Source organism: Aplidium turbinatum, chromosome 2, assembly GCF_918807975.1.
Source record: "Aplidium turbinatum chromosome 2, kaAplTurb1.1, whole genome shotgun sequence".
In the NCBI taxonomy this organism is placed as follows: domain Eukaryota; kingdom Metazoa; phylum Chordata; class Ascidiacea; order Aplousobranchia; family Polyclinidae; genus Aplidium; species Aplidium turbinatum.
The window spans coordinates 13,400,794-13,472,882 of record NC_137473.1 but is presented as its reverse complement, the minus strand read 5'-3'; the positions used below and the strand labels follow the sequence as shown (position 1 = coordinate 13,472,882).

The 72,089-nt window shown below is 38.3% G+C and overlaps 2 protein-coding genes across 2 annotated transcripts in view; one reads left to right on the top strand and one right to left on the bottom strand.

The window, feature by feature from the left end:
* The window catches only part of LOC145764670 (alpha-ketoglutarate-dependent dioxygenase alkB homolog 3-like), a 16,837-nt gene extending 9,288 nt beyond the window's left edge, over positions 1 to 7,549 (bottom strand). Inside the window, exons 1-4 of the mRNA XM_082576319.1 lie at positions 7,417 to 7,549; positions 5,696 to 5,801; positions 927 to 961; positions 321 to 555 (exon numbers count right to left, since the gene is read on the bottom strand). Of these exons, the coding sequence (XP_082432445.1) occupies positions 321 to 555; positions 927 to 961; positions 5,696 to 5,801; positions 7,417 to 7,490 (450 nt within the window). The 5' untranslated portion in view covers positions 7,491 to 7,549. The remainder of the gene's footprint in view (positions 1 to 320; positions 556 to 926; positions 962 to 5,695; positions 5,802 to 7,416) is intronic.
* A 16,966-nt stretch (positions 7,550 to 24,515) lies between these two features.
* LOC145765555 (E3 ubiquitin-protein ligase TRIP12-like) lies at positions 24,516 to 70,282 on the top strand. The gene is made up of 38 exons (XM_082577390.1): positions 24,516 to 24,647; positions 42,004 to 42,144; positions 42,477 to 42,622; positions 43,173 to 43,262; positions 43,955 to 44,050; positions 44,630 to 44,793; positions 45,359 to 45,475; positions 46,388 to 46,657; positions 47,080 to 47,196; positions 47,728 to 47,845; positions 48,432 to 48,543; positions 49,586 to 49,741; positions 50,164 to 50,318; positions 50,644 to 50,768; positions 51,456 to 51,580; positions 52,026 to 52,158; positions 52,311 to 52,459; positions 52,996 to 53,097; positions 53,547 to 53,653; positions 54,065 to 54,281; positions 54,631 to 54,790; positions 55,015 to 55,473; positions 56,025 to 56,173; positions 56,611 to 56,716; positions 56,965 to 57,157; positions 57,578 to 57,687; positions 58,162 to 58,283; positions 58,698 to 58,810; positions 59,309 to 59,400; positions 59,873 to 60,023; positions 62,497 to 62,750; positions 63,111 to 63,318; positions 63,767 to 64,005; positions 64,629 to 64,790; positions 64,870 to 65,028; positions 65,565 to 65,678; positions 67,232 to 67,430; positions 67,796 to 70,282. Exons 3-38 carry the CDS (start codon positions 42,547 to 42,549, stop codon positions 67,990 to 67,992), a joined length of 5,616 nt encoding a protein of 1,871 aa, XP_082433516.1. The 5' UTR covers positions 24,516 to 24,647; positions 42,004 to 42,144; positions 42,477 to 42,546; the 3' UTR covers positions 67,993 to 70,282.
* The last annotated feature ends 1,807 nt before the right edge of the window (positions 70,283 to 72,089 follow it).

The window sequence follows — 72,089 nt, the reverse complement described above, 5'->3', positions numbered from 1 at the left end:
ACATTAAAAGCCGAATAAAGCTATGATCGGCGCGCGGTGTAAGAGGGCAGTGAAATCCTGCTGTGTTACTTTCGTACATGTAATCACATTGTCTCTACATACACTGAAAAAGAAAATCAATCTTCTTCGTTTGAACCTTCTTCGCCACTTCAAGGGTTCAGGGGTTCTGCCTTTTACCACCCTTGGGCAGTGGCGGCGACGCGGCCTAGATGTTTGGGCAGGTGTCGAGCAGCCATTTAATTGATTCGTCAATTCGAAAATGAAGAAAATCAATGTTAATTGCAAGTGAAATGAAAAATGCTGCGAAAATATGAACTTACAAATGTATTAGCCTCCAGCATCACTCCAGAGTAGGAATATGGATACTTGCTGAACCATTCTGTCAAGCGACCTTCATTGGTCCCATATTTCTTGTTCACCTGTTGTTTCCATGACACCTCATTTAGCAAAGTTTCAAACATCCAATCAGCGTTTTTCGCATCAATAAAATTTGGTTCTAACCGGATTTTCGACTCTCCATTGGTCGTACTTCCCAAAGTGTATTCACCACTTTCTCTGAGAGGAAAAAACAAACTTCATGTGGTACCTCAGCAATGCTTGATAAAAACACAAGCCCAGATGATTATAATAAAACATGTAATACATTCTAGAAAGTGATCCCAAACCCAATAAAATGGCAGCAGGGTTTTGAAATGTGGTCATCATATTCCTAATGTTGGAAAATGATTATCAAGAACAAACAAACATTCATTAGTGTTAAAATTGGTGAGATGCGTAGCTAGGAACAGCAGTTTATGATTGAGCAGATTTATCTCTAAGACTAAGATTAAAAACTTAATTTTTAAATTGGATGCCTGATCAACATTCAACATATTTCATTCAATATTCAAAAAGTTTGTAATATAATTATAATACATTAGAAATACCTTAAAATTCGGAGCTTTGGGGCCTCTTTAAGAAGCTGAAATAACAATTGAACAACACAACTCAATGTGCATAGCAATTAGCAATACACTAAGTTACAAAAACAGAGAGAGACTGTTCACCAGGCATTTGATAATAAAAGTAATTTGCGTTCTTCTGGTGAATATTTACTAGGTTTCCTCCTGATGTTAAAGATGATAACTAGTTTTTGTATTTCCGACGTTTCGTCAGTCAGCACGACTGACACTAAGTTACGTTACAAATGAATAGAAATAGGCATACCCAGTTAGGAAAATCCGTCATTTTTACATTGATTCAACGTCTGCAGACGTTGAATCAATGTAAAAATGACGGATTTTGTTGTCTGGGTATATTGGGTAGCTTATATCAGTTCTAACCAGTGGCGTATGGTGACCATTGTTTTGAGTATCCTATTTTAGAATGTTTCAAACACACGCTTAATGTTCTCAATGATTCTTTATGTCATATCACATCAGTTTATTTGGATATGATCTGAACAGCTATGGAGCAAACTGCAAACCTAGAGTGTATTGTTGAAACAAAATCACCCAAAAAATTGTTAACCGTACACCACTACTCCACTAGTTTCAACTACTAAAAAGAGACAGTAAATGTAAGTCCGTTGTGAAAATATGCAATAAATTGTAGCAAAAATTCAATTTTGAATGTTTCATGCTTAGTTGCTTACAGTAGCCTATATATTAGGGTGGTCCAAAAAAAACTTTTTTTGTAAATGTTAATGTCTCACCCTAAAATATTGTTACCATTGATGAGAAAATGATATATGTGAATTTTCATAAAGATTGGTTGATATTTAGGGGTTGCTACCGGGGTTCAAAGTTTTGTCGTTTGCCCCCATTTTAACGTTTCGAGAGGATATGATATGATACGGTACAGTAAAAAATACGGTACAGTGCCATTGTATATTGCAATAAAAATACAGTTTAATAATTACTCTATGGTCTGTTTATAAACTCATGTGTCTGTATTACGAATTATACTAACTGGTGTACATGTACGAAATGTGCGACTTTGTATAAGGTAAAGGTGAGTCCCATACTTGAATACAAGCATCGAGGGATGAGGTTCTCATTATACTAAGCCTTCGGCACTAACGAGAGTAGGGTGGCCAGTTCCTTTCTCTCGGCCGCCTTTACTTCAGCAACTACGCCCACCCAATATATTATACCCTGGGTAGAGGTGGGCGTGGGCGGTGTTTGTCAACAACCAGTATAAGCCGGGAGTCAAACCAGGATTGCATAATTGGAAAGCGAGCGTGTCACCGCTGCGACTTTGTATACTTGTGTTTAAAATGCAGAGACTAAATTGGACATTCATTAACAGCTTTAGAATACAACAAATAAACTACATACAGGAATTATTGCGCGAGGGTCTTTCTACTGCAGTCTGGATATCGCTGACGGTGATCGGCGACGACACGCAAAAGATACTGTTTTTGTTCTTCGTCACATGTGTGTAATGTGTTGTATTCCGTGATCAACGCCACTCCACGCTCGGCAATGTCCCAACCGGGGTGCCAATTGCAATGCTCAAGGGTGCCGCGAGATATTTTAACTTTAACCCGTTAAGTGTGGAATTTATTTATTTATTTTAACTCTAATCCACAATAAGCCTTTGTTTTCTCGCCCAGGAATAACAGCGTGAAAGAGATTTTGAATCGTTGCTGTTTTTTCCATAAAAACGTTTGAAACGCATCATTATTGCCAGGTTTCATGATTTTATTTTGCGTTTCACGGCGCACAAAGTCAAATTGCAGTGATGGATTATCGGATTGTGTGACCCAGCACGATTATAAAATTGCACGATTGTTTGCGAACCACTATAAAATAGAAACTTTTGCATGGGGGATACAATACCTGCGCATACAAACACGATAGCCTACATAGCTAATCGAGAAAAGGCTAAGTTATAATTGATTTATTCTTTATACCAGTGCTCCGCAACCTTTATTTACTCACGGCACACTTAAAAACTCTTTAAAATTTTGCGGCACAATTCGGCCGACACATTTTCAAAATGTAAAAAATAACTATCATCTTTTTAATGAGATATTTGCGCTTGTTTCTTGCTTTAATAAAGTTAACAATTTGGATACAGTCATTCATTGTTTCTGTCAGCTCCCTTGTAAAATGTTTGATCATCAAGGCTTCCCTGTGTAAGCAGCAATACATAAGTTGAATGGCTGGATTTTGACGTTTTACCCATGCAGCTAAACTTCTTCCTTCGCCCACCATTGCTGAAGCACCATCTGTGCAAACGTTGATGCAGTTATTCCAATGGATACCATGGGTTATGAAAAACTCGTTGGTCACTCTAAAAATTTCCTGGCCAGTCGTTCGTTCCTGGCTGGAAGTTCTTTGCAAAATAATTAGGCTACTCGTTTGTTATGGACTCGCCATTGACAAAACGTTGGCTACTACACTTAATAGCTGTGCTTTCAATATTACGAAATTTTTCATTAAACACTGCTAACTGACAATTCAAAATGACCTAGCCTGACTTCTAAAAACGCACTACCACGTTAACCAGCCTTTTTTAAAACTAGGGCAGCCTTCCCATTGCGAAAACTTCAATGTGAGGCAAAAAAATCATAAATGCACTGTGGGAAGTCTAGCTAGAGTTTGAGTTGTCTTGCAGTGGTAAAGCGAGAATTTTTAAAACATAAAAACTCCTTTCTTTTCAAAAAGTATGTTCTGATGATAGTTATCCCGCGGCACACCGGTTGCGGAGCACTGCTTTATACTTATATGAATATATTTTGTGAATTGCTTTGCGATTACAATTGGGTCTCCAAATTAGTGGATTTTCCGTACAAACGAACATTAAAACTAAAAAAACGAGAACGACTGCTTATAGTCGAGGAAGAAATGTGGGTGGCTTTGTCGAATGTGCCTCGAGATATTAAGGGACTTGTGCAAGAAGTCAAGCCCAAATTTCACACTAAATTTTGAATAAATACATTTATTTATGCGCGCTATACTGTACAACTCATTCTGTGCTATTTCATACAGTTACTTGAAATACAGAAATCTCATAAAATTGACCCAGTTTTGCCAGGATGCCGCAAACTATTTATCTCTTCGATAGGGTGCCGCAAGGTCAACAAGGTTAGGAACCACTGCTCTAAACCCTTGACAGCCTGTTTTAACCTAAAAGGAGGACTTTCTGATGATTACCCTTTTAGGGTGAAACAGGCTGTCAAGGGTTTAGACAGTGGTTCTCAACCTTTTCTGAGTCATGGCCCCCCAGACTGTGGCTCTAAAAGACCATGGCCCCCTTGAGCAAAATAAAAATGTATTTGTTTAAAGAACAATGAAACGAAATCAATAAAAACAGTTAACGAATGATTAAATGATTTAATGCTTTCTTTTTCGTAATAGACTACGCTAGTAAATCAAGCGTATCCTTAATTGTTACGTTACAATCACAAAAGATGATGCAACATGCAGTGAGATAGAACATATGATGAAAAAACATGCTTTTGGCTAGCTTTACGATACTAACACCTACATGAGTGTTTTTTGTGTCACAATTCTGTTATAATTCATCAATACATGTTATAATTTATTAATGAAGCTTTTTATCGTGGCTCCCCTGAGAACGCTCTGTGGTCCCCTTGGGGGGCCGAAGGCCACGGTTGAGAACCCCTGGTTTAGAGGGTAATAACTATGTATGTACTATGTATATTAGTTTACATCATGTACATTTGTACATGTAGTTTATTTACTGTCTTCTAAAGCTGTTATTGATTGTCAAATTTAGTCTCTGAACTTTAAACACAAGTATACAAAGTCGCACATTTTGTATATATATGTAGACCAGTTAGTATAATTCGTAATACAGACGTACATGAGTTTATAAACAGACTATATAGAGTAATTATTAAACTGTATTTTTCTTGCAATATGCCATGGCACTGTACCATATTTTTTACTGTACCGTATCATATCATATCTGTATCACATCCTCTTAAAACGTTAAAATGGGGGCAAACGACAAAACTTTGAACCCCGGTAGCAACCCCTAAATATCAACCAATCTTTATGAAAATTCACATATATCATTTTCTCATCAATGGTAACAATATTTTAGGGTGAGACATTAACATTTACAAAAAAAGTTTTTTTTGGACCACCCTACTATATATATATGCCATATGCATTGCTAGGTATATATAAAGTATCTGACACTTTAGGGTTACTGCAAGAAATCTTCCCAATTGATTTTAATTATAAAATACCGGTACATTACGTATGTCGTATATTGTATAATACCCCATTATACATGTGATTACTATCAAATCTATGTAACTTTGGTCTAATTCGAGAGATTTCAAGAAACTCTGAAACATTATAATTATATATAATTTTTACCAACTCCAAATTGTATAAAATTAGTGTGATGTTTTGCCACTTGCAAATGAATGACATAAACATATGCACGAATTAAGTTTTTAAAGCAAGACTAAGATGAATGCAGTTTGTACATGTATAATTTTGAATATTTTTTTTAAGGTTATGTTTGGCAATACTAATGATTGATAAGATAAAAACACTGTAGACACAAGAAATGCAGCATTTTCTCAAAATGTAAAATATTTCAAATTTTGCCAAAATTATCGTAATACTACCTGGAAGGATACATAGTTACATACGGTATGTGAAACAGTCCAATACATTGCAAGAATTTAATCTAACCTGCTAGTAAACATTGATCAAATTGCACTTACATTCGGAGACACACTCTGAAAAGTATGTGAACTGGTACTGGTGCCTTTGTATTGCTTACCAGCCCAGCTATGGGCAGATATATCACTTGGAGCTTTGGATCTAACACTGAAAGAAATACAACTGTGTTAAACAAGAACCGTTTTAGCTAAACAAGAACAGATTAATATAGATAGATTATTATTTCGTTCCACAGGAAACAAAAATAAAAAAATCACAATTATTTTGACAGCTTACTTCACAAGTTCACATTATTATACCTTTTTTTAATTGACCACTTAAGGCATTATAGTATCAAATCAATGTACGGATGTACCGATCACATTAACAATATCATAGTTTACAAGCAATGTGTAAGTTAAAACAACTAGGCCATACAAATAAGAATAGAATTAAGGTTGAATAAAGACTAACACAGTAACGAAGGATAGGCTACACTAGCTTGCTATTGGTTTGTGACTGATGAAAATAATAAATCAGACAGCGTTTTGATCAATAAAATGCAAACTTCAAGTTAAACACAATGAAAAAGAATACTACCACAAAAATCAGTCAACAATTGAAACACAAATCACAACTTTGAAAATAAATGCAATATTAGTTCAAAAATATCAAGCAAACAATGCAGAGACATGAAATGAGTATATGCGATATTGGCTTCATCAATCCCATGGGGTGTGGGGTGATAAACGAATCGGGAAGCTCTGCTCTACAAGTATGCGAAACTGCCAGGATTAGGCTCTGCAAGAAGCTTCCCAGTCCGAGGATAACGAATCAATCAATCAAATCGGGCTGTACTTAAACTAAAAATTCAACACAAAAAACATTAACGATTGAGTCGCTTTGAATTAGAATTTAGATTAAAAAAAAAACACTTCAGGGCGATGTCGAATTGATATCCTTGGATAGCTAAGCCAAGAATTAGCGCACGAGCAACCAATTCAGTTGAAAAACTCTTGAGTTTGGAAATTTACCATTTCATCAATGTTCTCTCGTTTGTTGTTGTAAAGGAATGTAAAAAAAAATATAACATGCTCGACTGAACATGAGCGGGTGAGCACAGAGACTGAGGCTATATTCACAACATCTATATAGTAAGAATAGCCACTACGCAACATATATTATATATATATATACATTATACATTTGAAAAGAAAAATTTGGAGCTGGTGTGCAAGTCTTGGTCATAAATGCTATAACATGAATTAATATATGAAATAACATATATTATATGTGAAAGATTGAAATTGACCAATACATATCATATAGGTTGAAGTATGTGAACACTGAACAGCATTCAACCATCCAAAAGATGTTTATGAAAACATTCTTTTTACTAGTTACACTATTTTCTGACCTTAACCTTCAAGGTTAGGTGAGGGTTTCGGTTGGAGTTAAAAAATAATAAAGCAAAAATAACTTCACTCTGTCAATCTCAGTGACTGGGCCTGCGTCAGTGATTCAAGGTCTCTACAAGCGTCAAGCACCGTATGCAAAAATGCCAGGATTAAGCTCTGCAAGAAGCTTTTCCAGTCCAAGGATAAAGATTCCATCAATCAATCAATCAAAATTTTCTTCACTCAACATTTTTGGTGAAATTCAATCTATGACATTATTGCATTTTGACCAAGGCAGAGACTTGTACACCAGTTACAAAAATTTAATATCAGCACAAAAGAGCATAAATAACAAATCATTACTATAAAAAAGTCTCATATCTTACCTATTTTCTTTTTTTCGTAAAGTAGAAGATGCAGCCCATGAACCTTGTACACGTGATGTCCGACTATTGTTCATTTTAAGACTAAGTGTTAAAAATGGCAAAAAAGAAAAATGTTAGTTTTAAGCTGTTCAACTCTGAGGAAAAGACAAAAAAGTTATTAATATGTATACCGTACCGGTACCATACTTTATAATATTATACCGTATTATACGGCACTACTCATGTCAGAGCTAGGTATCATTAAATCTAAAGGACCTTAATAGTTAATGTATGACCAAATCAATAAATTAATATCAATAATTGTACTATATCATATTGTTTTTTTGTTGCTGGTGCGTATGGTAAATCCTCCGGTCTTTTAGAAACTAAACCAACCCACTTTGAACATTTAGCAGGATCCAGCATTAATAAATCAATCAAGTTTATTTCGGCATAGCTCCACATTCATTTTCAATGTACACTTCAGGAGATATAAGAAACCGCTTTTTGTAATATCGAAACTACACCATGGAGGCACCGAAAAAAACAAGCAGTTATCTAAGTCAAATGATAATTGGTTTGCTAATTTCTGCATTTGCAGGAGACTAAGGCCGCTGGAGCGGATTGAACGAACGAAAGACATTCTTGCAATAGCCAATTTTACAGCCCACAAACCACCACATTCAAGCACAAGGACGCGTTAATGACGAAAAATAAAATGAATGAAATTTTATTTTAGATTTTTGATAACTTGATGTGGTATTGTTGTTGTCAATTGTCACTTCACGCTTGATTGGTTTGTTTGCATGACATGTTACCAATCCAAATACTAATAATTTTTCACAAGTTAAATGCAACCAATGAAGCGTCAATAAAAAGTTTAACGATTAACAATGTTTAGGTGGTTCTTGTACTTCATCTGGATTGTGTCGTTAGTTGTGTTTTGTAACGGATAAAAATGTTTTCATAAAAATTAATGCTGACCTTTCTTTCGTTTTTTTGTGTAGCCTACCGTTTATCAGCTTTGAGAAGAGCCACATAGCCGAGTGGTGAGAGCCGTGGTTCGACGTTTGAAATGCTACCGGTTCGACACCATTCAAGAACATATGGCTGATTGTTGGCTGTGTCTTTGACAAGACACTTAAATGCACGCCATCGATTGCTTAGTGGTATTGCTTAGTGGAGCTTTGGCCCAGGGATATCTAAAGAAGGGATACGAAGGCTTAAATAATACGTCTGACAATAGAAAGGCTTTTGTTTGGTTGGTTGATTTTGAATCTTTGTCCTCGGACTGACAAAGCCTTGATTGGTTATTCCTGGTAGTTTCGCATACTTCTAGAGCAGGGGTTCTCAACCTTTTTTCTTTCGTGGCCCATTTTTGTTTGCATAAAAGTTGTGTGGCCCATTCAGTTTTTATCTACAAAAAAAGTTACAAAAAAGGTTCATAAACCAAAAGCAGCAGAACTTTGCCTTTGGAATGTTGCTGGAATCCCCTGGTTGAATCCAGGCGCTGACGCTTCACACTGTCTTCTTTTCGTTAAAAAAAAATCATATCTTCATCCTTGTAATTAGGATAAACTTTTTCCAGGAGTAGTTCAGTTACAATGGCCTCAATGAATCATGACTAAGAACTTTACAACATAATAGCCTACACATTGTCCTTTTTCTTCTCTGTTATCAAAAATTGATGTACATAGTGAATGTAATTTTCATCCAACTTAAAGCTTCAAGTATTGTCAACTCCTCCCCAAAACAATCCACAAAATAAAATGCTGCACGTACTAAACAGCGGATCTGCAGAAGTTCAACAAGGCTACCGCTTATAAAGATGGCTTAATTGTAACCACAAACCGGTCTATTGCAATTACATCATAAAGTGTTGTAAAAACTGAGTTGATGTAAAACTGTATGTTGCAATAAGGCACCTGCAGCTAATAAGGCCCGCTAATTTTCAAACCTCAATATTTTTCTAAATACTGCATAGTTTTGAACGAAACTTGGAATGAGGATACTTTGGGTCTATCTAAACAACATATCTATGAAACAAATTTCTAAGTAAAAGGGGTTGTAAAATATTAAAAAAATTAAAAAAATCTCAAGTGGGCCTTATTAGATGCACGTGTTGTGAATAAGGCCCGGTTTGAATTAGCACCAAAAGTGATGGCAAAGGTGTATTTTCACTATAACAACACCACAAAACAAATTCTAATCGACAACACAGGCACATAACTAATAATTAAATACACAGAGACAACTATTCCCTCCCCCGCCCCATGCTCCATTTTTTAAAACGCGACATGGTGTTTTTAGATATGGTAGGGATGATAAAGTATTTTGATTCTGAAATTATGATATTTCCATTGCAATAACAAATTGGATTAATGGTGTAACAAGAATTGTTTAGGTCACTCAAGTCTTTAACCCTCACTTTCTTAACCAGGGGTGCACAACGTTACCCCAGGGGCCCATGGGCCTCAATACCAAAATTAGCCTAGTCTGATCATCATTATCAGTCTTGCTTTAATTAGAAAAAAAGTTCAAATTTATTGGTTTTACTGCATCAGCATGCACATATCTTTCACATAAAATGCAAAAAAACGGAAGTCAAAGCGGTTTGTTAACTGCAGAACAGTCTAAAATATGTGAAAATTAATAAAACCACTCAATTTCAGTCCCCCCAAACTTCAACTTTCCGTAACTCAAAAAGTTCTCAACTTTAGGCTGTGAAACTTTACCAGTTAGTCTCAATTCACCATAGCAGCAATCAGAGCTTCCAATTTTGTTTAAAAGATTTGTAACAACAGAGATCCAGGGGGTGGGCCTTATTACTGGCCGGGCCTTATTAGCTGCATATGCCTTAATTAGAATGATGATTGCCACTTTGTAGCTAAAAACAGCAGCATCATTCATTGTAACTAAACAAACACACAAGTTTAAAATTGACTATAGTGACAAAAATGAAACAAAACATTTCAATAAATCTTTCCATTTTTTAAATATGTCTGTGGCCCACCTCAAAATGCTTCTATGGCTCACCAGTGAGCCATGGCCCACTGGTTGAGAACCGCTGTTCTAGAGGCTCTTGATGTTAGAAACGATTCCCCGCCCATTTAATATTATTGCTGTATCTCTGCTCCATTATATTTTTCATGCTTGAGTGACCCGGCCATGCATTAACAATTTTTGCTAGTTTATCTTTCTTTTACGTTTTGGCATGGACTGGAGTGGTCATTGTTTTATAAATCTGGAGAACTGGAGATTTGGAGTGACTAGGGAATATGTAAGAATTCGGTAAGCAACTGTTTGTTTCGTTTTATTATTGTCGTTTTCAATACACCATTTCTTCTAATAAGTAAGGCCTGCACTTTATCCAGTCTAGGCAGAAAACGTTTTAGACACTTGACGCAGGGCCGGTTACCGAGATTGGCAGAGTGAAGCTTTCCGATTGTTGAAGTGTTGTTGCTGGGGAATTATTCCATTCACTAGGTGCTGCTGAATGGAGAGCAGTCCTGAAATGCGTTGCTCAACCGCACACCCAGAGAGTCGAAGCAGCGCCGCTTGATTGTTAACCGATAGTAGTTTAATAAATCTTGTTATAATAACCTGCATTGCGCTATTAGCATCAGGCCTGAATGCTCACTGCATGCGCATGGTTACTTGTTAACTCAACTACCGGTACAGTTGCTTTACATCTAGCCTACTGCAAAGGCTTTGTTAAGAAAAACAGCTTACTGGTAACTTTTCAACTGTCTTTTCAAACAAGTAGGCCTATTCTTTAAATATGCTCTATGTAACGTTTACTAACTGTCTTTGGTAGCTGACTGTACCTGTTCCTGACAATCACCAAATCAAACGTCTTATAAAACCGTTATGGTCTACTTAACCTAGCTGGCATCTTACGTCATGGAAATTGCTAGAAAATGTCCAAATATTGCACCATCGTTCGTAAGACCTGATGAAACATTGCATCACCACCTTTGAACACCTGTTTGAATTGCGTGACAATGTCTTTCATTATTGCGTCACAGTTACTGTTTACGTGAGTTTGAGATATCGCAAATTATTCTAGTCATTCGTAAAATGGTTGCTTGAAAGTTGGAGGCATATTTAACTGTTTGCTTAGTGCTTGCCAGCTGGATAAAATTTCGTCTTTTATCTAAGTAATTTGGATTGTAGTGACAAGTTTTTAGTGGTGTATCGCGTTGCACCTCATTTTCGATAGCCGCGGGCTAATTTTACAGAAATACACTTTTTGAATAGACGTTTCAAAGGAGTGTTTCTTTTTCGGTCATTACATACAGACGAACAGATCCGAAAATCTTATGTTACAATTTTCCCACGAAGAGATCATGGTTTACCGCTGTGACCATAAATAATAAAAGACGGGTTCTTGTCAATTGGTAGGCTGCAGAAGCAAAATAATAAAAGACGATTCTCTGGCTAGTGTTTGTACGGAAGCACAGGTAAGACAGAAATAATAAAAGACGAAGTTGTTGGTTGGTAGGCTACAGAAGCAAAGAAATAATAAAATAAGATCTTGTTGGTTGGTAGTCTACAGAAGCAAAAGAAAATCAAAGACATTTCTTCTCAGTTGGTACTGAAGAACTTCAAGCTAAAAATTAAAGACGGCATCCCCCAAGGGTCAGTCCTTGGTCCTTTGTTATTTTTATTATATGTGAACGATCTACCTACTGCGTCCTCTTTCATGACTACTCTTTTTGCGGATGACACCAGCCTAAACATGACACACCATAATTTGACTTGCCTAGAACAACAAGCCAATGAAGAAATAAAAAAGATTGATGTATGGATGAGAACCAATAAATTATCGATTAATTACACTAAAACTAATTTTATGATCATTTGTAGAAATCCTCCTGTTGCAAAATCGTTCTCTCTCACCTTAAACGGCCAAAGCATTAACAAAACTGATCAAGTAAAATATCTTGGAGTAACGATGGACCACAGATTGAACTGGAACGCCCATATCTCTGACCTTTGCACAAAATTGAGTAAAGTATGTGGCATTGCTTACAAAATCAGATACTATGTCCCATTATCCACATTACGATTAATTTACTTTTCATTATTTAAATCAAATCTTCAATATTCGATAATTAATTGGGGTAGGGCCAACAAAACGTTAGTACACAAGGTGGAAGTGATTCAGAACAAATTTATTAGAGCGTGTTTGTTTGGTGAAAGGAAAACTTCGACGACCTACATGTACAGCAAATTTCAGGTATTAAAAGTGAGTGACCTTGCAAAGCTGGCATATGCACAGTTCATGTTCAAGTACGAAAATAATTTTTTGCCAGCATGTTTCTCTGGCTACTTTGTTAAATTAGACGACATACATCAACATGATACAAGACATAAGGCTAAAACCAGATTTTTTCTTCCCAGGTTTGAAACAAACTTTGGCAAAAAAACACTCCATTTCTTGTGTGTGCAAGTGTGGAGTGAAATTTCTCACGATATAAAAGATTTACCGTTCCATTGCTTTAAAAAAAATCTCAAAAACCAACTGTTACATGAATATACATGCGTACCTTAAGTGCTCAATACAAAGGATAACTTACCTTTACAGTAGGCCTATATCATCATATCGTACTTATTAATCTTTGTTCTCTACAGTTATTAGTATCAAATTGCCCTGTTTTTGTATGCTTCACATAAAAATTGTTGCAATTCGGTGGTGGTATCCACGTTTTTCTTCGTTATTTCAGGAAAACTTTCGCAAGTGCTGTAGCCTATTATAGCACACAATCACTAATTATTGGTGGTTGGTCAATTCTTGGTCGTTGGTTTGAATCTTCATCCTCGGCTTACTCAGTCTGAGAATGCAGATTCAAACCAACAGTAGTTGTTTTTCAATCTCAGTGGCGAACCCTTTTTATTCAATGAAGTAGTGTGCCTGCCTCTGCACACTAGTGTGTATGAATGTGTAGTTAGATTTACTGTGATGGGGTGGTGGCTGACTAGATGACTGCTTATGGTCTTTCGCTACCATCCTGATTGCGCCATAGTCTAACCAACAGTTGTACAATGCATTGTTTTGACAATTACATTTTACTCTGATTATTTGTTAATATATGGCGCTGTTAAAACAAAATAAATTGACTTGACTTGACTTGGTTCTGAAGAAAAAACAACTTTGACATTCATTGGCAAGAAAGAAGGTTAAAGATAACCCATCTGTGCTTGAAGATTCAAGTCGAAGAATCCAAGCAAGTTTTGTGGAACTTTAGGACTTCATATACCCGTACAACTACGGTATTGTGCATTTAAATTCTTTTTGTATTTTTACGGTCTTTGGAGTTAAGTTTTTTATAACTTAATTTTGTGTGCTTGTGTAACGTAATTTTTTAATTGTTAAATTTAGCCTCAACATTTAATATGTCTACACTCGGTGGCGACAGGGACTCGACCGCCGTCGACTCGACTGAGTTTAAGCCTAATGACGTTCTTCGCGGTCGGGCAGGCCATTCTGGGGAGGGACCCAGTAACGATGAGGCTAAGTCAGTTCGAGAGGCCCGGCATCTTAGAAGGGATATTTTGACTCAAATTGGAGAACTTTCTGTAACCCTAGGTTCTTTGAGTGATAAGCAGGAACTGTTAATTTTTAGATCTAAGTTCTCTACTTTGGAAGAGGATTTACGGCATTTCCATGCTCTTTTGACTAAAAATTTTAACTCTGCAATCTTGGCAGAACTTCGTGATAGGGTAGATCCCGAATTTAACTCGTTAAAAAATAATTTCGAACAAAAAGAAAGTGAGTTCTCAGATATGTTGGATGCTGACATACATCCTGAGGATAGCGCCTCAAATGTAAGCACTAGGATGTCTAGGAGTTCGTCTCGGATAGTGGCACAAATTAACCTACAGCTAAGACGAGAGGAGCTTCAGATACAAGCCGAAGCCGAAGCGAGAGCTGCTGAGGCTGCCATGAGAGCGTAGGCCATACGAGCTGAGGCCGCCGCGAGAGCTGAGGCCATACGAGCTGAGGCTGCCGCGAGAGCTGAGGCCGCCGCGAGAGCTGAGGCCATACGAGCTGAAGCTGCCGCGAGAGCTGAGGCCGAAGCGAGAGCTGCTGAGGCCGCCGCGAGAGCTGAGGCCGTACGAACTGAGGCTGCCGCGAAAGCCGAAGCGAGAGCTGCTGAGTTCGCACTCAAAGACGCTCAGTTGAGGGCTGAACAACGTAAGGAGGTAGCTTTAGCTGAATATCGATCAGAGGTGGGCTCCCGGCGTAGCTCTAAGAAGGAATCTTCTAGGCATTCCAGAAGTGAACATCAATCGCAGTTTAATTTACATAACCTTTTCCAGACGCCTGTTCAATCTGTAAGTGGACCAGTGCAATCCACACGTTTTCAAGCTGTTTCAGGAGGTCTCAGGGCCGCGGCTAAGGGTCTTCCGAAGGACCTAGAGCCAAGGCCTGCGAATTATAGCCGAACTCCTGCTCCAGAGCGTACAGGTCACGGGGCCGCTATCAGAAGCAATGTTTTGACCCCTTCACAGTTTTCTGCGCCGCTAGTTTTTGATCGCCCAGCTACACGTAATTTGGGTGGTTGTGAGAGGCGTATCGCGTCTCCTGATTTTAACGTGTGTGAGGATCGTGATCGGGCTGTGCATGTGACTGAGCCCCCTCAGTCCCTTAAGGGATATAGCTTGTCTTCTCCCGCTAAATCGAGTTCTCAACAACAGGATAGCTTTTTTGAATACCAAAATAGTAGGACGTTTTTCAATAAGGCGGCCTTGATTGGTTACGATGGTTAATAATATGCCATTTATCTTCTTTAAAAATCGTGTTACGACCTTAATGGCAGCTTCGCCCTTTAAAGGAACTCGTTTGACTTTGTTACAAGCAGCTTGTGTTAGAACAGCTGCGCAAACGATTGCTAATTTGGTTTCTGACACTCCTGGCTTGTCAGAGGAAGACAGGATAGAAATGTCGTTAGCTCGCTTGTCCCAGCGTTTTGGTGTTCGTGGAGGTCTTTTCGCCGAACCGGAAATTAGAAAGTATCGCTATGGTAGCAAATTGACTTCGATCTTTTCCAGTGATTTGAAAGAGTTTAAAGATGAATTGTCGCAGTGTCTGCTTTACGCGCAAGCTTATGGTCAGCGTGACAAATTGGAAGGACGTTTTGTTTTGGATTTGGCTAAGCGACTCCCGTTTGACGCTAAGCAGCGTTATCTTGACTTTTTAGGTGATCAGTATGGTGGTACTGATGAGCCTACTTTTCAGAGTTTGTTTGAATTTGTAGTACGGGAGGAAACGCGTAAGTCGACTGATTTTAGCATTATGCTAATGGGCGATTCTGGTGAGTCGCAGCATTTTCAAAAGTTTGGCAAAGGAAAATTGCCTTCATGTCCGGTTAGGCAGACGTCGGTAAAACCCCATGATGATGTGATTTCAGGAAGTTCGCAGTACTCGACTGCTGTTGGCGCACCGCGCGGTGGTGTGGCCAGACGTAGAGACATACCGCCATGTTTTTATTGTTCGTCACGTGGTCAAGTTGAATATCATTTTTTGTCTAATTGTAAAGAATTTTTGCGCTTGACACCTAAAGATCGGAGAGATGTCATTGTGAAAGCTGGCAAATGCTTGAATTGTTTGCGCCAGCATATGGTTAGGGATTGCGTTCATGCAAACAACTGTCGTAAGTGTGGCCCTAACAACGATAGGAAACACTATTTTCTTCTGCATGATTTTTATGTGACGTCACGTGATTCTCTGGATTCGGTTGGGAAAGATGATGCTCGTGCCAGAGTTCCAGTGCATAATGTTAAGATTGGAAATGTTAAAGCAGCTTTTAACCGCATTACTGCTGCTTGTGTTTTGAATCCAATAACTGGTAAATCGAAGTTGGTGTATTGTCAGCATGATCCTGGTTCGCAGTTGACTTTTGTTTCAAGTGATTTGGTGTGCGAACTTGGCGTTAAACCGTATGATAAAGCGTCGTTTAAAATGGATGGCCTACTCTGGCTGGTCAGAAGCCTACTTGTGCTAACCTTGTTAAACTCAACATCCAGTCGTTAGAGACGAATGAACTGTTTTGTGATGTAACTTCGGTGGTTAACCCAGCTTGGGCTGACGATGTTAAAACTTTACCGCATAAGCAGGATTTAAGTGGTTTCCATCATTTTCATGACGTGAATATGTTTCATTTGAATAATTGTAGTACTGTAGATGTACTGATTGGCAACGACAACGCTTATTTGATGTGGGCTAAAGAAGAGCGTGTTGGTGAGAATCGTGGTGAACCACATGCTTTACTCACTCCTCTCGGTTGGTTGGCTTGTGGTGGTAAGTCACCCTTAGATGAAAGCGTTGCTAATGTGTGCAGAGTGCAGACGTCTTCAGAGTCGGATGTCATCTCTGGCTTTCAGCGTAAAATTGAGTCTCGTGATATGGAAATAGCAGACCTGAATAAAGTCATTCAGGATTTGACGTTGCAAAATGAAACCTGTGAATTGTCTCGCAATGACATTTTGGCTAGAAAACTTGTTGAACCGAATATTGAGTTGAAAGATGGTCGATTTGAGATACCTGTACCGTTGAAGGAAGATATTGATTTACCTAACAATTTTGTGCTGGCGTCAGATAGAGCTTCTGCTTTAAGGAAGAAGGCTTTAAAACAACCTGAACTTCGTAATTTCCTTACTGACACCATGAAGGACCTTAAATCTAATGGTTATATTGAGCGTGCTGGTGAAGCAGAAAATGTAAAAGGATTTGAGTGGTATCTACCATACTTTGTGACGTCACAATTAAAAAAAGCGTATTGTTTACGATGGCAAGTCTGAATTTCGAGGAACTTGTGTTAATGATGTAATGTTTTCGTGTCCTGACTTGTTAAACCCTCTGGTAGATGTCTTGGCTAGATTTCGGCTTGGTAGATTTGGTCTCATGGCTGATGTGACTAAATGCTTCTTTCAAGTAAAGTTACCTGAGTCGCAGAGGGATTTGCTTCGTATATTGTGGTTTGAAGATGATGACCTTGAAAATGGTAAAATGGTACCCTTTCGTTTTTGTGTACACCCTTGGGGAATTAAGAGTAGCCCATATATCGCTTGCTTGGCTATAAAGAAAATGATCGAGCAGAATCCCAGCGGTGCTGGTGAACTAACTCTCTGCAATATTGCAAATAATATGTACATGGATGATTTTATATTTTCGGCTGATAGCTTAGAGGAAGCTCAGCAAATCACTCATGAATCAATTGCTTTGTTTGATAGCCATGGGTTTAAGCTTGTTAAGTGGAGTGCTAACAAGGAGGCTATGATTATCTTGTCAAATTTGGATAATGAGATGCTTTCACCTTTGATTCGTGACGTTGACTATCAGACTGAAAATATGACTTTGCCATCAGCGAAGACATTGGGTTGTGTGTGGCAAACCGAGTCTGACGAGATGCGTATCGCATGTTCCTTAAAGCCCTTAGCTAAACACACGCGCCGAAGTATGCTCAGCCAGCTGGACGAAAATTCCGTCTTTTATCTAAGTAATTTGGATTGTAGTGACAAGTTTTTAGTGGTGTATCGCGTTGCACCCCATTTTCGATAGCCGCGGGCTAATTTTAAAGAAATACACTTTTTGAATAGACGTTTCAAAGGAGTGTTTCTTTTTCGGTCATTACATAGGCTACAGACGAACGGATCCGAGAATCTTATGTTACAATTTTCCCACGAAGAGATTATGGTTTACCGCTGTGACCAGTACCAGCTGCATTACAAAACTTTCTGCAATTTTGAAAAGAACATGTTTCACGTTTCATGTTTCACGTTTCATGTTTGCATGTTTCACGCGTTACAAACTACCGCCCTGGTAGTGTCATAAAAATAAGGCAATCGCTATGAGCCTTCACATCCCCTTCTTTAGATATCCCTGCTTTGGCCTGTTGAACTGAAGAAAAAATTTTTGTAGGTCCTAGCCTACTTGCTTTAGGCTAGAGGTTTTCAACCTATAGCCTAAAGCCAACTTCAAACCAGTAGTGGGCCATGACGCTGTTTTCATTGGGCCACAGAGCTTGGCATACAGCGACAGGGTTGCCAGGTCCACTTATGAAAAAAATGCCAAACAACTGGTCAAAAAATGCCAAATGACCTAAAAAAATGCCAAACAGGCAAACCGCTGCAAAATCGAAGGTTTTTTCATTAAGGAGTAATGGGATTTGATAAAAAATGGAAAAACTGCAACAAAGCTCAGCCTACACTTACTGCTATTGCACAACTTAGCATCTTCATTCATTGCTTGGCGAGGTTTATGATGCCACTAACGCAAAACTTTGTGAAGAAAACGGAGGGAAATAAAAATGTCCATGGTTTTATTGAAATTGCCAATCACAATTAGCCACGTGAACAATGTTTTCAGTAAAAGGACAAATTAAAACACTTGGTGTTTTTCGTTGATGAAGTTTTTCATTAGGTGTTTTTTATTAAACGTTAATGGGCCAACGCCATTTTTTTACTAATTTAGTGGGCCATGAGCAAAACAAGTTGAAAACCCCTGCTTTAGGCCATCATTTTTAAGTTCCCTGATGTCGCTTTTTCTGGAGTCTGTGTAGCCCCCCTAAAGTCTCCATAAGTTTGTTTGTCGTATCCAGTGCTGTATTCGAGGGTAGCCGATACGCAGTAGACCTATAGCTTATACTCTCTGCTTTTTCGAGCAACATATGGTATGCCCTCTGGTTTTCCAAAAATAAATAGTTTTGTACCTCTCGTCCAATTTTGATGTCGATAGTTCATGTTATGGTAGAATAAATATTAGTTTTTTGCAAGTTGTGTATTATTTATCATTTTGGCAAATCTGACAATATACCCTGAGCTTTTTTTACGAATAGCCTACGGCGCTGGTCGTATCCAGGCTTACACCCGGTGGTTGAAGATTTAGATGAAGTGGACAGTAAGGCAAGAAAGCCAATCTTCGTGTCCACCTTCAGGCATGCCTTTAGTGTCCTGCTACAGACACAGCCGCATGCTCTTAAGCGGTGTCGAACCGGCGCTCATTCGATTGCCTTTCCAGGGTTTTCACCACTCGGCTATGTAGCCGACTCCATAAGTCATTTCTGCCTAACGGTAGCCTATATAGAGAGCTTAATCGTATTTTTGCAATTGGGACTTCGATACACAAAGCCAAGATGGTTTTTCGTCCGTTTTACGTTGTTGTTTTGTTACATTCGGAACTGTAATCCATGTATCGTGGCTACAGCCTACATGCTCTCGGCAGCACGCCTTAAATGTGTAACTTCGTTAACTGTATAAAATTGACCTGCTTTAAGTGAAAATAAATTCCTTTGTATGACAAGAAATGATAATTATTTTTACAATACTGGAGCCTATAGTAATTATTTGAGTCTCCAAAGTCAAGTTTTGTTTTCCTTGAGCACGAAAGTCAGACTGTTTTGAGACTATCAGTCACAGCTGATTCTTTATGCTTCTTGTTGGCTTGAAACTTGGCTGTTTTGCTTTTTGTGTGTTCAGTTTGTTTTTATTTCTGACCATCACAACAGAAAACATTATATGCCAAACAGGTCTAGAAAAAGGCGTTGGTATCCAGAAGTTAGAATCAGAAATTTGAGAAAACATAGATTATCGTTTTGGAATGACAAAACGGCGAACAATTGATAGTAGGTTGCCCTCAATGTTTTTAGCTGAAATAGCTATATTTTGTCTGATTTGTTCTGTCTGGCTATGATTGAAACAAAATATCGATTAGAATTGTATCTCAAAAGAAAACGTAAAGATCAGTCTTGCAACTTCTAATAAGGTTTGATAAACTTTACTACTGTATTACAGCAAAAAAGGCAGGGAAGCTTACGGTACCTTAGATTTCACATCGTTTCACTGTGTTCTTCATTGTGCTGTTGTTTCTACAAGTGATATTTGTTAATATATAAGTCTTAATAGAATTAATAGGTGGTGCATCACAAAAGACAAAAAAAAATTTATCAAGTTTGTCAATGGAAAAAAAAGTTTTGAGCACCACTTCTGCTCGGGTGGCGACAATGTCGTCCCCTGCCGATGTCGTACCCCCGATGTTGTCCTCTCATACATCGGGACGTGCAATCATTTACGTTGCCAGAAAAAGCTTCATATGCGGCGGCTGTTGCATTTCAGCTTTAGCGCCAATGCGCATGCCGTTCCCAGTGAGTGATTATGAATAACGCTGCCGAAAAGACTTGATATTCTCTGGAAATATGCTTTTTTGCTGAAGCGTAGGCTAAAAAAGCAGAATTGCGAAAGTAAAAGGCTATTACATTTTCAATATTTATTGTGGTGTTTGTTACGTTACCGTATTTTTTCGGTTTGGTACAACTTGTGGAATAAGCTGATGAACAAACAAAAAAACAATCAATTTGGTAGGCTACCCAGGCCTCCAAACTGAAGACGGCCATCGCCGCAATTAACCTACAAAAGCCGACATTTTGTCCGCCGGGTCTGGCACTACCGTAAGCCGCATCAGTCCGCCATGAAGTTCAGAGAAAAATTGTAACCAAGCGGCCTTGTAAATAAAGTACTTTGCCACTTATAATCAAAAAGGATTAGAAAGCACTCGATAAGTCACAATACACACTGTCTATGCTTGAGATGCGATAAATCATTATTGATGCGTGTCGAAGTTCTGATGGCCGCCATGTGCTTGTGATTAGCCAACGAACAGCTTTCTTCAGCCGGAAAAAGTTGTTTTGAGGCCTGCTACCATTTTTAAAAGTCTCTGATTTTGTTCGATTACATTTTAAAAATAAAAATTAATTTCTAGGCTAGTTGTTATTTTTTTTCAGATATTTGCTAAAAAAAGCAAAAGGTGCCAAAATTTTCGTTTCGACTTAAGAAAGTTCGTTTCGAACAACCCTTATTTTTACCTACATTTAAATAGACCAAAAAAATTGAACATCTGGCAACATACCTTTCAAGGAACGACATTGACGTGGGGTGACATGGACATGGGACGACATCGGGGGGACAACGTGTTCAGGGAATGACATCGGTGGTATCCCTTCTGTGCTAGCAACTAGACTTGCCTGTGACCGACAGTTAGACAGTTGAACATAGGACAGTTTTCTGTGCAAATCAGCTGCCACCATTGCGCCACAGCGCATTGGTTAGGAAAAATAGGACAATTTTCCTTATGAACTTCAATTAAGTTGCGCGTGATTAGTGTAGACTGTAGATTCTAGAAGTACCGGTACTCCCATCCATTCTTGTTCAAAACGGATGCAACCTATTTTGGGGGACGAAATAGGTTGCATCCATTTTGAACATAGCGACCAGTATACATAAACTAAACCTGTAGTAAATAACTGGAGGCTGATGAAATTTTGAACTTGGGCTAAATGTACTTTTTTTCTTTGAAATGCTAATTGTAAGAATCCAAATTGCCAAAGTGTGGTTGTTGATTTTGTTGAATCTGCATTTAGTGCAAAACTTAAAGTTTCTCTATTCGTGCAAGTGAAGTGTGCGGCAGGTATCACTCAATAGTTTGAGGAAACTGTCTGGTTGCATCAAGAATCTGCACTTAGCCCATTTCTTTTTATGTTATTATGGATTGCTTCACAGGAAACATTCAGATAGAGGCACCATGGGATAAGCTGTTGGCAAAGATGAAAGAGGAAGCAGAACAGAAGCTGGAGACAAGAAAAGCAGCGATGGAGGATATAGGGTTAAAAATAAGCAGGCAAAATGCAGAATATCTTAAACTCCAGATGTCAACAGAAAATGATGATGAAAAAAATGAGACTAAAACACAATTGCAAGAAAAAATTGTGAAACCAGTGAATGAGTTTAAATATCTTGGTTTGACAGTCCATTAGAACGGAACAAGCGACAGAGAGGTGACAAAGAGATGTCAGGCAAGATGAGGCATGGAAAAAATAACAAGAGTCATGTGTGACAGAAAGGTGCCAGAAAAGCTGATGGGAAAACTATATAAAACAATGGTAAGACCAGTGGTGTTGTATGGGATGCAGGCGGTAGCCCTGGTGAAGACACATTTGAGGAAAATGCAAGTGATTGAAATAAAAATGCTGCGATGGTCTCTGGGGTTTGACAAAACTGGACCGAGTGAGAAATAAAATCATCAGGAAACTGAAAGATAAGCTGAGAGACATGCTTTAAATGGTTGGGTCACGTGGTCATTACCAGATACCAGGGTCACGTGGTTAAAAGAGACAAAGATTATGTCAGAAGAAGAATGAGGCCATTAGAATTCGGAAAAAGAAAGCGATGAAGGTCGGAAAGAAGATGGAGAGGCTGTGTGGCAGAAGATATGAAAATAGTAGGAGTGAAGGAAGAAGGTGCTGTTGACAGAGTGATGTGGAGGACTGCAATCTGACTCCACTTGAAGTGTGAATAAAGCCAGAAGAAGAAGAGTTTTAATAAATTTGTGTTAATTAGGCCTACTGCCGCAGAAGATATTGAGCAACTTTTCAAAAGTTGCAAAGTTAAAGAGAAATGCGACACTGGATGCATGTTGAATTTATGTGTGAGAAGATTGTAATTCAATCTTGTAAAAGTACATTTTGAATCATTTGTATTAAAACCTTGTATCTGGAAACTACAATGCCAATGAGCATGTGTGGGCTTGTGTAACATATTTGTTGTCCTGCTTGCATGCCATACTACATACGTCAGTTATAAATAACGTAAATATGACATGAAAAAATGAGATTTCAACATGAGATATAAACTGAATTTACAAATCGATTTGAATAGTTTAGGATTCAAATCGATTCGGATTTGCTATTCTAAATTGCCCATCCCTACTAAATGTAAGTACAAATGACATGAATGCCGCAAGACATGACGGTGAGAGACCTGAATGCCACAAGACACAAATGATGCGATATAAACTTGGTTATGAAGACACAAACAATGTACAGTCGAAATCGTTTAAGCGCATAGTCAATTTGTCAAGCTTTTTTATGCGCTTAAATGGTATATGCGCTTAACCGTTTACATTGTTTGACAGTATTCTATACGTCAATACCGAACGTTTATCTAACGCAAAAGCGTGAAAACAGACCGCTGGACTTTTTCGATGAACGAAGGCATTGAGCCTTAATACGTAACCCGGAGTGTTAGGAGATTTACAGAATATTCTAGAATAGTACTGTACAACCGAATTCCAAATAACGGTACTACTTTGTTTGGCTGTTGGTCAGCGAAGTGTGACGCAGCAACAACTGTTCACGCGCGTTCCTCGTGGCTTTCGGGTAGCTGCCGTGATCACCCAACCGTAACGAATTCGCTTCAGCGAGCAAGAAAGAAAATTCACTAATCATGCGATTTAGATTTTCCTTAGTCTTGTGGTTCTACAGTTCGTACTGCGACGTAATGATACTTGTTATGATGTAACAGTCCATAAATGAAATGTGGTCTTGTGATTCATACAGCACTGTACTCAAATCATAGAAGAGAAGGCCTTTTTTCGTGCGGTTTTACTTTGTTGTTTAAATCATGTAGGCGCTAACTGTCTGTCTTGAGGTGTTATCTTGAGCAACTTTGCTTTGCCAAAGGAAATATGCGGTTAAGTGATAAAAGTCTACAAATCTATCAAGAATTCCTAGTCGCTTAGCCAATTTATGCGACTAACCGTTGAATTTTCTTCACAAGTGAATGGGAATGGTTTGGGATTATGCAATGCTATGCTCTAAAGCGATTTATGCTCTTAACCGATATGCGACTAGCCGATTTCGACTGTATATCATAAAGCAAGAAATGAAACTTGTCATAACAAGACGTTTGCAAGAGTCTAGAGAAAGCTGTAAGCAACAAAACGTGAATTTTGACAATATTGTCACACAGACTTGTGAAATAAAACACACTATTTAGTAATTATATTTCAGTGTATGAGCACTGCAAGCGATACCTCTGACCATTGCGGTCTCAAAAACAGACACAAGAAATAACCAAGTCTCGTGTTTTGCGGCATTTAAGTCCTGCATCAACAGTCATAACGATCGCAGCATTAGGTCATGTACCATGCAAGCCTAATTGCATTTCGGCAAAATATCACATCAATTGGGCATTAACTACTCATACCAGTACCGGTATCATCAAATTTACTATTTTAGCCGCTCTACGTTTCTTCAGGTTAATAACCGTGAAAAAGTGTGCAATTTAATAAAGCAACGCTATGATATAAAGATTTGCCGTACAGTTGATTGTGCTGGGCATTCTGTTGGAGTATCAAAATTTAAAAGTTTTGACGATTGGATAAGTGAAGATAGTCACAAAGCATCATCACTGTGGTATGTATTTTGTCACAGTCCCAGCCGGCAAAGTCTGTCTGTTTTACATTGATTCGACGTCTGCTGACAATCAATCAATGTAAAAAAGATAAATTTTGCTGGCTGGGATGTTATTTTAAGTTAAATCATCTCAGTGTAAAATGCAAACTCATGTTCAACATTTATATACGGTAGGGTGTTGCAGGCGCCCCATAAAATTTAAATCTTGGTTTTACCATGCTTATCTTTTTTGTGGTACTGTGTTTAGATCAGTAGACCACAAATATGAAGTTTCATAAATTTTCATTGACGTTTACGTCCACCGCCGAGGCCATTTTGAGGCCCACTTTTTGAATTTTTTCATGTTTTTTGCCACTAGAGGGCAGTGTATAAGTTTTGCGATATTGGGGTATATTTAAAAGATGCACTATGATGTTCTGAATTGTTAAAAAAAAAATTGGAGAAATGGGATAAGTATATCCAAAAATATTCAAGTTTTGTCACTAATTTTTTGAATAATACTGCCCCTGGTGGTGAAAAGAAAAATTAAAATATCTTAAAAACTACTCATTATATTGTTATGGAACTTGCATGTACCCACCATTTTCACGGGTAAGGAATTTGATTTTAGCAATATTTTTGCAAAATATTACCACTAGAGGGCGGTAATTTTAATTTTGAACTATTTTTCTGTAAAAAGGCGATATTGTTGCATTTCTTGAGCTATGCTATCTGAAGAATACAATTTCATGGCTTATGCACAACAAAATTTATTCAATTGTAAAGAAACTGCATGCATGCATGTACTATATCAACAGGCCTGGAAAAATGGGGAATCCGGGAATGAAATTCCCGGGAAATTTGTCGGTTTGCGGAAAATTTTGACTGTAAGAATCACGTTACTATAACGTCTTTCATTCACCGTCAACCGTCATCGTAATTTGCTGACACATTGCAGTTCCGACACTGATTCGTATCACTGCGTAGTGCGTATTACGATTTCCAACTTGTACCTCAGAGCTGAACAAGTTCTTAGCAAAATTGCGCAAATATATTGCAGTAGTCCGCCCGAAAGCGTCGTAAAAAGCACGGGAAGTGTAATTGAAAAAATTCAAAATGTTTGCGGAGGTACAAAAACATCCACAAATAAAAAATAAAGACATTAGCAACGAGCTGTTCATTCACTGGAATGGGCCTCACATAAGCAAGTGTAATAGCATCGTGAAACAAGCTCTTAACCTACATTTCAAAGGAAAACTATGGCATTTTAGTAGGCCTACTAATGACATTCGCTCGAAAATGTACAAAGTGTCTGCTGTGGTAGATAGACCAAACAACAAGAAATCGTCACCATTTTTTATGTCCTGGTAATGTATTTGTAGTAATTTCGCATGGGCAAAACTTGCTTGCGGTTTCTTTGATTTACAAAAACAGTTGTTTTAGCGTCGTAATTTTGATTTTGTTGTCAAATTAATTAATGCATTTCGTTATTCTTTGTGTAACCGACTGGTTGTTTTGTAGGTTACAGAAGTAATTTTCCCAACGTCTTGTAGGCCTCGAAATATCCGGCAGTCATGGCGGACATGACCTCCGAAATGACTTCGAATGTCTGCCGAAGCTGACTCATTGGTCGGTCATAAATGACCGCCGCAAAATTCTTGACAAAAATAGAGCTAATGCAGCAAAAATATATTTTAAATTTGAATTGTTACAATTGTTTGTTTAACCCGAACAAATACGGAGCAGAAACAATAATAGTAGGCTAAAGGCAATTGCTTTAAAGATCACATTAGAGTGGCGTGGTTAACGAGCTGATGGCAAAAGTAGCCATTTTTACATCATTTCAACGCCTTGCAATGTTGCCTTGAAATAAAGTTGTCCGAACTTTTCAGCAGGATATGTATTCTAATTTTAACAATGAGGATTATTGCGTTACATTGATCGTTTGTTAAAAAGAAACGTCACAGAGAAGCAAGTCTCAGTTGGGTTCCGCACGTGCTAAGGCGAATGTGGCGACCTTATTCACGCTGATAGTGATAGAAATATAATTTCTGCACAGAAGGGAGGGTATTAGACACATTTGTCTGCTGTAGAAAATCTTCTTCTACAAACACGACTACACAGTAAACAGTACTGTAGTGTGATTTTGTGCAAAATCTACATGCAAAAAATATGTCCGGTTGAGATATTAAATGTCCGTTGAAAGGGCCAGTCCGGTAGGACATGCTTGACCGCCGGAAAAGAATACAAATTTCGAGGCCTGTCTTGTGTTCTCACTCAGCGAAACTTGTTGTGCATTCAGCCGTCTGGCCGTTTTTTGTGCTATATGCCTATATCGCTTAATAATTAGTTATGCTATTCATGCACATTGCACATACTATCAACCCGTTGGAGCATGAAGCATATTGTCAACTTGTCAAGTACGTAACAAGCGGCTCGTGATGTCGTATTGTTTCATGACATTCACACGGTGGTCGGTGAGTCAGTGGATCTAATTTGTAAGCATGCGGCGTATAATTTATTAAGCTATTGTTGTTGGCCAATGGATTCCGATCAAAGCGGGCACATCAGGCACAAACAGTGCGCCATGTCTGCTGACGAATACGATACCAAGATTCTTTATTGGAACTATGAAGCTACAGATGGCCGTCTATATTTTTTGCGTGAGGCTTTTCGCCGGAAAACTGTAAACGGTGTAATTATGACATCATTATCGTGATTGTAAGCCGCGGGAAATTTTTCGCTAAAAAACAGATTCCTGGGAAGCTAAACATTTTTTCCAGCCCTGTATATCAATACATCCAAACAGGCAATGTGAGTCTTAGTTAACACAATTTACCCAAAGGCAGTTGTGTATCTTCATTGTGTTGATAAACAACATTTTCTAAGATGTGATATCTTTCTTCGATCCTCCTCCATCGCTTGAATATAGTTTTGCAGATTTTTTTCTTGTTTTGCTAGATGAAGAAAGTCAGATACCAGTTTTACCCTTCTCTCTGCTGAATCATTGCAGACTCTGAGTGCACTTATGATACCATTTGCAGAACCATAGCCATCATCTATTTCCAGGGTTGTTGGTATTTTACCCGACCCAAAAAAACCCGGGTGGGTTTTTTTAATAAAACCCACTTAAAAAAAACCAAAAAAACCCATAAAAAAAGGGAGCAAGTCTTTTAGGCGCAGACAGTTAGGCGCTGGTCAAATAGGCGCGCACACTATGGCGTCTGGATATTTAGGTGCGGAGCACTGTGGCGCCCGTTCATTTAGGTGTCATTCCTAGTAAGTCTGCAGATTGTATCAGCTTGGCAGGTAGGGCAATACTTTTCTGACTAAATGTTATAGTGAACAGAAAAATATGTTGTTTTGTTAATACGCGTGCATTTATTTGTTGTTGGTCAGGGCTTCAGTGAGTGAAGCTGCTTAAACCGGCAATGCTTTTCACACAAAATGTTGCATTGAACAGAACAATATGTCATGGCTTCGGTGAGTGCAGCTGTTTAAACCGGAAATGCTTTTCACACAAAACGTTATATTGAACAGAAAAATATATTGTTTTTTTAATGGGCGTGTTCGGCATTTATTTGTTGTTAGTCCAGGTTTGCTTTCAGCGAAAGCTTTATCAATAAATTATTCAAGTTTCCGAACATGACTGAGTTCACTTTTAGTTATATAAGTCAAATAATAACTACACTAAACATCAGTAAAAAATATACCGTAGCCTATATTCAAGCGGGTGGTAGGCTTGAGTGAAGAGTAACTTAGTTTTCCGTCAAAACCCCGACTAGGTTTTGCCAAAGCTGAGCTCATAAAATCTGCAGACTTTACTAGGAACAGCACCTAAATGAATGGGCGCCACAGTGCTCTGCACCTAAATATCCAGACGCCACAGTGTGCGCGCCTATTTGACCGGCGCCTAAAAGACGTTGACCCTAAAAAAACCCAGAGCATCATATTTGTCCAGTTTTTATTGGAAAATTAAAAATTTTTACAAAAACACTACAAGGCACTTACAACAAACTTTAAATTAGGACTTAAGGATGTGATTGTGAAGTAATTTCCAAGAATAAACTGAAAACGCAGTGGATATTGCACAGTACACAAAAATCAAGTAATGTCACTTTGTGTATACTACACTAAAACTCATTTATGCAAGAAGGCCTTATAGTTAAATTGGTGAAAGTACTACGGTACTCTACTGTAGTCTGTATATATGATGTGAAATGCAATTTAGGAGGCTATTTACCAATTACAGATTCTGGATTCTAACGCATGGCTGTTTCAGAGCATTTGCCTAATTGGCCACGCAATCGCTCAATTGCTTATCCATTACTATATATATATAATATATATATAAATGATAAAAAATATTTAAACATGATGGCATAAATGCTTCTTGCCTTCAAATCTAAACAAATGATGCAATAATGTGATTTCTACCACAGTAGCATCAACTTGGTATAGAAATCAGTGGATGATGCAACATCCAACTTGATCTTGAAACTAATGGATGATGCAACATTCAAGCAACAACAGCCCTAGTGCATTATTTTATTGAGTTATGCAAGCATGTACTGTGAGTGAAAGGCACTTCACTCGTAAAAAGTAGTTTTGAGGTGAAATAAGCATGAATCTACATTTTTTTGCATCTTTTTTAAAAAAACCAATAAAACCCAAAAAAACCTGGGCGGGTTGGGCTTTTTTAAAAAAACCCGGGTTTTTCTCAACCCTGTCTATTTCCCACTCTTTCGGGTGTTTGGCAAGAAAAGTTGTTGAAATTTGCAAAAGTTAAATAAACATTTTGCTGCTGGCATTTGTCAATGACAATGGGTTATCATTAACAATGTCTGGCAGCTCTGGCTTACCGTATCCATTACCAAACCTGTTTGTAACCTGGCCATGGAAACTTGCATTTAAATGCAGCAGAGTTCTAGCCAAAGCTTCTTTTCATCCATAGTGACTTGTTTGTCCCATAGAGCTAAGCGGATCAGCCCCCCAGTTACATACCATGTGTGCCTACCTTGCACGAAGCACATGTGTGCCTACCATGTCGAAAATCATCATATCAAAAACAATACAAGTCAACATAGCAAAGGTGTAGAAAAAGGTAGAAGCGACAAAACGCGAACGTTAAAACGTGCTTGTGACTGAAGTAAGTTATTGAGTTGAAAGAAATTTGGCACGGTCGCAACACCTTCAGAAAAATTTAAGATATGAAGGGAAAATAAAACAAAGAAAATGTTACAAAAAAAAAATCATGTTTATGTCTATAAGTTAGTACTTTTGAATAGTTAAAATGATTAGTTTGGATCAACAAAAGTGTGACCTACAGCTTAGATTGAAAGGAAATTATCGGGTACCGTAGCCTAGTTATCCCGACCAGCAAAAATTTGTTCCAAGAACCCAGTTAGCCTAACAGTTCATTTTTACATTGTAGTAACAGAATGAAAAGGCTAACCAAATGTGTGGCCTATCGTTTTAACGTCGCTAAACGTTGAAATCGTGTAGAAAAGAGAACTTTGCTGACTAGGATACGTTGAAACTGAAAAACATTCACAGAAGCCCTACGATACGTTGCATTTTTAAGATAATGTATTCAGACGTTGAATCAATGTACAAATGAAATGTTATGCTAAATGGGTTCTTGGAACAATTCGAAGGGCTTCTGTGAATGTTTCTCAGCTTCAACGTATCCTAGTAAGCAAAGTTCTCTTTTCTACACGATTTCAACATTTAGCGACGTTAAAACGATGTAAAAACGGCAATTTTTGCTGGTCGGGATAACTGGGCTACGGTACCCGATAATTTCCTTTCAATCCAAGCTGTAGGCCACACATTTGGTTAGCCTTTTCATTCTGTTACTACAATGTAAAAATGAACTGTTAGGCTAACTGGGTTCTTGGAACAAATCGAAAGGCTTCTGTGAATGTTTCTCAGTTTCAAAGTATCCTAGTCAGCAAAAGCTCCCTTTTCTACACTATTTCAACGTTTAGCGACGTTAACACGATAGGCCACACATTTGGTTAGCCTTTTTATTCTGTTACTACAATGTAAAGATGAACTGTGTTCTTGGAACAAATTTTTGCTGGTCGGGATAACTAGGCTACGGTACCCGATAATTTCCTTTCAATCCAAGCTGTAGGCCACGCATTTGTTGATCCAAACTAATCATTTAACTACTCAAAAGTACTAACTTATAGACATAAACATGATTTTTTTTTCGTAACATTTTCTTTGTTTTATTTTCCCTTCATATCTTAAATTTTTCTGAAGGTGTTGCGACCGTGCCAAATTTCTTTCCATAGGCGCCGACTTTTCAAAAAACCTTGGGGGGCGAGAAAGGTGATGACGTCATAACCATAACGCTATTTTACTCAATTAAAATAGTCTTTGATTAAGCTTAGTGTCTTGTTTATATTAACAAATAGGTCGCAAACCGAATTTATTAGAAGCGCTGCTTGAAAGGATTAGTTTTACGCATGCAGTACGCCTAGTCCTAAAAATTTTGATATTGTTAGCTCATAATTGGAACTGTTGGAAAACAAGCCGATTCATTTCCTTTTCGTGCGAGTGAATAACAACGATCAAGACAGTGAAGTTATCGAAATAAAACGCAAAAAATCATGATCTCAAGCAGAGTGAAAACACGGTATCAGTTTTATTAACCTCGTTTCGCTAATTAGTTTACTTACTTTCAAAGCGTTGACAACGGCGAAGTGTTTTCTCTTCTGTTTTTTATCGAAAGTCTTTATAGTCTTTTATTGAATACAGTAGGCTATACTCGAGTAAAGGTCGAGATGTTCGCAAGTGATTTTCACCTCAAAAAGACAAGTTCAACTAACACGGGACAAGCTGTTGTCTCCAGCTCGGCAATTTTCAAAATGAACGCACTAAAAACCATTGTCGACGTAGATGACGGAGTGTGAAATCGCGTCGGCCTAAGTAAAAAATTTGAATACGTTTATTTGCAGTGATTCAAACTTAATTTTCAAATTCAATGATTTCTTGTCAATTCTAAACTTTATGCACTTGTTGAGCAATATGCAAAGCTCACTAGACAAAACAGAAAGAGGAGATCATTTTTTTATTTTTTCGTGTAGGATATAATCGTTCTTATTATTACGTAACATTCCATGATCGTTAAAGTCGATGTCAAACCTTAGCGGCCGCATAAAACAATGATGTCAGGTTAGCTAGGTGATAATAGCGGTAAGAGACGTCGTTAATGCAGGCAATATCTGCGACCAAGACCATTAAACACCTTTTTTTTTTATCGGTTTTCGATTTAATTCTCACACATTGCGAAGAAAACAATGCGTTCTGTTGAATCATAATTGTCTCACAGCGGGAAAACTTCGTTGAAAATAGCGCGTCTAATTTAGCTGGTTTACTTAATATTGCAGTGAATAGTTACGTGACTATTCCAGCAGCGTAAGTTACTCTACAGTCTACCATCTACTTTGAAATTTCCATACCGTATGAGATAGCCATGCGATCAGCTGCTGTTTTGCGGGCAAGAGCAACGTAGGCTTTTCTTGCTTTCGGCATTCTTTAAGTGCGTTTAAATTATCTAAATCTCTTTCGCGAAGTGCTTTATCTTTGAAACACCAGTTGTCATCACCATTTTTGTTGCCCCTCAACCATAAATTTACGGGGGGCGCCGCCCCCCGGAAGTCGGCGCGTATGTTTCTTTCAACTCAATAACTTACTTCGGTCACAAGCACGTTTTAACGTTCGCGTTTTGTCGCTTCTACCTTTTTCTACACCTTTGCTATGTTGACGTGTACTGTTTTTCATATGATGGTCAAAAATAAAAACAACTGAACTGACATGACGAATTTTAATTTAATAGTTCAAACATTTTATTTTTATTCCTTTCTGCACGATTTCAACGTTTAGCGATGTTAAAACGATGTAAAAACGGCAATTATAATTAGGCTACGGTACCCGATAATTTCCTTTCAAAAATTTCAAAAACTCGCCGAATAGGGCACTCGCCGAAAAAGGCTCTCGCCGAATAGGGAACTCGCCGAATCGGACTAGTCGAATCGGACTCGCCGAATCGGACTCGCCGAATAGTAGCAGACCCAGACAGCTGGTACTAGGAGATACGATAACTCAGTTTCAAAGCAACCATTGACAGTTTGCATCGTCATTTGAAAATTCAGCTTTGGTTCTTGCTACATCATTATTAACGCGTTTCTTTGTGAGTGAATTCGTTTTAGAATATAGCTAGTGAAGAGAATGACAACGTTGCTTTCCGTGTTTTATTGTGTCAATACTCCCGGCTACTTTGCTTACTTCCTATATGCTTTGTTTAAATGGAGTAAATGCCCGGGGCTTACAACAGTTAAATTGAACAAACTATCTTTACCACTCTGTGCACTTTTTGTGCAAATGTTTTCATTTCTGCTGTTAAGGTGTTTCTAAGACTACCTGACATGCTAATTCACAGCTGAACTAAATGCAAGGGGTGACGACTATTTTGCGACCACATCTGCAGTTTATTACATTGTAAAACACAAAGGATTGAAAAGTTGTTTTGCTTACATACATACATACACTTTATAATAACCTTTTTGAAAAAGATGGTTGTGAAGATTGATTCGTATTGGAGTAAAACGGGAAAGCTTATTAAAACAGCAATTTTTCTGCAATGTTCAATTATATACATTCATGATCCATATTGCTCGTATGACTGCAGAATGCAGATATCTTTCCTATTTTTAGGAATGTAATACAATACATGCTAGTCATAACAAATTTTAAACAGCCCTGTACGTGTGTTTTACACGAATTGTGTTCAAAGGATTGACTGGGCAACAAATGCTTTCAAAGTTGAATCATAAAATTGAGGACGATTCTACTCATGCTTAGTTTTCTTTGAAGCTATTTGTAATATGTGGTACGTGTGTGTTATAATAATTAATTAATCCATAGGTTGCAGACTGTGCAGTATTAACTTTAACTGATTGACTTACATTAACGAGTTGAAAACAGATATAACTGCATTAGTATTCAGACTTTCTATGTTGTCTATTAGTTTCGATTATAATCTGTGTTCTACTTGTGTCAGACTATGCTTAGTGATCTTTTACTTTTTGCTCACTGAGTTGTTTTTCTCAGGGACTTTTTGCAAGTAAGAGTTTCAATTCCGACTGTAGTTGCTGTAACACGCTTAGCATTAGCCCAGTTTAAACAGTTTTGTGAACAAAAGACCTCTGTGTCAGATTGTTCTTCCCTGCTGGTTAACAGCCACTGCTACTGGTCTAAAGACAAAAATTATGGAAATTCCACTTAGCCATCAAGCAATCAGACTTGTTGACAGAATGACAATCGCATGCTTAATGTTGTTGTACGTTTACATCACCACTTAGAGATTTGAGGTGGTTAAACGTTAACATTAATCTCATTGGAAATATGTTTACTTGACAGCCTGATACTTGCTGCACAGTGCACACTGCACAATCATCTCTATAAGTTTTTATGCACGATTCACTTACGTTATTGTTTTCTCCTAGATAACAAAAAAAAAGCTCAGATATTTTTCATTGGGTAAAAAATTTTGTATTGAAATTATTGGTGCCTGTGAGTGTTGCTACCAATTTTTTTTGACTGTATATAACGTGATTCAAGTTTCAGTTGTTAGTCAATCCGTGTGGGTCGTGAGGCAAGCTTGCATCTTAAAATACGCAGAACACATATCACACTCGCAAATTGATTTGTGGTTTGTATGCCATTTCAAATGCCTCATTGCCTCTGTTTGTCACAGCAACAGAGAAGTTCTTTGAAAGATAAACTTAGTTTTTACATTGTCTATATTGTCGACTTGCGAAAAGCGCTGACGCCAGTGGGTTTTATCTGGTGAGGCTTTTTGTTGAAATACGTCTAATGTGTTTTTCCTATATTGCGGTTACACCTTGTTTGGTTAATTATAAAGATTGTATTGTTGATTGGCATAGAATAGAATTGCACGGCATAGAAAACACTTTGCTGCTACTGTGTATTATTTGTACTGTAGATGTTTTCATTTTATGAAATCCATTTTTTATTCTGAATTAACAAGTAAACTTTAGCACTATTTTAGTGAAAAATTAGGACTGGTTTTAAGGACTTTTCCAAATAGTTATGTGCGTTTGATTTTGCGGAAAACCGATTGTGCTTGAATTATTTCCCAGACAGCAAAATCCGTCATTTGTAAGAATGGCGGATTTTGCTGTCTTGGCAAAACTGTTCCATGACATTCAGTAACTATGGGGAAAGAGGCTGTCTTCAACTTTTCACTGTTGGCTACGATTTTGCGGTCACATTTCCGAGAAATTATAAAGTGCTGTGCTCTCAACACTAGTAATTTTGGAATTAGTAGAAAGTAAAGCACATTCTTACTCGTGTCAACGTGGTTTCGAGGTGCAAGTTAAATTTACCACAATTCAAAATCGTGTCGGGCTTTCTACACATTAACAGAATCCTAATTTGATTTTACTTTCGCTGTCAATACTGTGCACTTAGAACAGCTGCCCTGAATAGCGCGTCGCAATTTCCCTCAAAGTACAATTGAAAGCGCGTCGCAATTTCCCTCAAAGTGCAATGGAAAGTTCATTTTTCTTGTTGTGGTATTTGATTTGAAATGCAGTACTCTGCGTAAACCAACGTGTGGTGTAACATTCTGTCGAAAGTACAAAACAAAGATTGAACGGTTTTCAACTATCATTAGAAATGTACATAGTTATGCGAAAATTTTCGAAATAATATGAAACATCTCATTTCTTAGCACTATTTTATCAAAATCAAAATTTTTAAAATCATAAATAGGTTTTTTTGTATCACAGAAATCTATAGAAAATAAATAAGGAACAATTAAATATATTATATTATATATAATATATCTATCTCTATCTCTAAACCAGGGGTCGGCAAACTTTCTGTACTACTGGGCCAAATCTGCAAATTTCCGGTAACGTGCGGGCCGCATAAATTTCAACCTATAAACAATCGCCACATTATCCTTAAAATCATGGCGCACCTGCAACTCCTATTCCTGTGTCTATTGCACTATGAGACGTGTTTGTTGCCGCTTCATATTTATTATCAAACACGTATTAAAATGCAATGCATTGTTTTTATTTACTTATCATTTATCAATGTGAAGGATGATGTTGTTTCTGTGTCATGGCCAAGGTGTTTAAATCAACTTTGTTGATGATATTTGCAATACTCGGTACGTAATTCAAATGACGATCTGACAGGCGAGTGCGAAGTTTATTCTTTGCGTAATTCATTTTTGAAAAAAGCTGCTCACAGCAATATGTGCTTCCAAACATGCACATTACACGTTTTGCATTGTCAACAGATGAAGATAGGTGGATTTCTGGACATATTCTTTATAAAAGTTGGCAATTGGAACTGAATCGTATTTGGCCTTCAATATGTTGGATGATTGAAGTTCAATTATTTCCATTTGCATCTATGTGGCATAGTATTGACATCCATTGAAAATGGAAGGCAAATAAATGGAATCTGTTTTTTTGATTTTTCAACTTGCAAAATCGAGATTCAAAGTTACTTTTAGTGGAAAAGATAAGTGATATGTACTTATCAGGGTTGGAAGGTTTACAAAGGCCAAAACTGGGAAAATGAGCAAAGTTGGAATTGATTAATTGAGTTTCCCAAAGACGTAGCTTAATTGTTTACGAAGACAGTAATATGATCATACATCTGATTAATAAATTGCTCCTTTCCTTGTAGTTGTAAGTTTAGCTTGTTCATATGAGAAGTGAAATCAGTGAGAAAGGCTAAATCTGTTAACCAATCAGGATCACTAAGTTCATCAATGCCGAAACCTGCATTCTTTTGTTTCAAGAAAGTCATTATTTCGTTTCGCAAATCATAAAACCGTTGTAACATTGCACTGCGACTTAGCCATCTAACCTTGCAAAAATAGGCACCAGATCTTGATGCACAGCATTCATCTCTTCAAATAAACTTTCGAATTGGCTGTGGTTAAGGCCTCTTGCCAAAACAAAGTTGATTATTTTAACAACAGTAGACATTGTTATGATATAAAATAAATTCATGCGTACATAATGATGAAACTTTAGTTTATGCACTAAAAGTAAGATCGTTCGAGGGCCGCAAAAAAATTATCCGCGGGCCGCATTTGGCCCGCGGGCCGCAGTTTGCCGACCCCTGCTCTAAACTATATATCTCTGATATAGTCTCTAAACCCTTGACAGCCTGTTTCACCCTAAAAAGAGGATTATCACTCATCAGAAGGTCCATACAGGCCTTAAAACTCGTGTTTTTTTTCCGGCAGCTATCGTGGCCTACCGAGAGCTCCTTCTCGGCGGCCAAATCTGCGTGCTCTAAGGCCAAAATACAAATAACGATAGCACAAGTAAATAGAATTAACTTGCAACAATGCTAAAATGATCACTTAGCGTTGTTAAAGTCTGGGCGATGTCCTGCAATAGAATCGTTGTACCACGCAATAACTGCTTTATCAGGATTGTAATCCGGTATTGCGGGACCATCTAACGACACTAAATTGTTTCAACTGCTCGCAGCTCAGTAAATTGTTTCAACTGCATACCGCCTTTCATAAAACCTGACTATTTATACCGTTATGATGTCACCATTGAGGGTGTGAAGTCACCTGGGTATTTTTTAGGTCATTTATCGGTCATTGACCGATTTTTTAGCAAAATGTCCCAAAAATATATAGTCAATTTGGTCAAAATGACACGACAACGCTGTTTCAAAGTTTCACTGAGAAACACGACAACGTTTCTCAGCGAAACTTAATGTTGTAGCTAGTCAGGAAGTGCAAATTTTGGTTTCTATCAGCTACTTGAAAGGAAATATTTTCATCAGAAAAAATGACCGAAATAAATAAAAAATGACCGAATTTTTTCAAGTCATTTCGGACAAATGACCGAAAAGTCTCAGCGAAAAAAAAACAGGAAGTCACTAACCCACAACGGGAACAATTACCAATTATGAAGACACGTGTTTTCCCCTCGGATGTCAACTAACCTAGTTCTCCTTTTTAAGAACGATTCAATGTCCGACAACATTGAATCGACATGAAAACGACAATATTGCCAGCCGATGTAAATTAGCACTTCGGATTAACCGGCGGCCAAACTTGGTCGACTGTGGAGGTAGCACCGGCGGTCATTCAAGCACTACTTGGCGGCCATGGCCGCCGGCTGCTTCAAGGCTTGTCCTTATTCAAATAGAATGTTCAATAGAATATTCAAAATGAATTTCTATTTGAATAAGGACCTTCTGATGATCCTCCTTTTACTGTGAAACAGAGGCTGTCAAGGCCAGGGTTTAGAGAGTAATAACTATATTTGATTTAATTCGCTCTGCTTGGCTTTTTGTTGGCATTGAGCACTTTTTGTAGTAATATATATAATAATAGTATTTATTGTTTATATTATATCTACATATACAGTAATATTATATATACAATATATTTGTTATGTGATAATTGTTTTGTAATCTCATATGTATTGCATTATTTCATTTAGTTTTCGACTAGGATTTCCTTTTAACAGAAACCTTGTTGGTTGATTCCACATTATCTCAATTTGATAAAAAATGATACATTTCAACACTTGGTTTTTAGTTCTGAGGGTGTAATTTGTCTACTTTGTAGTAGAACAGCTTATTGCCATACCATTCCCTGTAGCCTGCTATGGAAGTCGTTAAATCATTTGTTAATGCCGCACTGCTATGCTGTCGTTCACTTGGCATGCCTGTAATCTGGTATTTTTGTAATCATGTAGTGAAATAGGATATGACTCATTACTCAACAAGACAACAATATAAGCAAGAACAATGCAGAAACTTTTTATCAAACACATGTTAGAAAAATTCCACTCCAGTCAGCTAGACATTTTATGTTCCGTTTTGAAGCCATGAGTTTCAATAGTGAAACTAACAAAAGCCCTTTCCAAAGTTTCTTATCAGCTACCAAAATCGGTTCTTTTACGGACGTTGAATCAATGTAAATGATTTCATAAGGGATTGGAGGATTTGTAATTGTGAAACTTCTATTCTAACATTTCTAGCTTTCATGTTGTTGTTTGGTTTACGTTTTGTATTTCTTTCTAAGTTTATAAAACGCTTCAAGTCAGAATCGTGTTATGAAGCAGTGAAGACATTGTGTGCTTCCGTTTCCGCACGGAGGTAATTTTTAGACTGCTGTCATACCTACATGTCAACTGGGTCTGGCAACTTTAAACTTTCGACTCACGTGATTGTCTTACACTTAATTGCTTAAGGATTGAACTTTTAGTTTAGTGAAGATAAAACTGCAATTTCTGACATATTCTAAGTGGAAGGTAAATCAGTTCTGTACATTTTAAAGCTAGTGCTGACAAATGTAAAGAACCTCTGGAGAGCGGTGTTTACTTCAAACGTTGCAGTCGGTGTAGGATGATCATAACTTTCGACAAAAAAGCAAATTCCATGCGTTGAATGGAGCGCAATGCTTTCATTACAAGGCCTTCATATAATGTCATACAATGCGTTCATATAATGTATATAAAGGCCCCTGGAAGGTAATTCAGCAGTGTTTCATTTTGCACTCCGCACTGAATCAATATGAGGTTTTGCCACCATTTCCCGTTCATTGACGTGCTGGTATGTCGTTTGTTGTAGCTGGAACTGTCTTTTTTGTTCCGGATACGTTAATAACGAAAAAAATATGATATGGTCTGTCATTGGATGAATCGTTCACAAGTGCCTTTGAGTGTTGTATTCGGAAAACTGCTTTTGTCGTCTCTTCAGACATCAATTCGAGGCGGCGTCGCTAGATTTAACATTTGACATGCTTGATTTGGTGCAGTTTATAGAAGTCCCAGCCAGCAAACTAAATCTTTTTGTACATCAATTCAACGTCTAAAGACGTTGCGTAAAAGGCTGATTTGCTTGAAAGAAAATCACCAGAAAATACGTGCTTTGTCAATTTAATGATGCATAGGCAGTTAAAAACAGGGAGAAAATTATTGTTGTACAGCATTGGCTTTGTGAAACTTCATTAAAAAACTGCTCATTTTTTTTAAGATTTCAAAATGTTTGGTTTTAACTTTTAAGTGGCAAAGTAGACGACCATGTCTCTTAGCCTCTGTTTCGGTTTTTCAATGTTATAAAGAATGAAAGTTTACACAAGGGTCATTCATTTATGATACAATCAAACGATTAAACATAACAAGAAAATAAAATTAGCCAGGTTCAGAAACTTACATAATTCATTGATAAAGCTTTCGCTACCATGAAGACGCATTGGTTTTGAATTTGATTTTTCTGAAATTATAAGAGAAATAAAACTTTCTTCTGACTCAAACATGCTATTCCTAACTGGAATTCTAGATCAATTTTCTTAAACTTTTTACTCCAGTTCATACCTGCCCGAAAATTGAAATGTAAATCTACTCCCACCAGGTGTTTTCCGATTAGAATTTGGGTATTTATCATTCAATCTCTCCTTTTTGTCAATTTTCTCACTTAATAGATGGCATTAACCCCTGGCTGGGAACCCTTGATCTTCACCAGATGTTAGATCAAACACGTTTTTGCCTACAAAATCTACTTTTACAGCAATCATTACCAGTTTTCATCTTTACGTGGTTTTGCGAATCCATAAATGACTAGGTCTTGAATATTAGCATAAAATGTAAAAATTTTTGCCCTGCACACGACTGGAATTTTATTTGAAACGTAATTATTACTGATATAAATATGCTATTATCGTTTAAAATCACGCAAACCTTTTTTTGCAGCTATTCGGATTTTATTTTAGTGGAAAGCACTTCAGGCATGCACGATTGACTATTTTGCGTGAGAATTTCTTTGTATTTCTGTTCAATAGCCCACCCAATACAGCAGTATAAAAAATAAGCTGCCAGTATCCTGCTTTTCGGCAACGTTGGTGTAGATTTTAATGAGTACAAACATCGTGTAAATGCATGACCCGATGTGATGTTTATTTTAAACTTTGCATGGGGTTTTGGACTTGTTTTAAATGTAAACAAAATTAAGCTGTGAACTTTGACTTTTAGTATGAAATTGGAATGCAGTGCTCTGCTTTTCGTGAAAACATTACAAGTTTTATTTAGAACTGTGTAGGCGGAGGGATTTTGGCGTGTCTGAAGCAGCTAGTTATAAACCGAGCAGTCGGAGTCGTAATTTATTTTTCGCCCGACTCCACAGCCCTGGTTTTGTTTGACGTTCATAAGAACAGTGCAAGATACACTGCACGTCTACGACAATTAACGTGGTGTTTGCACAAACCTTTGCCAGAAGACTGCTCCACAACTTCCGCGTTTCAACAAAAATATTATTATTATAATTTGCAGGAAATAGCGAGTTGCCAGTTTAAAGTTTATCAAATCTTTGCAACAATACCTTTGCAGACTGAGTTAAACCGGAGTAGATATTGCTACGCTTATTGCTGTTTTGATTTGTTACTCATCTGTGAATAGACAGCTTAGTCAAAGAATATGTTTGCAACTCTTCTGAGCGCTTGTTTTTTGTTTCTGGGTTTTCTCTTAATTTGTATTATAAAGCTTCTTGAGATGATTTAAGTACCGTACAGAGCCAATGTTCATTGATCTTTAGTATACAATAACATGAAATTTTTGAACTTTTCACCTCAAGTCTTACCTTGTTTCAATTCTATTCCCTATTTCATGCCAAACGAAACCTTCCTTTTCCAGCCAACAATTAATTCTCTCGTCACTTTGACTCAACGTTTAGTTTTGTTTACAGCGGTAGGGTGCAAAAATGCGACATAGCTCTATCCAGCATCAACACAATTCGACCAAAACGTTGAGTCGTTGATGCACCCTAGGGATTGTAGATCATAGGGATGCGAAACTTCATCCGCTTTTGGCTTATCCGCAACACTAGAAGGGTTACGTTTTTTTGTAATTTACAAAATATTTTACTTTTTATGGGTTATATAAGAAGAGTGAAGTTGGTTTTAAAGTAATTTAAGGTTTTTAGTTGAAAGCAAGCCTGCAGTAAAGCGTAAAAAAAATGTCAAATTGGCAATTGACCCTTCTAATGTTGAAGGAACAACGGAGTTGCGCGTCCCGTAATGTACCGTCCCTAATGCACCCGACCCGTTATTCTTACCTAGACAGCAAGTCCGTCGTTTTTTATATTGATTCAACGTCTGTAGACGTTAAAAAAATGACTGATTGTTTGTCTGGGTATACTGTATAGTGTATAAGCCTGCATTCTGTTATTATACATAGCTACATGTCATTGAAATCTGATTACAATTTTGCACCCTTACCATATACACTGTGGCATCTCTAGTTTTAACTTCATGCGAGTCTTGTATCATGATGTTATCGTTTCACAGGCAAGCGCGTCTGTGTTAAGCGCGAAACAAAGGAAGTCCTCTAGAGTGGATTGTCATCAAAGATACCTGTCTTTTCAAACCTTCTTTTCATCAAAAGTCCACTAATAAGTGAGGCAAAACGGGGTCGTGTGCCAGCACTCGGTGAGTATTGACGGTTGCATCTTTGAAGCCAGTTCGACGTATCACTGTTTATCTCAATCGTTTGCCAAGTTCTTATATATTTATCTGTTGAGCCATTAAGTCTAAAGTTTCATGTACACAAGTGGTATATATATACTGAATCTTATTCTTACATGGCATTCAGCACAGGAAGGGATTCAGGGTAAGGATGTATTTGGTTGTGCCTCCATAGAGCTTCACTGACACTGTCTGCTTTGTAAAGCGTTTAAGACAACGCATAAAAGATACAGCGCTATATCAAAACACATATGTATCGTTATTATAAATATCTAACCTTCGGATGTATTGTCTAGCCGGAGGGGACGGGGAAAATCTTCAAGGGCCCGCGCCCATGACCAAGAGGCAGCCTCTGTGTCCTCGGCTATGTCCAGAGATGTAGGAAGACATTCGAGAGAAGCACAGCCCAATGTATCAGACCGTGTTGTTGCAGAGAATCAAGGTAGACCCACCACTAGTTAAAACTCTATTTTGGATATGTGGTTTCTTTTTCACAGGTTTTAAGGTAATGGCAAAACTCTAGCGATACTTCGAAACACCAGACAAAAGCTAACCATATGATCCAACATATTTTGTGTATCTAAACGTCTCAGTTTACGAAGCAGTAGTGCGTCTTATAGAAAGAAGGAAACGTTTTACCTACAGGGGATACTTGAATCATTCTGAAAAGATTGCTGATGTGCATTTAGTTATCTCAAACATGATTTAACTGACAAAATTCAGACTAAAATTCTTTAGTTTGAAAATGCCACTGTAGTATCTCGGCGCTCTGCAGTGTAAATGTTAAATTGACCTCATTTTTTTCTCTGCCACCATCACTTTTCTACTTATTGTCTCGTATTTCTATCCAAAGAATTTCGTTTTCTTTCAGTGAACTGTTAAACGTCATTGATTATATCTTTAGACGTTACTTCAACGTAGCATTGAAACTGTCTGACTGTCATGGTCATAATAATCATTGATTTTTTTATTGTTCGTATTGACAAATGTAGATGACGCGCAGTCAGGCTCTGCATTGGAAATACATCGCTTTTCAAACCCTGCTGGAGAACTAGACGATCCCGATATGGCACAATTGAGAGGTACGCTGAAACTTCACATACCCAAGCAGCAAATCAATCATATTTTACATTGATTCAATGTAAAAAATGGTTGATTTGCTGTCTGGGAGTGTCACAAAAGGTTAACTTCCAACCAGTCAATGATTTTTTTGCTTATGTGATCCAAATGTCCAGAACACTTTTTTAAGTCGAAAGTCAAAAGCGATGTCTGGCTTGCTAAGTGGGGTCTGCTACTATTCGGTGAGTCCGATTCGGTGAGTTCCTAACTCCTGACCTCTAACCCCTAACCCTTCAACGGCAATGATAATTAGGCTACGGTACCCGATAATTAAAAAAAAAAATCACCGAATAGGGAATCGGACTCACCGAATTGGACTCACCGAATCGGACTCACCGAATCGGGCCATTCCGTGCTAAGTGTAATTCGAAATCACAAACGTCGTTCTGCAGAGTCGGAATCCTTATTGTTTGTGAATGTTTGAATATTTCAGTTCAGTAAAGCTATATGCAATTTAAGCAACATTTAACATTACATTAAAGCCGCGACTTTAAAGTCGTTTAACTGGTCGTCGAAGAGAAGCGTGCTCTACTTGCTGTTTTCACAATCTAGTGTGAAGTCACTGTGAATACACTCTCTTCTAAGTTCTAACCATACTAATTCAATTTATTGTCTCGAGTGTTCATTAACTGAACCAAGGAATTGCAACTTTCAGCGTATCTAGAAGCTGGTCGACTTCCATCGATTTTCCTGGCGAGGCATGTCGGGCAAATGCAGCAGCTCTATAACCGCTCAATGCACAGTGGAACCAGTGAGTTGTTGTCATATCCATTTGCAGTGAATCTGTTCGGTTTATGCCAAAGTATTTTCGCAATGGTTAAAATATTGAATGATAGCAATGTCGGCTGTACAATGTACAGCCGAGTAGTGAGAACCCTTGCACCGCGTTCTAAAGGGCGCCAGTTCGAGACCACTCAAGAATATGTTGCTGTGTCTTTGGCAGGATAGTAAATAGCATGCCTGAAAGTGGACACGATAATTGGCTACCTTGCCTTCCCATCTACTTGATCTAAATCTTACTACCGATCATAAAGTCTGGATTCGACAGAAAAATCAGTGACAAAGCGTATTTTTACTTTTTCTTTCACGTGGCATGCCTGTTGAAAGCCATGGCCTTAGTGCACTTTGTTACTACCGTTACTCCGCAGGGATTTTCTAGGTTGTAAGATGAAAGTGATTTTTGATGTTCTCACGATCTCTCACACTCACGGTATTCTTTGCTTGTTATGTATGAAAGATTTTTGCTCTTTTTGAGTATATAAGGCAAGATCATTGATGGACACCGTGCTTCGGCTTATAACTTTGTTCAACTCATAATGTGTTTGAACAGCGTCAAAAGCCCAGCAGCTGCTGCAAGGCATGCATGCCACTGACGAATCGAAACAACTTCAGTCAGTCACTGAGATGTGTCAGTTGCTGGTGATGGGGAATGAAGACACTCTGTCTGGCTTTCCTAGCAAGGCAGTGGTGCCTGCTTTGATTACTCTACTGAAGGTACCCATCATTTTTTGTTTGTTTTTCTTATAACCTAATGTTGGGGTGCGCAACCTGCGGCCACGATGCGAAAATGTTTGGCCCGAGAGAGGCTTTGGTTTCTGGTTTGCGCCACAAATGCTCTACAATGAAAGTAGATGAGAAATCAAAGTTTGGCCCGCGGTGTAACCCGGATACGCATATTTGGCCCTATAGTATGAAAGGTTGCATACTCCTGAATTAATATATTCTGCTGTTTTAATATACAGTATACTGCCGGTGACCGATAGTTTTGAAGATAGTTTTGAAGACTAGACAGTTTTTTGATAGTGCAGTTTATCTACTTAATGAAACTTACTGTACTTTCTGCAAAAGCCAACTTGTATTAAGAGTCAAGTCTGTTTTGTAAATTTTCTTATGAGCTGATGTGGTATCAAACTTGTAAACGTGTTTCGACGCAGGGACAAACAGTTTGCCAACTTCGTCAGCTACTGTATGTGGTTCTTCTTTGAGAACGTTTTTCCTCCGTTTGTCCGTTCCAGCAACATTAAGAGAAACGCACTTTCTGTAACAAATTTTTCACCAGATGGAGCACAACTTCGATATGATGAACCACGCTTGCCGGGCTCTGACGTATATGATGGAGGCTCTTCCGCGCACGTCTGCTGTTGTGGTTGACGCCGCCCCCACTTTTTTAGAAAAAGTAAGTTGTTGTTGTTTGAACTTTTGGGGTCAAGGATTTATGCTTTTACCCAGGTTATCGGTGTTTTCCAGAACTGCCCTGAGACGCTTTTGGAAAGCGGCCATTTGTTATGTTATTTTTTGAGACAGGCAAGCTTTCAGTTCCATTTGGTTGGTTGGGAAGATGGTCCAACCGTTGATAATGTAGTCTGTACTCTGTGGTTTTAAGGATTTAACTCGACAAGCATACTACGCACCTCATAGCCTCCTCGTGAAGCTTATTTTGCCAGCTTATTGGTAAAATATGATTACAAATATATTTCCTTATTTTTTACGTTCCACTGTGTTCAGTGTTTACGAGAAAGACATGTGTATGTTTTTGATTACATTTACATAGCTATGTTATGGCCAGTTTGCCTATACCACGATTTTTAACCTATAATAAGTCAACCTATAATAATACGCGGTTCGCGTTTTTATAAAATAACTATAAAAAAATTAGAACTTTTTCTTGCATCCTAAACTTGTGCTGTTTAGTTGCAAGTCGTAAGTCTGTGAGTTTATTTAACGTCAACAAACATTAGTTTTCTCTGAACGGGAAGGTTAAGTTCTGTTCATTGTTATGGTAAACTGCGGAAGTTCAATGTTTTGTTTGACTTGCGGCTGTGAAAATCCGCCATCTTAACGACAAGTTGTTGTGTTTAGAATGGAAATGAGAACTAAAGAAATGTCTAGCGTTAAAAAGTACTAAATTTTCAAGTCACGCTCTGAAAAATCTCCGTCTTTGTGTTTTTGAACAATGCAAATACCGAGAACTTAACCACATGTATGTATGTCTATTGTCTATGTAAGATGCAAAAGGTTCAGCTTTTAAGCCGCGGAAAAAAGCATATTTAAAAAGTATATAATTGAAAACTCTTTTTTTCCTCCTCAGTTGCAAAGCATCCAGTGCATGGATGTTGCGGAGCAATCTCTAACTGCTCTTGAGATGTTGTCCCGTCGTCACGCAGCATCCATTCTTAAAGCAAATGGCCTTTCCTCCTGTCTTCTCTACGTGGACTTCTTCTCACTTCCAGCTCAAAGAAATGCTTTGACAGTGGCAGCAAATTGCTGTTCCATTTTGTCACCAAGCGAGCAGCATTCTGACTTCGACAAATACTGCGGAAATTCGATTGCGCTGTTAATTCAACGATTATCTCATCATGTGAGTCTTGTATTGATTTTGGCATTCTTGAGTTGTAATAATACGACCTTTTGCGTTGTTTTGAGATATGAAAAACCAACGCATATTAGCTCGTAACTCCGCACTTCAGTCACATCTGTACTAAAGCAATAATTCAGAAATAAAGTTGATTAGGATGTACCTAGATGACCGTTGTTGCATGGCAAAAGCGACTTTCTCGTCTGAAACAGGAAAAGAATCATTCAGCAGCATAGCAACAACGCTTTCTTCGTTCTTGTAGGAAAGTCATTAGCGATTTGATTGAAAGATTCTTAACGAAGTTGGATGTACGGACATGAGCCAAACAAGACTTGATTGCTACAGATGTTTCATAAAATTGTTTATGGTAATAAATGCTTAAGCTTCTCTGGTTTGACTCTAATGTATTGACATATTTCCCACAGGACAAAAAGTGTGTCGAAAGCGTGTGTTTATGTTTTGCCCGTCTGGTGGATAACTTTCATAGTCACCCGGATGTTCTGCAGAAGATTGCAAGTGGTGATTTGCTGCAGAATTTACAAGTTAGTCAGTTTTCTATTATGTGTTTTCATGAAAATTCAGCTAACTTTAAACAGGTTTTATGTTTGTTTAAAGCGATTTCTTCATCTAATCTCACTTTATACCTATTCTTGAAAAGGTGGAGTAATTCCTAGCAGTTGTGTTGGGAACTGTCTTTGAGGTTGTCTGGTGGATAAACTTCCGACTAGCAATATGTGGTTATATCTGTTGTAACTTAATAATGTAAAAAAAATGTTGTACAAAATTTAATCTGTTGAATTACGTCCAATAAGTCCACCTCTTTTCATTACTTAAACTTTGTTGGCTGCGTGGTCGAATGCCGACAACCCTCCTCGACGACTTACAGGACACCGGTTCGATTCCAGGCAAGAGCAGGCGGCTACGTTTTTGGCAAGATATTAAAAAGCGTGTTTGAAGGTGGACACGAAATTCAGCTGCCTTTGAAAATTTTTAGCTAGAATTCAATCTTAAGTTGTCGGACATTTGCATAGATGACACAAACTTTGTTTTTGAAGTTACAAAAAAATATTTAGACTCTTCTTGTCTTGACTCCTCCACTGATTGGGAGCAACACCTTTGTGATGGTGATCCGGACCATGACCCTGTTGTGTTCCTCCTGCCCAAATCTTGCCACTGAACTCGTCAGAAATAGTGAGTGGTCATACTGTTAGTGTTGGTTCAATGAAAAGTCTTGCATTAGTGGGTTACTATGCGCAAGTGACTTTTGCTTAACATGTGAGTAATAAGATCTCATGATAAAATACGATAGTACAAATAACAACAGTGATTTTTCACATAATTAATAGAATAAATGCGATTCTTCGCTTCTATGGTGAGCACACAACGCAGCACTGAAAGCTAGGAAGAATGCCACGTATCATCATTTTTAATTTATATTTATCACTAGATTTTGTTTTTTCAGTCGACTGCTTTATGATGTTTCCGCAACGAAACTTCCTGAATCTATGGTCGCACTTTGGTAGCACAAAAAATACTTTCTTTCTCAAAACGCAGCTATGCGAAAAGTGGTTGCTTCTATTTTGTTTACGTATTAACCACAGCTGAAGCATATTTTGCGGCAATACATTGCAGCTTGGTTTTCCACGAATGTAACTTTCACTATTAATCGCAAGCAATTGCCAATACAAGCATCGACTTTGGACTCGTCCTTAAAATCCGTTGCGTTTCTATTATTATCACGTAAGCAATGTGGTGACGTTTAATTGCCTTTTTTCAGACATAGCTGAAACCCTGCGCTACTTGCTTTGTGGTAACGTCACGGAAGAAGAGCACATTGAACTTGTTTCTCGAAGACCGCAAGAACTTTACGAAATCACGTCCTTGATCGGGTAACTTCTGTAACACATGAGCGCATTAAATCCTGGACAGCAAAATCCGTCATCTTTACATTGATTCAATGTCTACAGACGTTGAATCAATGTAAAAATGACGGATTTTGTTGTCTGGGATGTTGCTGCTTTTCGATCGGACAAGTTTTTTGTGACAAATCGCCTGCAAAAGCACCATACCATTATCAGGTGCCAAAGATTTTGCAGTTTATCACTCGTTCAGTGGGAAACTTAATAAATAATTGATAACAATCCATGTGGCAACATTTCATTGGCTCAGACGGTATATTGGCACAGACTCTATAAAAAAAACTGTAAAACCCCGCATGTTGTTCCACGTTTGAAGTTGCTAAACAAATGCACGATCGGATAATAAGGTTGATCAAACATCTATGCTCACTATTTCAATGAAGGTTTGCTTTCTTTAACTACTTGCATCTCTTGAATAAGCTTGTCGTATCAGCACACAATATCGGATAGACTTCTCAAAACTGTGATCGCTTTTGAATCTCGTCAAATTTAGGCTTCACATTGCACAGGATACTCTTTTAGTGTAAAAGCTGTTTAAAAGTTTCGTACGTCAGCAGAAATAATGAAGCCGTTCCGCTTAACAGCTGTACTGGTTTGGAATCTTCCTTATTATATGTTGATTGTTGGTAAATGTTCTGAGCATCAGTCGCTACCTGGCGTTTGGTTATAGATTCCTTTCATTTGCAGGAACAGAAAAAAATTTACTTGCGTCTTTTGTTGATCGATATTAAATTGAAATGTGTTTCTAAAATTTTTGTATTGTCCTTCTAAAAAGCGAGGTGTTTAGAGATTGATGAGCCGTGAGAATGTACGCATAAACCTGGACGCAGCAAAGAATCGGATTCTAGCAATAATGTTATTTTTGTTAGCGATTAGCCATTGAATATTTTCTATTTAAGTTTGTACACGGTAAAGAAAGCGTTTTTTTCACAGAACTGTTTACAGACGCTTAGCAATTTGATTTTTTTTTCAACATATTTGAACAACTACTAATCAGTAACCCGTTTCCCAGAGAACTGATGCCCCGGCTTCCTTCTGATGACCCGATTTTTAGCGTGAACAATTTGCTCAAAAAGACCGCGAAGGGCAAGTCCGATCAAAACTCGTCGGTGTGGCAGTGGCGAGACGGCGATAGCTCATGGCATTCCTACTCTAATCATGACAACAGGTGAGAAAGGTTTTTATCCTTATATGGACAAAACGCTTTTAGGGTAGCACCCTTAAATTCTGCTGCTTGGTATCAGCTTTGCAGGAAACGATTGAAAGTCATGCTTTTCCCAAAATTTAGTAGTACTTATGTTAATTTTTCTAATTATATAAGATGTGTTCAACCCCTTTACTTTTTACATTTGAGTAATGCATGGTTAGTTGATTACTTATTATCTTCAAATTTCTTTTTTAACTGACACGTTCAGCCGAATTATCAGCTAGCTTTGAAGTGCTCATTTCAAATGCACACGCCAATAACTAAACCATTATTGTTATACTCTTCTCTCATCACGCAACTATCTTTCTTGTAGTCAAGCTATTGTGACAAAATTTTAACAAACAATCGCTTTCAATTGCCTGACCCGCTAATCCCTTCCCCAGAATCATTGAGGAAGCTCAGCGGAGCGGAGACCATGAAGCCAGCTTGCTTATACAAGGGCGCGTGTACATGCTCGACTTCACCATCATGCAACAGATTAATGAAGACTCCGGTCACATGCGGGATATACGAAGGAAAACAGAGCAAAAAGAACAAGGTTCTAGGCTGTTTATCAGCTTTTATAATTTTTGCAGTTCAAGATTTTTTACGGCAAACGTCTTCTCGTAAAAGCAGTCTTGTAACGAGCTTTTGTAGTGCAGCAAAAACGGGGTGGTAGTTATCACTATAAATTATTTCCCTCCCCATTAAACAATTATATGAGATAGAAGACCTTGAGAAGTTGTGGCCATCAAAACTTCTACCATAATTACCTAAATGTCGTTTCATCCCAAGCGTTTGTAGTCATAGCTTACAAGGCAAGTGAGTTAACAGGCTAAAGAGGTGGGACGAGGTTCAAAAACAATCATAGATCTATTTTACAGACACCGCCGGCACCTCCAACACAGAAACCGACAATCCCATGACGGACGCCAGAGTGTCGCTAGTCAAAGATGACTGCCTCGTCATATCTCACTTTGTCCGTTTGTTGTTTACCCTTCTATACGAGGTATCAGCGGCTTTCTTGCATTTCTATAACATTTTGATGCATTTGGCAGTCTTGTCGTTAAATTTTAAAAATAATAATGAGATTACTTTTGGTTCTCGGCAGTCGAGTGTGGCATGAGTTCAGCGATAGACACGTATTTCGCCTATGAGGATAGGCTCTTTTTTGGTGGGGAAGTGGGGCTGGGCTCATTGAGTACCGCCCATGAGGCTGGGCTCATTAGTACCGCACCACTAGTTCTTGCCACATAGTTCTCAACCGCTGCTTTTCCCAGTCAATTGAATTCTTACCTTTGTGGAAAGAAAACAACTAAACTAACTGTCTCCAATGATATGCACAGTTGAGAAGGAGCGATCTTCCTAGCTTCAGCACTACCTGACTACTCACTACAGAACATTACTTTTGCTGCAACTGTTCGTAAAAAGCTGAGTTGTTGTCATGGTAATAAAGATTCTACGGATAAAGACAAATAGACATTTTATACCGATTGTTCACAGTCTCGCCCTTATATTTTTCTTGGTGTTGACCATTTTTTTAACAATCCTTTTCCCACAATCAATCAACTTCGCGTTGAAGCTACTCTAAGTTAAGACAGCAAAGCTTGTTCGTTGTCCAGGCCTGGAAAATAATGATCTAACTTTATAAGTTACTTTTATTTCTTTTTAAAACTTTTTTATTTTTTTTTCATAGGTTTATGGTTCATCGGTTGGCTCTCCCACCGTCAGACATAAATGTCTCCGAGCTGTTCAGCGAATGATCTATCACGCCGAACCTGATCTATTGAGGGATGTCTTGAAAAATCTTTCCGTCTCCAGGTTTGAGAAATTATTTTACATTCAATCAAAATTGAAAAAAGAAAAAGTATTGAGTGAAATGCTTGGTAGTATGTAGTAGCAGTAGCGGTAGTGGTAGAACATACGTCGTACGCTGAAAGTGGTAGTAGAACGTACAGAGTCTAAAATCAAGAAGCTAACAATGATCCAACAAACGTTTTGAAGAAAGATTGTTTTCCATGTTTTCCTCTTAAATCAACTTGACTTCAGCGCTGTAATGCAAGACAGCATGGTTTTCGAAGCGCTACCTCAACCACAAGTTTACTTTCTGCATGTTTTAATTTGGTTTTTCATACCTAATGCAGTATTTCTGCACAAAAAAATATCCGCAACTGTTTGCTTTTCTGTTTTTGCAGTTTTTATGGACATTTGTTATCTTTGTTTTTTTCACTGGCATACAAACACAATTTCTTTGTTTTTCTTCCAGTCACATCGCTTCAATGATGTCTAGCAACGACCTTAAAGTTGTGGTGGGAGCCTTGCAGATGGCTATGATATTAATGAATAAGCTTCCTGATATATTTCAAGTCTACTTCCGGCGTCAAGGGGTAACTCATCAGGTAATATCGACCGTATAACCACATTTTTGCGGATTGAACCGGTTTCAATTGATCACTGGATTGGATAAAATTATTGTGCGTCGCCTGTTCACTGTCTTCTATTTATTGCATGAGAAAAAATGCATCTTTATTTATAATTGCAATGTTTCCAGATCAAACTTTTCCTCGATCAAAATCACAAGGTAGTTGGCAGCGCTGCTTGTGGATCGCCTTCTGGGGACTCACTTAACCCCAGCTCTTCGACCACCCCCATTTTTGAAGGGTGTTCTGCCAGTCTTGAACCATCGCCCTCCGAATCCGGGTTTGTACTTTTCATAACTTCTTAAATTTGTACTTTCCCTGTCAAACCAACTGTTGCTCATATTCATCGTATTTTCTGGCTAAGGCGCAGACGTTTGAAACAGTTATATGCCACACCGTATTAGGTTTTTGCACATTTAACTGTCAATAATCGTTATTATTGTAGTCCATGAAGTGTTTGTCACACAACCATGCAAACAATGTAGCGCTCCATTTTTTTCATTTGAAGAATTCTTAACACTTTCTCTGAAATAATATTTGCACGATTTAGACTTTCTATCTGTGAAAATTCATCATGGTGATAGATAGGAATGTTGTGTTGCTTACAAAATGCTGCACAATTGTTAAATTTTATTGCCTTCCCACTTTTCCCGTTCAATCGTTCATTGACGTGATGGTATATCGCATGCTTTAGCTGGTTATTGACATGTTGATGACAAAAAAAATTACAACAATGCATCGGTGTGTTTTATCCTGAACCGCGCCATGTTCTGTAATTCTAAACAAACAGTGAATTTTTTTCAAAATCTGTCACAGGAGGCTTTCAGACCTACTGAAGAGAAAGTATCCTCCTAAAAAAAGCCACGCAAAGAGGTTTTCTTCCACCTCTTCACCTCTTGCTCCAACTCTGGAAAACAGGTTCGTTCTTTGGGTTCTGTTCCATTCACTGATCATCTTTGAACAGAATTTGTTGAAAAATCAAAGTAACTAAAGTAACAAGCAAAGCAAAAGTATAACGTAATAACGTATAACGTAATAACGTACAACGTAATAACGTATATAACGTAATAACGTATAACGTAACAAGCAAAACAAAGTACTATCTCATCAACTAATGGTAAAATCGTGTAGCTACCGAAAGCCACGTGGCCTTTTCTATGTGTTTCCGTGTCTGGTAACATGCGATATAGCAATTTAAGAAACATCATTTTTGAAGAGGAACGATACTGGGGGCCATCTATAAGTGAAATAATCACCTTTTATCTGCATCAGAGACTAGCAACAAAATCCGCCCGATTGGCTTTCTGGACAGAAGATCTAAATAAACTATAATCCTCAAATTTAACTCGAAGTTTTTCCTCACACAGTTCGGATGGTCTGTCGTCGTCGCTCGAACAAGCTTCGCTGTCCAAAGCATTTGCTGCTGCTATGACTGCTGAAGAAGGAACTCCCACTGGAACCAAGTCCAAGTCAGGTAAGCGTGGATCTTGTAGATTGAAAATCACTGAATTTAGTTTTCGATTGAATAAGCTTGCTGACAAAGCTGCTTTTATAGTTGGATAGCTTACATCATAGTCCAATATTAAGTGACTGACTCGGGTTGCTACGATTTGACTTTTCAATCGCTCAGCTGCATTTGGCCTTTTTGTCAATCGTTGGTCATTTTTTCCTCAGACTGAGATACCAAAACGAAGATAAAGAAAAAGCATCAACTTATATATTTTTTGATGTCAACAAAAGACAAAGGGTCTTTGGTATTTTTCACAGTCTGCCTTTCTCAGATCAAGCGTTCAATAATTTGCTTTAAGTTTGTTTTTTTTGCATTCTTTATTCTGTATGTAAAGTGTTGCTGCAAAAAATTTAATTTATTCCTTTTCTCCTTCAGGAAGCAATCCTCGATCTCCGTCCTCCTTTTTTCATAATTTAAATCCCACAAGATGGAGAAGGTCCCATTCGTCCTCTTCAACATTAAGTGCATCTTCCAGCACTGCTTCTCGCATTCAGTCTCTTCTTTCTTCCTCATCTTTGGAAGCAGCCAAAAAACTCCGTGAAAACTTGACTCTTTCAAACTTGAAAAAGAACACGGAATTAAGAGAGAACAGGTAGATTCTCAGAGATGAAGATTTGGTCGTATTTGTCGATAAGACACAAGCTTACGCGTTGTCGTAGCCTGGCTTACGCCAGGTGATTGAAGATCTAAATTATGTAGACGGGAAAACAAAAAAGCCAATCTTCGTGTCCACCTTCAGACATGCGTTTGAGTGTCCTGCCAAAGACACAGCCGCATGCTCTTGAGTATTGTTGTACCGGTGCCCTTTCGAGTGACGCACCCGGGCACTCTCATCACTCAGCTATGCGGCCGACATAGCTAATGTGTAACCGCACATCACTAAAGATAACTTTGTCTGATACAACTTTAAAAATTTGTGCAATTGAAATTTTACTTCACAGGGAGAAGGTAAAGCAATGGGTCCGGGAGCAGGCGAAGTTATTCTTGGATCAACATTTTTCAGCGAACTCTACAATGGAACTGAACGATCATGATCAAGATGATGAAGTGTCTTCACTAGACCAATTGACAAACATAGCTTCAAGTTTAGTTGCTTCTTCTGTAAGTGCGTTTTTGTTTTATATTTCTAACTTCAGCTAGCTAGAGAATGGTTCACCTTGCATGTCATTACACGACTAATAACATCAGATTGTTTGTTTATTTTTGTATTCCTTGCTCAGTCAAAGCCTGAGATATCAATGAAATGCATTAAAGGGTTAAGACAATTCAGTCAAAATATTAAAATTAAATATATTTTTACTTACATATTTTACTTTTACTTTTAGAATGTTCTGGAAGCTCGTCTTATCTTGTCTTCCTTGAAGCAAATGATGAGCACATCCGATGTGTCTTCATTCGAGCTCCAGCATAGCGGGATTATATCATCTCTTATCGTCTTCCTCACCCAAGAAGCTCCTCCAAAGAATAAAAAAGATAACCAACTGAAAAGAAGATCGTCTCCTCCTTCTCCAGTGATGGCCCGCAGACGGAGTAAAACCGCCTTATATGAAGCCAAGCAACCACTCGATCTTGCAAACTGGCCTTTTGAGATGCGTAAACCAAAGATTTTGTCTTCTGATCAAACCAGACGTGGAGGAGCCACCAGGCCGTCCACGATCGATGTAAACGTTTTTACATCCGAAGCTTCCTCTTCTGATAGCAAAAGACCGGTTGATTATTCCGTGGTGGCAATAGATAGAGATGAAAGACTTCGTCTTTTCTTGAATGTATTTACTGGCTTGCCGGTAAGTCATTATCAGTAAAAACTTCATTTCTCCCGAAAGACTTTCAGTGTAACGCGGCATTAGTTTTGCCCATTTGAAGATCACCCATCAATCTTAGATTGTAAACTCTACTAAGAACCCAGACAGCAAAATCCGTCAAACCCTAAGACATTGATTCAACGTCTGCAGATTCAATGTAAAAATGACGAATTTTGCTATCTGGGTATTCATCATACGGGTCATCAGGTTATCATTAGCATAAAAACATGTTTGACTGCAGAAAATTGAGCATTGTTGTGAAACCAGTCTCATTTATCGGACTTAACGTTGCTTTTGCTGTAAAATAATAATAAAGAAACAAATATAATAGTTTTAGCTTCTGTGAAGCCCTCCTTGAATGGAATATAATTTAATACCTCTCTGATAAGTATGGTTCCACGGCAGCTGTAATTTTACGTGGTTTTGTGGTGCAAAAACACAAACTCTTTAATAAACTTTTAAAATTCAGAATCACTACAACGTTTTACGTCCAACGTTTTACGTAAGTGTCAAAGTTACGTTTTGTTTTTCAGAACACTCACTTCACTGACAACATAATCTCAGTGGCTGACCTCGACAACATCGATCCTTTTCGTGATCTCGTTGCAAAGTTGAGTCTTTGCGCAAGCCAGCTGGAACAGTTCGCAGTCAACGCCCACGATCTGCCAAATGCGCTGGGACGGTAAGAAACAAGTTTATGGTGTTGTGCTTTATTTCTTCTTTTTGCCAAAGGTTTTATTTGTTATTGTTTTATTTCTTGAGAAGCATTTCAAGAGTTGAGAAAGAGAACCATCTGATTTGCTCTGTCTATATTTAGTTCACTCTTGTGCATTTCTTTCATCTCATGTCTGTGTAGTGTGTATCAGTTGGAGGCAGAGTCCCTAGACCCTTGGCCTTGGAGTGGCAAAGAAGGTTCATACGCAGAAGTAGAAGAAGTTGTTTAGATGCTTTGCGTGACTATCATGTTTACACGTGCTATATCGCAAAATTACACCACTCATCAATATATCATAAACAAACATACAGCATGTTACGCAAACGTTGATTGTGTCTGGGAACTGATTGTACAGTACACCGTGTACACGTATCAGGAAGGACAAAATTTATTTGAATTTTCAGCGGAGCTCAAATGCTAAGTTTCCTCGCACGTCACCAGCTCAAATGCCTGTTGAAACGTCATCCCGATTGCAAGAAGGCGAAACAGTGGCAGGGGGGACCGGTGCGGGTAAGTACAGTTTCATTTTGCTTTCAGTTCGATTCGCTCAACTCCATTTGTGTGAAGAAGTCAGTCATATATCTCTGAGGAAACGCGCGACAATGGAAGTTGCGGGTTTAACTTTTTACCCAAACTAAATTATAACAAATGTAATGAATATACGTTATAAATACAATTATTGCTTCTCATGCAAAGTAACTACAGTCATTTTTTCATTCTTTATCAACAAGATTCAAATTAGAATCCCATGTGTCCAGGTGGATCCTCTTGCGTTGGTGCAGGCCATCGAGAAGCATCTTGTCACTCGTGGTTATGGAGCAGTGTCTTCGGACGGTGGAAACAGCTCCGAGAAAAGAGACACTTTTATGCTGCTAGCAGAAGACGACTCCGAGGATGAAATAGATGCAGAAGATCATCATGATGATGATGAGCAGCGCGCTTTCTCTTCAAGTACTTGAAATAGGGATGGGAACTACTCGTTGCATTTTTACCTCCATCTTGACTTTCAAGGGTCTTTTATGCCCCTTGATTGTTTGCCCGAATCTTGTTTTTGTAGTTTCAAAAATGTGGAACGTTTAGCCTCTGACAAAGATTAGAAAAGCTGGAAGTTCCAATATCGTGATTTTCTTTAATGCGTTGGCGTTTGCTTGACCGTAACATGTTGTACAAAAGTCTCTTTGTCAGATGTTTTTTTTCCCAAGACTGGTGAAGGAAGGACACGTTCATTTGTTTAAAATCAGTTACACGTTGAGTTAAACCTCCGGCATCCGATGCTTCAAGTCGACTTTATATCAATGCAAAAGATTTTGCTGAAAATAATAATCGAATTTTACGTTTTAATGAAAAAGTAACGTAATATTGTCACATCAGGCACTTCATCGCACGGTCGCTCCAGCACATCAACGTCACCTGGCAACAAGCACAGATTGGAACTGTATCTTGATGGGAATAGATTGCCTTACAACATGACAGTGTATCAGGTAATCACGTTTCTTTCGGCGGTGTATTTGTGGCCTTTTCTGGCAAGCGTTTATGCTGTAGTTACTTTGTGGTTGTTGATTAGTGATATGTAGTAAACAGCTGTTTCTGCATTGTGGATCTTGTCAGGATCACATCAGTACAGTACACGCTCTGATAACCGCTAGCCTCAGTCGACTACCTATATTCATCCGTATGCTTGGATGTCCTTGAGTCTAGTTTTATGGCACAACGATATGTTTGCCGAAACGCTAAAGTTTACTACACCAGCACTGAAAGCTAATATTGAATACAACAGCGATGATTTCACGCTACCATGACGTTGCCTTGCGCTGAGATTAATTAGTTAATCCAATTTAGGAGTTGCTACTACTAGGTTTTCATACAATTGCCATTGCTTTTATCTGACTTGTTTCTGATTCGCTGATGCCACGACGGTCGTTCAGACGTTTTTTTTGTTTTTCCCTCACCACCAGGCTGTGAAACACTTCTCGGAAGACGGTTGTTTGTCGTTTTCGTCATCAGACGACTTGGATACTGACGATGATTCAATATCAGTTTCAAACTCGAACATTTGGAATACAATCCACACCGTACAGTACGTTCTATGCTTTTCTTCTTGATTGTTGTTAAAGCACATACTTCTTTGAACCCAACTAGAAAATACAAAGGCTGTATGAGGATCGAAATAATGTGTGCTTTATATACTTATAGGCTTGTATCGAGTTATGCGCTGCTCTTGGCGCTTTCTAAGGCAGACAGTTTCAGCGTGGCCGTATTGCGGCGTAGTCAAGTACGTTATGTTGCTAAATTTAGTCCCTAAATGCTTAGTTCTAAACAGGAATCGAATTCACTGCTATTTTTTATAAGTCCTTTGTCACATTCGACTGAGTATTGAATCCATGTCTACTGAGGCAGAGGCATCTATTCATAAAGCCATCAAACCAGTATAAAACTTTATACCTATTTTCCATAATGTGTTCTGACCGTTACACACTTGTATATTCTTCAGTTACAAGTTGGTACCGGATATAGCTTCCCCCTCGGCGGCTCATGCTGGCGGAAGTAAAAAAAAGTCGAAACAATTTTCGCCGAAAACCTCAAAGAAAGATAACGTTTACTTGAGTGAGTATTTTTCCCTTTCTCATATTCTATTACTTGAAAATCGTTCTTCACCACTTAATTCTTTAACCCCGCCTGACGGGTAACGTTTTCAACCAAAAGGATATACCTTTTTTATTAATGTTGGGCTGCCACGTGACATTTTCTGCTCTATTGCGTTTTGTGCTTAGTGACGTGTCAGTTGGATAACAATATGTAGAAGAGAATATTTGTCACGTGATGATAGCCGTAGGCTTGTTCGCCCGTTCCACCAAAGTGGTTGGTCAATATGATCGTTACTTGTATTTAATTTGCATCGGGTATTTCTAAATTAACTTACACCAACAGATGCAATTGCAAGACATGTATGGCGAGAATTACAACAACAACGCCTACTTAGAATGTTTTTTTGTTTTTTTCTACAGGTTAAATTTCTGTAAACCTTATAATATTTTGTTCTTGAACTACCTCTGCCTACACTGATTCAAAAACATTTGTCAAATCAAACTGTATTTTCATTAGATGGAATTGTAGCGACTCAAGCAAGACCCCTAGACAGATACTTGGTCGATTCATTCCCTTCAACTTTCACCACCCCTGATCCAAGCCAAGAGGTAAGAGTTTGTAACACTCTAATATTATTATTGTACGCTATTTCTACGTCTTATTCATGTCACCCCTGGTGCATCATTTATGAAATTTGTGTAGGAGGGTCACCGGTATAGCGTGTTTGTTATACCATATCTTGTTTGCTGAGATGTTCTGTGGGCAATCGTATTGCGCTACAGCAACAAGCATGCTCATGCCGGAAAGCAAGTGGTATTAAACATCTGTGCTGCCACAGTACGTTAGTACGACTTTATTGGTGCTGCCTCTTTGGTTCGTGGAATAACAGCTTTGCCGTATTTTGTCTGTTAGTCCTTAATTCATTAAGTCTTCAACCATAGCGATCTATGTATTGATCGCTATGTCTTCAATCAGTCATTCCAGCGGTTTTATAAAACGTATACTGTTTAACAGGTGTCGGTATTCGACTGCGTGAAAGGCAAGCCGCATAACGTCGCGTGTATCGAATTCAATTTTTAGGTTTTATCTCTGATGAGGATCGTATTCGGCCTCTCTTCTCACTGGCACAGCCTCTACGAGCCAACCTCCGTGGAGAACGACAGAGAGCTAATTAGCAGAAGCGATTTTGTCAACAAAAAGCTTTCAACTAAAGCCCATCGACAATTGCAAGGTAAGGGGTTCGTAGTCTGCGAAGCTTAACGACAGCATGGATATCTGAGTGTGTGTCTTTTAGCTTGTCGTGATTTGCTGAAAACAAAAATATTTGTTTATTCAATGTCAAAGTCTTTTTTTAATGAGTTAAGCCGTAACAGTCGTGTAATTTTCAGAGTTGCCGAACAGTTATTAATATTTGTAAATCATTTTTTACTCTGTAATTTCGTTTCATGAAAATCAAGAAATGAATTAATTGGCAACCCTGGCAATTTTTTGATCTGTTGCACTAGTTAAGATTATCATTTGATCGGCAAAATATAAATGTGTGGTCTTGTGAGGTTATTTTAAGAGCTCATTTAAAGCATAGCAATTAAAAACGTTGGATTAAAATAGATACCTGAGCAATTCTGGGTTTTTTTTGTCGCTGAGACTTTTCGGTCATTTGTCAGAAATGACTTGAAAAAATTCGGTCATTTTTTGTTTTATTTCGGTCATTTTTTCTGATGTAAATATTTCCTTTCAAGTAGCTGACAGGCCTCGAAATTCGTTTTTGCTGACGGCGGATAAACGTGTCCGATCTGAGTAGCTATCTCGGCGGACACACCAGTTTTAACGTCGATCGTCATGCTTAATCACTTTATCTTGATAATTCTTCGCCATTTGAGAACTATAGCTACGGTTTAGAAGGCTTTTTTTAAATTTTACCGAAGTAACTCTGAAAGGCTTTCATCAGACCAACGACGTGTGTTTGAAGAGTCAAAGCGCCGTGTAGCTGCTTAATACGCCGCACAACTGATCAAGTGATTAACTTCCACCAATCGAGGTCGTGTGGCTTCTTGCGTCACAATGCTCTGGGCACGAGTCGGAAAACTTCTACACTAACGCTACTATTTTTTGCTGTGCAAAGTTTCATTAGGCTTTTTCTAGGTTTATTTTTGCTTGTCATGTGAGCGAAAGTGAATTTTCCCTGAGCCTTTTCTTACTGTAATACTAAAACTTAACAAATTTTGCTTGCTGAATAGCCTACTCGTATAATCTAATTTTGTAACCAACCTTGCCGTATCAATATTACTAGGAGATCAAAGCCAGACATTGTGACGTAAAACTTGAACTAGGTTGCGCGTGATTAGTGTAGAAGTACGGTACTCCCATCGATTCTTGGCGAAGAATTCACCTTTGTACCCCCACGGCCTACTAGAACACGGCCAAATATGTTGCTATTTGAGGAAATTTCTAAGAGTCTGAATTGTTACAATCATAGCTATGACAAACCTGTCATCTTCCCATTTCCAAAAGTTAGTAAAATAAGCAATATTTGTACCTAGACATATGTTTGGCTTGCTTAACCGGAGATTAGGTATGTATGTTAAGCACAACTTATGCAATAACAATGTAAAATATGTAAGATTTTTCAACTGCAACCTGGAGATAGTATCGTTTGGTGTGTCGCTTTTGGTGAAATTGCATGTTTCATTTAAAATATCAAGGATTTTTTCTGAATTCTGTGTTGTAAGCGGTTCATTTGATGTCCTAATTTAAATTTTAGTTTGTTTTGTTTTCCACCAAGTTTAATTTTGCAAGTAAAATGTGGCTATTGGCAAAAAATCCTGCTATACAAAAAACCTAACGACTGTATGATGAGACTACCTCCAGGATGGAGTTGGAAAATTTTTACATATTTTACATTATTATTGCATAAGTTGTGCTTAACATAAGTATCTAATCTCTGGTAAAACAAGCCAATAATATGTCTAGATACAAATATTGCTCATTTTACTTACTTTTGGAAATGGGAAGATGACAGGTTTGTCATAGCTATGATTATAACAATTCAGACTCTTAGAAATTTCCTCAAATAGCAACATATTTGGCCGTGTTCTAGTAGGCCGTGGTACCCCTTTGAATCGTTGTTCAAAAGCAACGTAAAAAATCGAAAGTTTTCCTGCTTGAATGGAAGCTAAAAGGGATACGATACAGTAGGCTATTCACATTTTGTAGATGCGCGCTAGAATGCGCGGGAAATTATATTCTTGCAACAATTGTTCATGCTATGCAATGACGATTTGTATCGCTAGTGCCTGTGTTATTTCTCGGCGGACAAATATGACCGATCTAGATGGTACTTCCCGCGAACATCACATGCTGTGACGGCGGACATGTCCGCCGTGAATTTCGAGGCCTGGGCTGATACAAACCAAAATTTGCACTTCCTGACTAGCTACAACATTAAGTTTCGCTGAGAAACGTTGTCGTGTTTTATCTGAGAAAAGTTAGAACAGACAAACGTTTCTTCAACGTTCATCAGCGAAACTCAACCTTGCAATGCCCGGCCGAATTGACTATATATTTTTTCGGACATTTTGACCAAATTGACTATATTTTTTTAGGACATTTTGCTAAAAAATCGGTCAATGACAGACAAATGACGAAAAAAAAAACAGCTTGAGCTAAGTTGATGTAAAAAAAACTATGAATAAATTTTGTTGTAGATCCCCTTATGATCATGACTGGAAATCTACCTCCTTGGATGACTGAGCTTGCCCACTCCTGTCCGTTCCTCCTGCCCTTCGAGACGCGTCAATTGCTCTTCCGCATCGTCTCATTTGACCGGAACAGGGCCATGTTGCACCTGTCTGAAATTGGGGCAATACCTGACCTCAACACTCCCCAGTCATCCACACCCTCGTCTTCCCTTTCTCATAACTCGACGAATCGTTTTATGCCAAAGTTGCAAAAGAAAAAGGTGAATTTTTTCTATTCAAGAACAACATTTGTCTCAAGTCCTATATTTTGATGGCCACTTGTTTATTTCTATGTGAGTTCAACTGACTGGTAAAACCGGCGTTTTGATGTTATGTGGCATAAATTAGAATGGATACTGATGAGCCTAGCTTCATTGGCGAAACACGTTTCCATCAGTGTAAATTCTTGTTGCAATTGGGTGCCAAGAAACATATTTTTGTTGTAGTTTACTACCAAATACGGAAATGTACTGCAAGCATCGTTTCATTTTCTTTCATTGGTGTCTGGCGACACGTTTAATTTTACCTGAATATACCATCTCAAAACTACATTTTCAAACGTCACGTTTTTGTCGTTTCAGTGCGCGGTGAAGCGTGAAAATTTGCTCAGTCAAGCGGAGAAGCTGATGCAAGAACACGCCAACGGTCAATCGCTACTCGAGGTGCACTACGAAGGAGAGGTTGGCACCGGGCTGGGGCCAACACTGGAGTTCTATACTTTGGCCAGTCATGAGCTGCAGAGGTCCGATTTGAGTCTATGGAGACCTGACGAAACGTCAGATCAAGTTGGTAAGGCATTACGTCAAATGGCTGCTACACTACAGCCATTTATTCCATCTGACGAGTTCTTTTTTATTTTAAATTTTGTCATCTGTGGTAGTAGGGTGGTTAGAAGGCTGGCTTAGTGTTCTCAAGGACGTCGGTTCGAAACCTACCGGGAAATACCTGTGGATACGAAGATTGGCTTCCTTGCCGCTCCCACTAATCTTTAATGTTATTAAAACCGACCGAGCATTACCGACACCATTTTAAACTGCAGTTCTGTTACACTTCCTGCCCTGTCATCCAATCTTGTTCACTAAGTTAGTTTATCATTTTTGAGTGATAATTTTCCCATCGAAAGCTCGAAGGCTTCATAGCCTACAGAAGCACTTATAGCCTACAGAAGCCTACATAGCCTACAGAAGCACAGAAGCCAACGTACAATCACCTGAACTTGTCCATTTTTTTACAACAGAAAACGTTCGCAACCCAGACGCAACATCGCTCAAGAAAATGGTAAAGAAATTATCCGAAATTGTGGAGGGCGAAGAAATGGCCCCAGTTGCCATCGAAACGAGCTTTGTTCATTCCCCTGTTGGGTTATTCCCCCTCCCGATCGGCCGGACCACCAAGACAAACGCGATTGGGAAAGCGAAGGCGAAATTTGCGTTCTTGGGAAAACTTTTGGCGAAGAGTGCACTGGACGGACGAATGGTATAGGAACTATTTTATTTTTGTGAACTTACAACTTTTTAAAACTTTGGTAGAGAGTTTGCTTTGTTGAACCATAGAGAATTTGTTGAACCATTTGTCTATGTTACAACTTTTTGGTGCAGATTAGAGAGGTTCTTTCAGGAATGGATAGAGTGGACACCGCATTACTTCAACGTAGAATACCTACACAAAGTGAACCGATGTGCTTCTATTTTGCTGACTTTAATATATTATCTCATTTTAAGTTGCATTAGACAGGGCGAGTGCACTACTTCTATTGGGTCTATGATACACTAGCAAGTTTCTAATGGTATCTAGTATTGATGCCTGGATTGTTTCATATCGAAACCTTCGTTTGGATTTTTGCTAATTTATTTTTTTCCTAAATAACCGTCTTAATTTTCAGCAGAAAATTGTTAAAATTCACAGAGACCTCTACCGTTTTACCATAAATTCACATTCGTTTGACTTGATTCTGATAAATCCACCTTTGATTGAATAAATAGAAAAGAACAAGATCTTCCTCCCACAGCCAATTTGCTTTTTTGTGAGCTGTGCTTCCGTTGCTCACACTTGTAACCGCCGAATCATTTCCAAAAATAATTCAGCAATTTCTTTTTCAGACGGACATACCACTCAGCGTCGTCTGCTACAAGTGGTTGTTGGGTAAGAAGGACGAGATCACGTGGTTTGACTTGAACCAGGTTGACCCCGGTTTCACTTTGACCTTTAATAAACTCAAGAACGTACTTCATCAACGCATCGTTTTCGAGAAAGAAGCGTCGGTACGTAAGCTGATGTTGAATTAATGTGATAAAAGCTCAAAATTTTAAATTTGCTAACAAACGTGAATTTTTACAACAGAACGATGCTGAAGAGAAGATATCCTCCATCACAATGGACGGCTGCAGCTTGGAAGATCTCGGACTCGATTTCCAACTTCCAGGATTTCCTAACATCGAACTGATAAAAGAAGGATCAAAAACCTCCCTCTCCATTCACAACATTGACAAATATCTTTCTGTAAGTCCCGCTAACCTTTCCTCAAGCATCATTGATAGCCTATATTCCTATCTCATGATCTCCGCAGTATTGTAAACTCTGCTCTTACGACATCGCAAGAGTTAGACTAAAAAGCGACGGCTCCTATTTTGTTTCATATTTCGAGACGATCAAACATAGTACTTGTACTACTTAATTTTGTAAACGTGACCACAGGAGTGTATTATGTTTGCATTAACACTGCAAGTAAACTGAAACGGAAACTTCACGTAATCTGTCAATCTCTGTGATGAGAATCTTTCTGAAGTTCATCTAGGAAAAAAAGAACGTTTTCTAGCTGGGCGCAACGATTCAGTTGTGACCGCGCTTTCACTCTGATTCCTCAAAGGATAAGTCTTACGTAAGAACTGCGGAAGAAACTGTAAACTTGTCAGAATTAAACGGGTAAACGAGCTTTTCACCGTCCAAGCATTAATATTTTCTCAATAAGTTGATAGAAAACTGGAACTTTTCATTTCATTAAAAGATTCAATTATTGACAAATTTTTCTTTTACAGCTCATTGCTCATTGGACGCTAGTTGAAGGCGTACGTCAGCAGCTTGATGCAATGAAGGAAGGCTTCCAGTCGGTGATTCCCATCCATGCCATAGACTACTTCTTTCCTGAGGAGGTAGGCTTGTGTAACGAGGCAGAAATAGTCACATGCATTCTAGTATTGTTAGCTCATAATCTGAAAATTACAAAAGCAAATAGAAGAAAAACTTCACTATCTATTCGTATGATCATGAAATATTCTTGGTCTGTATCTTGCACATTGTAATGCTTCTTGTTTTCATTATTTGACTTTTGCTTTCGTGGCTGTAACAACAAGCTTAGGGATTGGGTTGCGTTTCAACCAATGCAATGTTTCTGACGAAATAATAGCTGCATCCGGGAAACCTCACGAACCCAGCTTCAAAGCTCTGTAATAAGTAGGGCAACCAATTTTTTGACCAAAAAACTTGAAATTTTGACTTTATAATTTACAAATTTTGACCTAATTTTGACCAATAACTTTCTTCGTTTGCAACCCAAATGCGAAATACAAAGCATATTAGAAATTAAACCGTTAGGTAAGGATATCTTCTTTTTCTAATGAAATAAAAGGAAAATGTGGAAGACTCGACGACACCACAGCTAACAAACAGGTAATGAAAGTAACTCGAAAAACTGCAAAAGATAAATATGGAGTGTCTTTAAATATCTCGAAACTACTGAGAGGGTTCTGCAGTATTATACTCCAACATCAAGTAATGTTGCACAATGCACATTATCGCCTTTGAAGTTCTTGTCTTTTGTCATTCACCTTTAGGTGTTGAAATAAACTCAGAAGCGTAATCAAGCAGTGTACTACAAACTTTAGAAGAATTTGATTGTTTTTAACCTTAGGCATAATTATAGGCTCGCTAAAGACAAATTTGACAACATCAGGAAGCTAAAACTCAACACTATAATATGTATAATGGTCTGAGTATTCAGTATTCACCTAACCAAGAACAAAGACCACGCTACCTGCCTTCCACGCCTAGCTTATAATCGTCAGCAGTGGGCGAAACAAGATTATTACCTCAGAAATTGCAACAAACGGATTATTACGTCAGAATAGCAACATAAATTGCAACAAAAAATCATTATCTGTGTAGCTTTTAATAAGTCAAGTCAATTTATTTTGTTTTAACAGCGCCATATATTAACAAACAAGCGGAGTAAATGTAATTGTCAAAACAATTTAATAAAATATCAATAGAGAGAAGAAAAACTACGATAAAAGAAAATTTTGACCTAACCATAAAATTTGACTTTTTTTTTACTTAATAACTTTGAAACCTCTCTTCGTGTCAGCCTAAAATTTAGTTTATGGACGTTTTATAAACTTTAAACTAGGCAGAAAAATTTTGACTTTATTGACTTTTGGTTGCCCTAGTAATAAGTATTAAACACGCGTAACCACTTTTACCAAGTTGGACTGATCATTGGTGAAATTACTGACCAAGATTTCGACTCGACTGATATCGCCTCATTTGAACCTTAGCAGCCTACTTAAAAGCATGCCTGAAAGTGGACACAGGGATTGGCTTTCTTGCCTTCCCATCGGCTTAATCAAAATCTACAACCACCGGGCGTATGCCTGAATACGACAAAAAATCTAAACTTTAATTCAACCTCAATGCGTCCACTCTTCAGTTGGACGAGTTATTTTGCGGCGCTCGCTACCAGCCATGGAGCGAACTGGAGCTATCGGAGAGCTGCCTCACTGATCACGGCTACTGCCACGACAGCGAAACAGTCAAGACCTTATTTCGTGTTCTCTCCCAATATGACGTGGCGGAGCAAAGAGCGTTCCTTCAGTTCGTGACGGGGAGTCCCCACTTGCCTGTTGGTGGTGAGTTTCCTTTATCAGATTTGGTCGATAAGATAGAAATTTAAACTTGCTATCTTGGTAGCTATGAGTTCACTAAAAATCAAAGTGGTTAGAATGCTTGGTCAATCTGAGTAGACGAACACACAGCTGAAATTAATTCAACGTTCAGCGAACCTTTGGAAAATTATATTGTCTTTAATTTCACGGCTATAAAAGGAGTGACTCATTCGAGTCAAATCAATCGCTTGGTAGCATTGAAGATGAAGCAGTATGCCATAGTTTTCGAAACGTGTCTTGACAACAAGTTTATTTCATGTTTTTTACTCCGTACTTTTACTCGAACTGACTAAAGTTTAGTGAACATCTTTGTTCTTGTTTTCTTTCAGGGTTTAAATCTCTACATCCCCAATTGACGATCGTGCGGAAGTCAAGTGAAGAAGGCCACAGCGCGGATGAATACCTTCCATCAGTGATGACGTGCGTTAATTATTTGAAGCTTCCCGAATATTCGAGCGAGTCCGTGATGCGGCAGCGGCTGCACAAAGCTGCTAGAGAAGGCCAGAAATCTTTTCTTTTGTCTTGACTCTTCCTTTCCTTTGCTGCTGACGCTGCAGTTTTTCAGCATGACGATCGTGTCTCTCTCTTTATAAACTCCGTTATTTGACGTCTTTTAAACGTTGTTATCGATCAGCTTTACCCTATTCGACTTGACCAAGGAAACACACTTTTTACTTTTAAAGTCGCATTTTTTAGCTAATAGAAGTCTAGAAAACTTAAACGTTTTGATCTCTTCTTATCTCAACTTATGCGTCTTTTTTACGTTGATCCAACATCTCGAGATGTATCAATTAGGAAGAACGCATTTTGGTAACCGGGTCTATGTGTGTTGTCAATATCGTTGAATCAACGTTGGATCTCTGTCAAATGGTAAATCACTGATGAAAGATGACGTATTGTGCTTTGAGCTTTTCTCTGTACCTTTTTTTTCATCATCTACTGTTTTCTGTTTTTCTATTGATTTCTTTTTTTAATCGATCACCGACTGTTAGCAAGCAATCACACTGTCACGTCTTTTTTCTGTTGATATACGTTTGATAAACGTACGAAATGCAATTCAAGATCACTCGTTGGCGTTTTTACTTGAAACTTCTACAGCCGAAACCTCTCGAAACTTTGGAACTTGTTAAACGTTGGATCAACGCAGATGTAACGTTGGTGATCGCAATGTTGTGGCTATGGTTCTGTAATTTAGTATTTTGATCATAAGTTACCTGTCTAGTGTCTAGTCTCACGCACAGTTTCTTTTTATATGAAATGATAGTGGGGAACTATGTTTCATCACTGTTATCACCAAATGTAGTGATATTGTTAACCTGGTGTGGAGACTTTGACGAAGAGCGCCAGATCCTAATCAGCTACATACAGACCCCGTTGATCCGACCTGTTTCATTTTGTCAAACAAGGTGTGTTTAGCGAGGTTATCAGGTATAAGAGAATCCCAGGTGTCAAAGTTACGATTACCGATGACACCTGGCTGTATATCACTAATGCTTTATAATACCAAACAACCAAGCACTTTGCAGTGCCAGCAGCATTGTGTAATTGAATAGGCTTAATACGCAGTGATAGTGCCAGAAAATCTTATAGCTCAGCACTCTGTCATCACTGATTAAAAACACAACAATTTGCTCATTACTACTTCCCTGGAAATTTATTTCCCAGTCAGCAAATTAGTGTTGTTGTTTTCTGCGTCGATTCAACGTCTACAGACGTTTTTCTATGCTGAATCAATGCAGAAAAGGACTGATTTGTTGGCTGGTTGACTTTTCTAAACGCAGTTTTTTGTAGCCAAACACCCGCGTATTTTTGTTGAGCTTCAAATCGATGGTCTACGGTTCGACTCCTTGTCTGACTTTTATTTTTAACTTGGTGCTTTTAAGCAGTGTGGCGCCCCACTGAGTGTATCGTTCGGAAGACACTTTAACATGCAGATATCCAATCCAAGCACGAACCAATGAGATGCTACGTTATCTGTCCAATTGTGACCATTCCAGCATTCAGCCAGCGAATTAATTATTACTTTGAACTTTGTTTGGTAATTACAGAAGAAAAAAGAGCTATAGCAGTGGTGGGAATCAAGCCCACGTCAATCGAATGACTACCGTCGCCCTAGCCCTCTGCGCCAAGTCAGCCGATGGCAAAGCGATGATTTAATTTAGCTAGAATTTGCGTTTTTCTTTCTTTCTAAACGCAACCTTGATGACGTCATGAACAGCGCAGCTTCTGATTGGTTTGTGGTTTATTAGAAATCTGCTTGTTAAAAGTGCCTACCCTATCGTTCTTGGTGTAATGAAGTTAGGGCTCAAGTGGTCCGAAAACAATTTTGGATTGAAATTAGGCTATACGCGAATTTACGAATGTTGATGCGGGCAAGTGATAGGAATCTGGTTTTGTCCACGACCACGCAATCCTTACAAAGCAAATACCCCTCTAACAAAAGATCCTAGAATAAAAAAAAATTTGAGACCAATTCAAGCATTTTCTTATCAATGCAGTGTGATTTGTTATAATGTGTTTTAACTGTTTATTCATTGCAAGCGTATGTTTCAAGTACTTTAAAACCAGCTCCAGCTTGTTCAAATCAGGGATAATCGAAGACAGCAGTGCGTGTATTTTTATTTCTTTAAAAGTAGCAGAACGGAACAATTTGTTGCCAAATGCCTGTGTGGCGTAAACGTAGCCAACTTTGCACAAATTTTATCTCAGACTGTGGCAAACGCAACACCACTCTCCAGTGCAAATGGTCCTGTGTTTTGTCGTATTGTGAATTTGTCTCATTACGTTTGTAAGTAATTCAGTACATCGATGCTTGCTTTAAATGAGTGGCATACTGATAGACCAGTTAAAACGCAGTTGCAGAAGTACAGCAGGTTACTCAATATACAAGAATCGTAAAAAAACGAGCAGTGCAAAAAGGTAGTGGAGTGATGTGATAAATTGGCCATTCAATGGACTGTTTTTGCTAGTACTGCAGTCTGCACTAACCCCGCAACCGAGACTGCATGCAGCTTCTCCTAAATTTACACAATTTTTGTCCACCCAAGATGGCAGCCATTTCAATGGCTTGTGAAAGTTGTCGAAATAAAGCCGGAAGGTTAGGTAGCGCTTCGGTTAAATCTGATTGCCGAATTAGCTCAGCAGTTAAGCACCAGACTCAAGATTAAGCGGCGCTGGTTCGGGTCTCGGGGTGTGCGCTTGAGCAACACATTTCAAGACTGCTCTCCATTCAGCGGCACCTAGTGAATGAAATAGCTCAGACAACAACTACTTTTTCTTCATGTGATGTTAGGTTTGTATCGAACGGTACTTGCGATGTCTGGTTCAGAAAATTTTATCTCGTTTTGGTTACCGTACTTAATGCGTATTCTGTGGCTCAATAATAATTTTCTTTATCGAGTCCAGAGGTGGGCATCTGTTACTTTAAAAGTAGCTCGCGCTACCGCTGGTTTTGTCTAAACTTAAACTGACACAGGAAGCAATTTGTGAAGTCAAAATAAGTTGAAAAAGAATGATATTCGATTACACTGCCACTTCAACGTCGCAATAGTCGAACGATTTCTACTTCGAATTTTCATGTATTGTTTTCCTATACTGTAAAATAGCCAAAAACGAATCATTTGTTTCACTTTAAATTTGCGGGAATGCAACTGAAGGAAATGTAGTGCCACTCCGCTACATTGAAAAAAAAGTAGCGCCGCTAGTCCAACAAAAATGAAGCGGCGCTACCACGAAAGTAGTGCGCCACTGCCTACCTTTGTTAACGACAAACAAAATTATGTATATGTCTGTAGCCTAGGCTAGGCTATGTTAGCATAGGCTTGTTATGCACTTCTAGTGCTTTTCGTAATTGTAGCCTACTTTATGCAAGGCCTATGAGAAGGGGGTACGGCGTACCCTTGAGGGCCCAGTCCTGTGATTGTTGGGGGGTCCAAAATTGTGATTTTATAGTTTACGTGCAAAAATGCTTGGTTAAAACCATCCTAAACGAATAAATTCAAGCTTAAAAGTTGTTATTGTTTAGTCCTGGGAGGCCCGTAGGCTAATGTAGCAAAAGAGCCCGGAAAGGAAATTGAGTTGCATTGCGCGAAAATTAAGGGTCCAAAGTGGTGATTTAATGCTTTACGTTGCAAAAATGTTCTGCAAAAAGCACCCTAAATTAAATCATAAAAGTTGGTTATTCTCCTGTCTGGTGGGCATAGTGTAGCAAAGGCAGGGTTAAGAAAAACCCGGGCTTTTTTTAAAAAACCCAACCTGCTAGGATTTCTTTTTAAAAAGCCCGATTTTTTTGGGGTTTTTTTTGTGTTTTTAAAAAACTATTTGAAAAAGGTAGGCTAAGTTAGCTTCACGCTTATTTCATTTTAAAATGAATTTCGGAGTTGGAGCAGGAGCCGGAGTCAATACTTTCGAAGCAGGAGCGGAGCCGGAGTAAAAAAAAGTGTCTTCATTCACCTCTGCTAGGAATGTAGTAAATGCAAAAGTTAATTACAAGGTTATTGGTCAGATGATTAATTTCAGTGTTTTTTTAAGGTGTTTTGGGGGACCGAAACGGTCCCCCAAATTTCTCCAGCGGTTTCCCAAAATTTGGACTTGCAACTGCAGTAGAAAAGTAATGGTTGTTTC

Coding starts and splice junctions, on each gene's coding strand:
- LOC145765555 (XM_082577390.1), top strand. CDS start 42,547: ATGTCCAGAGATGTAGGAAGACATTCGAGAGAAGCACAGCCCAATGTA. Junction 53,654..54,064: donor TGGAACCAAGTCCAAGTCAG/GTAAGCGTGGAT, acceptor TTTCTCCTTCAG/GAAGCAATCCTCGATCTCCG. Junction 67,431..67,795: donor TCCCCACTTGCCTGTTGGTG/GTGAGTTTCCTT, acceptor GTTTTCTTTCAG/GGTTTAAATCTCTACATCCC.